This window comes from Ctenopharyngodon idella, chromosome 16 (genome assembly GCF_019924925.1).
Source record: "Ctenopharyngodon idella isolate HZGC_01 chromosome 16, HZGC01, whole genome shotgun sequence".
NCBI lineage: Eukaryota > Metazoa > Chordata > Actinopteri > Cypriniformes > Xenocyprididae > Ctenopharyngodon > Ctenopharyngodon idella.
The window spans coordinates 6325403-6397491 of record NC_067235.1 but is presented as its reverse complement, the minus strand read 5'-3'; the positions used below and the strand labels follow the sequence as shown (position 1 = coordinate 6397491).

At 37.7% G+C, this 72089-nt stretch overlaps 1 protein-coding gene across 4 annotated transcripts; it reads right to left on the bottom strand.

Annotated features, from left to right (window-relative positions):
- Nucleotides 1-27672: 27672 nt before the first annotated feature.
- irx2a (iroquois homeobox 2a) lies at nt 27673-50563 on the bottom strand. Of its 4 annotated transcripts, none has more exons than XM_051866438.1 (5): nt 50109-50561; nt 48624-49026; nt 47693-48364; nt 47246-47315; nt 29733-29820 (listed from the first exon to the last, which is right to left on the bottom strand). In XM_051866438.1, the coding sequence occupies exons 1-4, from the start codon at nt 50325-50327 to the stop codon at nt 47266-47268; spliced, it is 1344 nt and encodes a 447-aa protein (XP_051722398.1). In that variant the 5' UTR covers nt 50328-50561; the 3' UTR covers nt 29733-29820; nt 47246-47265. The 4 variants fall into 4 exon arrangements, with proteins under 4 accessions (XP_051722395.1, XP_051722398.1, XP_051722396.1 ...); XM_051866436.1 differs by lacking the exon at nt 29733-29820 and adding an exon at nt 46361-46994 and having other exon boundaries at nt 50109-50559; XM_051866435.1 differs by lacking the exon at nt 47246-47315 and having other exon boundaries at nt 27673-29820; nt 50109-50563.
- Nucleotides 50564-72089: the final 21526 nt, after the last annotated feature.

The following is a 72089-nucleotide window of genomic DNA, read 5'->3' as shown; positions in this document are numbered from 1 at the left end:
ATCTCAAAAAAGTTGGGACAAGGCCATGTTTACCACTGTGTGGCATCCCCTCTTCTTTTTATAACAGTCTGCAAACGTCTGGGGACTGAGGAGACAAGTTGCTCAAGTTTAGGAATAGGAATGTTGTCCCATTCTTGTCTAATACAGGCTTCTAGTTGCTCAACTGTCTTAGGTCTTCTTTGTCGCATCTTCCTCTTTATGATGCGCCAAATGTTTTCTATGGGTGAAAGATCTGGACTGCAGGCTGGCCATTTCAGTACCCGGATCCTTCTTCTACGCAGCCATGATGTTGTAATTGATGCAGTATGTGGTCTGGCATTGTCATGTTGGAAAATGCAAGGTCTTCCCTGAAAGAGACGACGTCTGGATGGGAGCATATGTCGTTCTAGAACTTGGATATACCTTTCAGCATTGATGGTGCCTTTCCAGATGTGTAAGCTGCCCATGCCACACGCACTCATGCAACCCCATACCATCAGAGATGCAGGCTTCTGAACTGAGCGCTGATAACAACTTGGGTTGTCCTTGTCTTCTTTAGTCCGGATGACATGGCGTCCCAGTTTTCCAAAAAGAACTTCAAATTTTGATTCATCTGACCACAGAACAGTTTTCCACTTTGCCACAGTCCATTTTAAATGAGCCTTGGCCCAGAGAAAACGCCTGCGCTTCTGGATCATGTTTAGATATGGCTTCTTTTTTGACCTATAGAGTTTTAGCCGGCAACAGCGAATGGCACGGTGGATTGTGTTCACCGACAATGTTTTCTGGAAGTATTCCTGAGCCCATGTTGTGATTTCCATTACAGTAGCATTCCTGTATGTGATGCAGTGTCGTCTAAGGGCCTGAAGATCACGGGCATCTAGTATGGTTTTCTGGCCTTGACCCTTATGCACAGAGATTGTTCCAGATTCTCTGAATCTTTGGATGATATTATGCACTGTAGATGATGATAACTTCAAACTCTTTGCAGTTTTTCTCTGAGAAACTCCTTTCTGATATTGCTCCACTATTTTTCGCCGTAGCATTGGGGGGAATTGGTGATCCTCTGCCCATCTTGACTTCTGAGAGACACTGCCACTCTGAGAGGCTCTTTTTATACCCAATCATGTTGCCAATTGACCTAATAAGTTGCAAATTGGTCCTCCAGCTGTTCCTTATATGTACATTTAACTTTTCCGGCCTCTTATTGCTACCTGTCCCAACTTTTTTGGAATGTGTAGCTCTCATGAAATCCAAAATGAGCCAATATTTTGCATGACATTTCAAAATGTCTCACTTTCAACATTTGATATGTTATCTATATTCTATTGTGAATAAAATATAAGTTTATGAGATTTGTAAATTATTGCATTCCTTTTTTATTCACAATTTGTACAGTGTCCCAACTTTTTTGGAATCGGGTTTGTATGATGCATCAGGCTTTTGAGGATGTTTTTTTTTCGTTCATCTCTCAATCATCATTGTATTGCATTATATGTTTTACAACTTACAGAGCTTTGATCATAAAACTAAGCATTTAAATATCACCTTACTAAGACATGACAACTGATGTTTAAATGATTTTATGTTAGTAGTCTGCTATACTGTTATAAAGATCTCATTGATTTAGAAGCACTTTTTGGCCATATAAATATCAACATCTGCACCGAATTGCATATTTTTGCTCAGTTTGGGCCTCAAAATAAATTTGACGTCTTTTTCCTCCTTGAGTATGAGCTCCATTTTCTCACTAAATCATACTATAAGAACCATTAAAGCCTGATGTATCAAATATGATACTAATGAAACATTTCTTTTTTTCTTTTTTTCTTTTTTTTTTTACGATTTTGTCTAAAGGTTTAGATCTGATGTTACATTTTTTTTTTTTTATGGTATTATTTCATATAGGCTTTACAGGGTTAAGAAGCCTTTAGAACAAAGTGAAAAAGAAGAAACAGAATGGTTTGCAAGGAGAGCAATCTGTTTTATTTTCTAAAATTATTATTTTTCTAAAGTCAAAATAAAACTGAATACCTCAACATTGCAATAAATCAATGTCGACACAACAGCTTCTTAAAGGGTTAGTTCACCCAAAAATGAAAATAATGTCATTTATTATTCACCCTTATGTCTTTCTAAACCCGTAAGACCTTCGTTCATCTTCGGAACACAAATTAAGATATTTTTGATGAAATCCAATGGCTCAGTGAGGCCTCTATTGAGAGAAAAGCCACCAAACCTCTCAAGATCCATAAAAAACTTATTTAAAACAGTTCATGTGAGTACAGTAGTTCTACCTTAATATTATAAAGCGACAAGAATATTTTTTGTGTGCCAAAAAAACAAAATAACGACTTTTCAACAATATCTCGTGATGGTCGATTTCAAAACACTGCTTCTGAGCTTTACGAATATTTTGTTTTGAATTAGTGATTCAGATCTCCTGTCAAATGGCTAAACTGCTGAAATCACGTGACTTTAGCTCTCCGAACCACTGATTTGTTTCGTAAAGCTCCGAAGCAGTGTTTTGAAATCGGCCATCACTAGAAATTGTTGAAAAGTCATTATTTTGTTTTTTTTGATGCACAAAAAGTATTCTTGTCGCTTTATTATATTGAGGTAGAACCACTGTACTCACATGAACTGTTTTAAATATGTTTTTAGTACCTTTATGGACCTTGAGAGGTTCAGTGGCTTTGCTCTCAATAGAGGCCTCACTGAGCCATCAGATTTAATCAAAAACATCTTAATTTGTGTTCCGAAGATGAACAAAGGTCTTTAGCGGTGTAGAATGACATGAAGGTGAGTAATAAATGACAGAGTTTTAATTTTTGGGTGAACTAAAACTTTAACTCAAGTCTCAGTTAAGCTCAAGTGCTCACAAAGGGGATAAGTGAACCAATATCCTTCAAAAAGGTCTTATAACGGATAAATAAAATAATGTTAAAGGGTTAGTTCACCCAAAAATGAAAATTCTGTCATTAATTACTCACCCTCGTGCCGTTTTACACCCATAAGACCTTCGTTGATCTTCAGAACACAAATTAAGATATTTTTGTTTAAATCAGATGGCTCCGTGAGGCCTACATAGGGAGCATTTCCTCTCTCAAGATCCATAAAGGTACTAAAAACATATTTAAATCAGTTCATGTGAGTACAGTGGTTCAATATTAATATTATAAAGCGACGAGAATATTTTTGGTGTGCCAAAAAAAACAAAATAACGACTTATTTAGTGATGGCCGATTTCAAAACACTGCTTCATGAAGATTCGGAGCATAATGAATCAGCGTGTCGAATCATGATTCGGATCGCCTGTCAAACCGCCAAACTGCTGAAATCATGTGACTTTGGCGCTCCGAACTGCGGATTCGACACGCTGATTCATTATGCTCCGAAGCTTCCTGAAGCAGTGTTTTTTTTGGCGCACCAAAAATATTCTCGTCGCTTTATAATATTAATATTGAACCACTGTACTCACATGAACTCATTTAAATATGTTTTTAGTACCTTTATGGATCTTGAGAGAGGAAATGTCATTGCTCCCTATGTAGGCCTCACGGAGCCATCGGATTTAAACAAAAATATCTCAATTTGCGTTCTGAAGATTAACGGAGGTCTTTACGGGTCTGGAACGGCATGAGCGTGAGTAATAAATGACAGAATTTTCATTTTTGGGTGAACTAACCCTTTAAGTAAAATAGTCAAAGCCCACTTGCACTGGATGTGCTGGTTTCAGCCTCATCACCGGCTGCAGTCATGTCCTCATCTCATATATGAAACACTTGCGATTCACAACTACCTGCTAATGCACTCAATGCACTTTGTGTAAATTAGCCTTGTTGACAAGTTTGGGTGAGTAAGGACAAAACGCACAAGATATAATACCTTCAATGCCCTGTAGATGGCGATATCGCTTCTTTTGTGGCAAAAATAATCTGCTGCAGGAAAAGTTAGGTGTCATGCAAAATGTAAGGAATAACTGCATTACTCATCACAAATATATTGGAGTAAAGAGTACATATTCAAAAATGTAGTCAAAAAGATACTTTAAGTACAGTAACTAATTACATTTACTCAAATACTTTACACCACTGCATGCTGGTTTTGTGGTGGTATTGGGGAAGAGCTCAATGCTCACTAATATACAAGTAGTTCTGTGCGTCTGATAAAACGCTTCCACTCATGGACGACATGTTTCGCCTCATTGCGGAGCTGCAACAGTGACACCTTAGAGCTGCACTCATGTGTTCAACATGCAGGAACTGCTTTACCTCGATGAGGTGGAGTCTTTGATTACACACACACTGCGTGAGTGTGTGTGTGTGTGTGTGCGTAATATAGTAAAATGGATTGTTTAAGTTGTGGGTGTGCATGTGTGTGTTTGTAAATTAAATACTGAATGACTTTTATTTTGCATATATATTTACTGTATATATACATACAGTATACAGTATGTGCATATTTAGGCACTGTATGCTTTTGTATATGTGTGAGTGTGTGCACGTAGGCACAGATATTAAATTAAAGGTCACGTGTGTATGTGTGTGTGTGTCATGTGTGTATCGTCTCCACTCGTTGCCTACATTAACTATAACCTTGCCAGTGTTGTCCTACAGGCCACGTTAGGCAGCAGCCACAACAACAAGGGCAACTGTCACACTCGATGGCTCCTCTTCTTTTTTCCCCGCTAAATTATTTACAGCTCAGTGTCGGACAAAGCTGCCCTGGCTCTACTGTCGCATAAAAGAAACCGCTGACAGATTCAGAATGTTCTTTTTTTTACCCTCACAATGCAATTAAACATTTGTCAAAGTCAAAGGAACTTGTTAGACAAACAACAGTATTGTGAATGATTCTCTCTGCGTGGAATGGATTTAATGACGGACAGAAGAGATTCTTGCTTCAGTGCAAAGATGTTTGCTTAATATTACAGTAATCATATACTGAAGTGCATGCGTGCGTGCGTGCGTGTGTGTGTGTGTTTTTGTGACATATCAGGACACAAATGTGTATAATGACATGGGTATGACATACAAGGAGAGGGTGACTTATGAGGACATTACCCCATGTCCCCATTGTGTGTGTGTGTGTGTGTGTGTGTGTGTGTGTGTGTGTGTGTGTGAGCGCCTCAGAGGACAATGCACTCATTGCAAGGTGAACCATATGATCCTCTCTTACTCATGCTGTGTTCAAATAAATATTGCAAAATATTGAACTTGACATTAAATGGGTCAGAAGTACTGTGCTTAATGTATTTAATGTATTAGTTGTATTAGGAAACATATTAATTAGTTGTAGGCCTACTTAACATGTACTTCTTCAATTCAGAAATAATCCAGGTCTTCATTCACTTTTTCTTTCTCTAATAGAAAGATACATATAAATTCATAAATTGTTCCAGTGTCCTCAATATCAGATTCCATCTTAATCTTTTGTAAAATCACTTTAACTTACAGAAGCCAGTTCCTTAATGACATCAGCCAACAGGAAGTGAAATCATTTTGGAGGGAAACAGCATCACAAATATCAACTTTTTATTTCCATCCTATTTTCTTGCCATTGTGCAAATAATAAAGTTATAATTATTAATGTTAAAGTTTGGGCATTTGCACAATGTAAATCACATGCAGTTGTTTTATCACTATTGCACATTGTTTGATAAACGCTTGCACAGTCTTTTTTGCCTGAACATGGTGAGCACATTGAGGAGCTGAGACATTTCTTGTGTTGCTCTGGGTTCAGCCGGCCACAGAACATAATGAGAATGCTTAATATCACGTCGCCTGCTGGGATGTTGTAACTGTAGCCTTGTTGGAAATGTTTCTAAGCGCTGAGGAACATGTAGCTACTGATGATTCCGCTCACTGCTGGTAAGTGGTTCCCTCTGCAATTATTGGAGCCAGCTGGTACCGCTGCTAACACCATGGTTTAATCATGGTCGGCAGACGAGAGATAAATAAAAGAGCGCCGACATGGCCGTCCCTTCCGGCAGCCATTTGCTCTGGGAACATTCAAAATAGCATGTTTGTTTTGATTTTACTGCGGAGTAAATGTTAAGGAATTAACGTCCAACACAACCAGTCAATAGAGACACTAAGTGTGAACAGGCTATGTTACAGACTGGCATGAGATGGGTTTAATGGCCGATCAGAGGAGTGCTACTTTCACGTTCAGACCTATTTGCTACAGCTGCCCTTCGCAGCCAGACAATGAGATCATCTAATGAGGAACCTTATTTGTAATCAAATCTGTCATTAACTATTCATTGGATCAAAAGTTCAGTGGCCATTGTTGCTGTGTCAAGTAGAGCTTTAGGGCCTTACGGGATGAAACTAAATTAGAGTGGGGGGGGCAAGTGCTTATAAATAATTTCCGCCAGACTGCTCTGCTTACCACCGCCTGTCCAGGTGGAGGTCACCGCGGTGACTAGCAGGGAAGCAGCTTAGCATCACTCATTGGGTAACCCAATCACCGGCCGTGCCCTGGCAGCCCGGTCCAGGCCTGGAGCAATATGCGATTAGCAATATGCGTGGAGCGTTATGTCTGTTGTAGCTTTGACGTGGATGATTGTGCGATCGAGTTACTCCTAGACGTGTGAGAACGCTCTTCTGAGTACTGATTCAGCTCTGAAGAAGGAATTGTCTTGACGTGATTGTGAATTATGGATTATGGCACTTGAATCCTTTTCAATGAGCCTCTCAAATAGGGTGCACTTGATTCCCTTGCTTGGCTCATTCTGAATCAAATCATTATTAGTCATGGATCTTATGGAGATTACAGAAAATAAAGTTTCATCACCCTTATATTTATTTTTTGGGTACAAATAAGCAAGCCTGTCCCCAGCTAACATTCTCAAAACTTTGGATAACGTTTTAAGTTACGAACAAACATTATTCCAGTAACATTAACAGAATGTTTGTTCAAAGTTATCTGGTGTTTAGGATCTGGCCAGTAGCACAAAAACATCATCTATTTTTTTTTTTTTAAAGGTAGGGTAGGCAATTTCGAAGAGGCTAGCAATAGCAAGCTAGCTTTGAAAGCATGAGATCCCACCTTCCCTTCAGAGCCACGCCTCCTTCAAAGCACATGAACGCACACAACGGAGTCTGCAAAGCATCATGAGATGAGTGACGGCGTTAAATTACCTTAAGTCTCAAAGCACATAATATTACAGTAATAATGAACATAAACAACTTGTACCACCTGACTGCTGCAGATTAATTTCAGCGTTGATAGTGTTGACATAGAAATGCATAAATCTGAGTCTGAGGAGGTGAACAGCTCGGAGTACAAGAACATCACAGGTTGCCATATTGTAATTACGGTTACGACATGGTGTATACGCAGTATATGCTCATTGGGACCAAATGCAATGGTTTTTTGGTCCTGAGACTTCCACAGATATATGTATATATACTAAGAATTAAAAAAAACATTTTGAACGTTCAGAGAACATTCAGAAATAACGTTTTCATAAAGTAATGGGAACGTTAGCAAAACGTTCTTAGAACATTTTTTTGGAGGTTTATTGGGTAACGTGCCGGCTTGTGTTTGGTGTGCATCTGATGAGTTTGAAGTGGGCTGAGTTGAAGGAAGCATTTCCGGTGTCAATATTTAATGGTGTGCTCCGCGGAGGTTTGCTGTAGTGTGTCCTGAGGACAAATAGCCTCCAGCAAAACACTATCCGCCCGCTACAATGCTCCTGTCCGATCTGCTCGGACACCAGCTCCACTCAGACTCATAGTAATGGCTTGCTGTCAGAATGCAGCAGGTAAATTTGTAGTAACTGGAACAAATGTTTAAGGCATGTTGACAACTTTTCAATGTCAAATTGCACCACTAGGAACCTGTGCAAGTTTGCAGCCATTTTGAAGTTTTTTTTGTTTTGTTTTTTTTTTCAGCTGTGCCAATCATCTGTGTTTATACTGTAGCATGTGTGTGGATGTATTTTTTTACATCCTGTTTGAATTTTTTTTATTTAAAAATGAGAGGATCAACTTGAAATAAACCAACATATTACCCTTGTTTTGAGGGCTTTTTGTACATATTTAATTTCGATTTGATTGTTTCTGGGTTTAATTCATGTAGTAAATCATTTTAGAAAGTTGACTTATTTGATCAACTAACTCTCAGTAGTGTATTATTAGACTGTCTGCTTAATATCTACTAACACTTTATTTTGATGGTCCCTCAACAGATATTCTACTGACTATAAGTAACTTTGCAAGTACATGCATTGTACAAAACCCCTTTTTCTACTAACCCTGACCCTACACCTAACAGTCTATTAATTCTCAACTAAAACTCTAACAAGTTAGTTGACATGTAGGCACAACATTACTCTTTTGGTTCCTGCTGTCACATACTTCTCAAATATGTGACAAAAGATGCTTTTCTCTGTTAGCTCAGGCTGTGTCGTCAGATACCTCATGAATTGCTGAGCTTAATGTCAAACAGCCCCTGAAATATTGCAGGACGAGACACAATTGCTTTAGATATCTTGGCTAATGCTAATGCTATGCTACAACCACTAGCTCAATTTTCCCAGGAATGAAGGTTAGAGTTATTGCATCAGAACTGATGACCATCCTAACGTGTTCCTATACAGGCTCCACGCCAACCCAAGACCTCCAACCCCCACCAGGTGCGTTTACGGTATACAGACTGGTGAGTGTTTAGCCCTCAGGACACGGACCAATAGAGAAGGAAACACAGCTCAGCATGTTTGCTGGAAATCCAATTATTTGTCCAAAGCTTTGAATTCAAAAGTGGATTCGAAGTCCTAAAGCAATTATGACTCACTTGGAGCCAGCTGAGAAGGTGTAAAGGCCAGCAGCTATAGCTGTATTGTTTTACCCATTTTTATTCACACTGAACGATTAAATTCTCACTTTCCTTCTCCTTAATGTCAATGCTTTGTTTAGCACTTAAAGTTTAAAATCAGGTTGCAGTGCTGTCAAGGGGGGCTATTTTCAGGGGCTATTACCAAAGGGTCAGGGCTTTAGCAGTTGAAGTTGGCATGAAACGGAAGTTACAATCATCTTTTCTTCCCTATTGTGGCGTATATCCGGGTGAACTGGCTACTTGAACTAGAAAAAGTAAAGGCACGGAATCAAAATTTAACAGATCTGGTCTAGAACATTTTTGCAAAGAAAAGAGGGAAAATATTCCAAAGTCAAGATCTGCCAAGCTGACAGACTCCTATCCTATAGTGTTGTAACAAAATCAAAGGGTGCTTAAACTGAGTATTAGTCGGGGGTGCACACTTATGCAGTTAGCTATTCCTTTTTTAAAATCTTTTTTTTTTCCTCTGAAATGTCTTTTCTCCGTCACTTTGGTTTTCATTGGCATTGCATAGGTTGTAAGTTTTACATTAAACGTGCAAAAGTTCTGATATGATTTATCTTTGTTTCATTTTTTACATCAGGAAAAAAAACAGCTGTTTTAACAGCGGTGTGCAGACTTTTTATATCCACTGTATTTGTACATTTTTTCACTGTGTCTTGGATGGGCCAAAAACAAACTAAGCACCCATGAGCAGAAATGGCAGCAGGAAGGTTTTGAGCTTCCTTGGACTGCATGCACCAGCTGAACCAATGCCATTGAGATGAGTAGGAATGCTGGTGAACAGCATTTTCCAGGTGTTATTAACCTCCTTTTTGGCTATCACACGTATACAGTGTTATAAATACTCCAAATTTCTAATAAAGGTTTCTAGGCATAAAATCTTTCACTGGAACAGTTTGCATTGTTTGCATAAGTGCAAAATTTAAAACATTGGTTTTAAATATTAATATTAGGAGTTTAACCGTTTCTCTGTTACCTGACCTAATTTCTATTTCAAGTAAATGCAGGTTGAGGTTGAAAGTAAAGCTGAAACTCAAGCATGAATTGCTGATATGCCTTGGAGGAAGGAGGAGACCTGCTCCTCTTCACTGTAGGGTAAAATCAATAGAGTCAGCCATACAAGGACCACACTGATGTTCCTGTAATGAAGCATTCACCTGTGTGCGTTAAATTATAATGCTCTTATTTCAGAGCCATCTCCCTGCAGACATCCTGAAGCCCATGGTTGTCTTATCATAGTTCTATTGCTCTGTCACATTTCATCTCCCTCTTTTGTAACTTTTTGGGAAAGAATTGCACAGCTATATTCTGGACAAAGTTTGAGGTCTTTGTCATTTTGTGCTGATTATTCTGCAAGGGAAGATTTGTGAAGATTCTGAGGAGGTTTGTTAGAGGGAGACCTTCATCACTAAAGTGAGACCAGGGACCTCCTCCCAGATCGCAACATGCCTGCACTGTATTTCAGTGTATTTTAAGATCATCAGATGTCAATATCACCATCATATAAACATATAGACTAAAGAAGCCCTAATTGTTGGATAACTTAATTAAAGTTAAACGAAAACCAATTAAATCATGACAACTTTCTGAATAGTTTTAGCATATGGCAATGTTAATGTATTTGGTCTTGGCAGATGTGGCAAGCAGGGTGGGGCCGAGAGCCGCCGGAACGGAGCGAGGCCGGTGGCACGACTGCTAATAAGCGTCACCTGCGCGCCACACCGGTCTCGAGTCTCACGGAGGAGCTTCAGAAGGATAAAAGGAGGAGTGACGACAATGAAGGATGAGAGAGGAACAGGCCTGGACTATTTATGTTGGTGTCTTGTTTTAGTTTAAGCTGCAATCATCCGTGAGGGGCTGCTGCTTTACTTTCGTTTTGTTGTATGTTTATTTTATAATTGAAGTATTTTGTTGAACGTTTCCTGGTTCCCGCCTCCTCCTTCCCTGAGCCTTTAACTTTGTTACAGCGGATTAGATCTGCTACACTGCTGCTGCTGAGCAAATGTGGACTTGCTTCTGCTAATAGGTATTAGGAAGATATGCTGCTGCTGCATAAATTGACATACATAAATCCCGTAGCAGATCGAGGCAGGTGGAATTGGGGAAGTGGCGGGTTCCAGAATAACTCTGATAGTGTGTTGCAGGACTAGCCTACAGCAAACAATGAACCAAATTGATTTAAATGTTGATCAAGCAATCTCATTGGCTGCAGGATCAGCAGAGGCCAATCAGCTTGTGCGATGTGGTATTGATGTGACTGCTTGCAGACTGCATGTAAAGGACCTATCAGCCTGCGCCCTCTAGAGTTTCATAACTGAACTAGATATCTATTCAAGTTAAACTAAAACCATTCATTCTAGTTAAATGAACACTACTGATTTTAGTTCATTTTACATGATTTATTTTATTGGGGTTTACTTGTTCCAGTTTTGTTGAGATAACTTGTTTCAATCACGTAGAACCACTGTCCATGATTGAATCATGTTCAGCCAAAGAGCTTTTTTTAAGTGCAGCTCCATGTTGATTTTCTTGTAAAACTTCAACAGTGTTTGTAATTCAGTAATGTAATTACTGTCTGTAACTCCACTTGATACGGCTTTCTCAAACATATGTTTGTGTTTCTCAAGTCAAGTGTGCACTTGACTATTTGAGTATCAGTGACGGGACTAAAACAGCATATAAATGTAAATACTGATCTTAGATTAGAGCAAATTACAGTTTAACTTTTGTTTGTTCAACGTCATTTTGAGTACAACTTAAGTACACTCCTGGAGTGATCAAGAGTGATGAGCGGATGTGAGCCCTGAGGACTGTGAGCTTTAGCCTCCCTATGAGTAAAGAATTTGCATATCTGTTTAAGGTGATGGAAACCCTGAACGCATTTCCTCTGAAAGTCACTGGAATATCATGCAATCAGTCAGTGTGACACACCAGACCGCATCGGAATGGAATGAGCTTTCCTACAGTACCTGTTTAACCTTGTTTTCATGACACATCAGCATAAAGACACGTTTCCATTGATTCTTAAGCCAATTACACAAAAACACATCCCAATATCCACATTAGACACTAATTGATCAAAACTCCTGTGAGCACACGCATTGCGAAATGTTGTAGCTGTGAGTGAATTAGCATTGTTCACGTGTACATTTAGGTTTAATATGAAATGGCAGCGCTATGTTAACCCAACTGATAAAAGAGATTTAATTATTAATATCAAAAGCATATTAATGCTTCAGCATCAAACAGTCCTTTAGTTTCAATAATTCATGTGAATGTTCTGTATCCAATAGAGTATTCATGTGCAAAGATACTTCACATGTAATTAAATCATTAGGGTCAGGCCAAATTCAGGAAAATGAGACTTCAGAGTATTCTGGGAAATGACGTTCTCTTCCACTATGGTCAGCTGTTCAAAAGAACAAAAAAAAAAAAAAAACTTACTGACCCCAAACTTTTCATTATTAATAACATATAATGTTACTGGAATATTCTGAAATCTGAAAAAGCAAAAAATTGAATTTATTATTAAACACTACATTCATTTCATTCCATTTTTTATACTTCCTTAAATTCAAATTCTACAAATCATGTTTGCTCAATTCAAATTCAGGGATATATTTGTATTTTAAAGCATATTCTCAATTCAGTGCACAACCCTGTGAAGCACAACTCTTCCCCCTCGCTGATTAATATACATTTTTGACAAATAGGAGTCTCGTTAACATATTATAGTTGCTTAAGTCAGTGTTGGATGTTGGGATGTTGTGGTGTGGTGTGGATGTGGAAGTTTGCCGGCGCACAGGTCAAAGCAAAGGCAGCAGCTACAGCTCTGATCTCTCCGCCGCTGAGTTCCTAAACAGCAGAGAGACGCTGACCGCTGTGCAAATCATAAACCTCTCAGTTTGATGATCAACTGAGCAGTAAATTAATTAATCATCATTTTATGCCTCATCAAGCACTTGGGCGAGTCGCGCCACAGGGGCTCGGCCCAATTAGCCAATGGAGGAGCCAATTGTTTTGTTTAGCTAGGTGAGCACTCGGGTGGATGGGGGAGGCTGCATTTTAACAAGCTAATAAATATGTCATCCGTCTGTGTCAGTGGAGGAATGCTGGTGCACCTGTAAAGGTGGAGGTGGATGAGCTCAGTGGGACGGGACTCGAGCCCCCCGCCGGTCTCTCCGTGGCTCTGCTCGCTGCGTCCACAAATAATGTGCTTTTCCAGCAGTATCGGCGGTGACCTCCCTCCTGCGGAGCCCGCTGTGACGCTCGGGCTTCAGTGAGCGAGTGACTTTTCAGAGATGGTTCCTCTTTCTCTGGATCTGCTATGCAAATGGCTCAGATTAGTTCCTCCAGCTGACACTTGGCCAAGGTTATGTGAGACCTGGAGAGAAAGAGAGAGAAAGAGCCATGCTGGATCACAAAGAGTCGGAGTGACATATTCACTAGGAATCTACTGAGTAACAGTAGTATAATGAAGCCTGAATACAAACGTTGTAATATCACATGCATGTTGAGTGGCTGTGATCACATTATTACATGATATGGGGCTTGTCTTTACACATGATTATTGTGTTGTGATCACTTTACAGCAAAGAAGGAAATGATTCGGAACCGGTTCCACAAGTGATGTGCTTCTCAAAAACACTCATAAATCATTCTTAAACTCATGAGTTCATCAGTGAATCATTCCATTGATACCAAAACAGAGTTTTGTTTTTGAAACTATAATTATACTTTAAATACTTTGTTTAAAAATCTTTAATAGTAACAGTAGGTTTGCTCTGTTTACTGTTATTCCAGTTATTCTTCGTGAGGTGTAAGACCTGTTCTTCACACAACAAAACCACAGCATTCTGCTGAAACACTGATAAAATGCCTGTTACCAGTTTACAATATATCCAATTCACACTACCGTTTTTATGGAAGCTTGTTTCCGCTACTGAATAAAAAAATACAAAAGGTAATTGTGACTTTTTATCTCACAATTCTGACTTTTTTTCTTGCAATTGCAAGTTTACATCTTGCAATTCTGATTTTTCTTCTCAGAATTGTGTGATATAAACTCGTAATTGTGAGTTATAAAGTCAGAATTGTGTGATATAAACTCATAATAGTTATAATGTCAGAACTGTGTGATATAAACTCACAGTTGTGTGTTATAAAGTCAGAATTGCGTGATATAATGTTGCAATTACACTGTAAACCCGAATAAGTTGGGCTAACTCAAAAAATTTGAGGTAGTCAGTTACATCAAATTTTTTGAGTTATGATGTTCCCAATTTTAAGTAAGCAGATATCAAGTTTTGAGTTTGTAGTACTCATGCATGTTAATTGCTCCTAACTTGAAGTACTGAGTTAACTAACTCATACATTTTGATAGCAATTTACATAAAATATTTAGTTAACATTTTTATTTTGAGTTCTTGCAAATCAAATGAGTTATTTACTTCACTGTAAACCCTAAGAAAATACAAAAAATGCCAACTTGCTAATTTGCTAACATGTTAATATAGCACTTACTGAATGAGTACAGCAACTTAAAACATGTAACTTACTTGCTCTCATACCAAGCCACATGCGCTACTTGTCACCATGATGGTAACTCTCCAAAAACCCACATTAACAGAAACTCTTCTAAATTAGCATAACAAAACATTAATCACTACTAAATCTCCCTTACCATTAATCTTGTGCAAAAAAACATTATATAACACTTAATTTTAGCATTTACTCTCCCTTTCTAGTGCCATGGGCAAAGCATGCTGGGAAATAGAAATCCCAGTCCAGTTTCAGTTAAACTTAAGTTTGCCTAAATTAAAAGAAATGAGTTCATACAACTCAAAACAATGAAACAGTTCAGTTTACTTGCAATATGTCAGTGCTGTGAACTCAAAAGAAAAAGAAAGTTCTAAATACTCATAGCAGTTAATTTAACTGAAGTAATTTGTTAAATTTAAGTTTGTCCTACTCAAAACAATGAAGTATTTTGAGCATTAGGGTTTACAGTGTACTTGTTATAAAGTTATGACTTTTCTCTGAATTGTAAATTTATATCTCACAATTCTGACTTTATAACACATGTTTGCGAGTTATAAAGTCATTATAAAGTCAGAATTGTGAGATAAAAACTCACAATTCTTAGAAAGACAGTCTTTTTTTTCCTCAGAATTGGACGTTATAACTCACAATTGCGAGACAAAAGTCAGAATTGCGTGTTTTTCATATTCTGCAATTATGAGTTTATATCTTGTATCTCAATTGTGAGAAAAAAGTCAGAATTGTGAGATAAAAAGTCACAATTATTACCTTTTTAATTTTTTATTTAGTGGCAGAAACAAGCTTCTATATGTTTTTGAATGTATTTAAAAATGTAATTCATTCCTATGATCAAAGCTGAATTTTCAGCATCATTATTTTTCATGGGAAACTGCGTAAATACTTTGACGCATGTATAGTGTGGGAGTGGCATAGGTTAATTGTCACAACGAGCGAGAATCACCTGTTTAAAAAAAAAAAAAAAACGCAGTACAGAGGAGAGTCTGCTGGCAAAAAGAGAATGCGACGGAGCTCATAATAAAACAAGAATCAACATTGCTTTTTGGAGATTTGCAAGAACTGAGGGATTTGAATGTGATGGTGTTTTTATTATTCAACAGGTGAGTAAGGTATTTTATTGAACAGATAAATTGCCATATGTAGCTCTCTAACAGAGTTTGGGTTGTTGTAGCACTGCTGGAATTTATTTTCAAGGAAGTACCATGTTTATTACAGTCACGTCTATTACAGAAGCTAGTTAGCTTGAAATCCTTTCCAACTGGTTATTTCTCTTATGCCTAGTGAATGTTTTATGAGCAGTAGCAGGAACTATATTCATTCTAACAGTTTATTATTATATTATATTATATTATATTATATTATATTATATTATATTATATTATATTATATTATATTAAGCCTTGTTTACACTGCACACGTCTGTGGCGGATCACGGCTCTGGCGAGGTTTTGTTCCGTCCTCTTGGCGGTGCCAACTCACACCAGGAGCATTTTAGGAGCGAAGCAACAGGATTCACGAGACCACGTGATTTGCCTGTCCTCTGTTGTTTTTCTCGATTTTTTTGTGTTCTAACATGGGTAAGTTAAATGTTTGTTTTGTCCAGTTTAATTCTGTTTATTGTTGTGTTTTTGCTATCCCACATGAGTCTGCACGGGGTGTTTATTTGGAAATTGACAGGATTTTGGACTTTTATTTTTTATTTACTGCACGGCTTCAACGCAGCGTCCATCAAAAATAGGCGAGGCAACTATCTTTAGCGAAGCAGCGTGGCGAGCCGCTTCTGGGCCGCTTCTGAAACGTGCCGCGGCACGGCTGGTGTAAACACAAGCATTGACTAGAGTGGCCGCAGATCAGCTCTGGTAGCTGCGTCGCAGCTGTAATGCACCGCAGACGCGTGCAGTGTAAACAAGGCTTTATATTATATTACATTACATTATATTATATTATTCATTCACTCACTCACTCACTAACTCACTGCCTTTTTGACACTTTTATTGATACAACAACAAGATATGTAACTTGTAACTTGCATAATCTGAATAAGCACCAAGGCATAATGACCCTAATGTGTAATACCACTCAGCTACAGCTACAAAGCTTGCAGTTTCATTAATATTTTCACATATTTGAAAATATATACTTTACTGTTGGAGCTGTGTCATAGTGCACAAAGAATAAGAAACATGTGAAGCAAGGTTGTGGCCTTAAAAAAAAAAGAAGAAGAAGAAGAAGAAGCCAAAAAGAGCGGGATTGCTCTTGCTCTTGAAATGCAAGCAGAACGATGTGGGAATAAAAACGTGTAACTCGGCGCTGTGCTCTGGGTGTCTGCTGAAATTGAAGAGAAGAAAGAGTGACACAAGGGGCCGTATCATCTCTGCTGTGTAGGCCGGAGCTGGCAGCAAACCTAAGCTGGCCAAAGCTTCTAAAAGCCTTAACATTGTCACTACAAATTTCTGTGCTCATGACAGAAAATGACATTGTGTGCTCCAGCCAGAGGGAACCTGGAGCCATGCTACAGGCGGTGAGGGATAAGCAGATGTTACAGCCCGAGGAGGGGCTGGATTGTTTGCTTCTCCAAAGGGCCTGAGGGAGGAGGAACCATTGAAAGCATGCACGAGGAGAGCCAAAACAAGAGAAGGTAACCTTGCCTGGAGTCCTCTTCACTGGAGTGTGTGCACTTACAATATTCCACCTTGTGTCTTCGGTGCTCGGCTGACCGTGCTGTCAAAACTGCTTCTGAGATGGAGCGATCCCCAGAAATCCCATGATTCTTTGCAAAATAATGTCCCTGAAACAGATTTTTGCATGTAGACTCCTGGTTTTGCATTTGGACCTAAATGTTATGTTGGACATCAAGTGGTAACTTCGAAAATGTTTATTGTACAAAAGTAAACAAAAATCTCCTTACAATCCAAAAAAAAAAAAAAAAAAGATTTTATTACTAAGTATTTTTGTCTTGTTTTCCAATACAAACACTATCTACACAACACCATTTTCAACTAAAAACAGAAAACTTTATATATGTGTTTTGGCCTTTCATTAACAAGACATTTTGTGGGCTTGAAAATGCAAACTTTTGAAAACGGTATTCAAAGTGCAAGTTTTTGAAAATGACACCATTATCAGTCTCTGTGTAAACTACAAGAAAAATGCAAATTTTTGAAAATGTTGACATCATGCACATGCGTATTATGTGTTTCTTTACAAAGTGACATCGCCAACTACTGGCCTGGCATGCATAATACAGTGTTTTTAATAGTTTTCGCGGATCCGTGTGAACGGGGAATCGTTTTGATAACACTGTCGTCTGTACGCGAAAAACACAAAGGAAAAACTTTTCCGTTTTTAGTACATCGTTGTCATGTAAATGTACCCTGAATGCATTGTTAAAAGTGGATTGGACCGAGCACCACAATCAGCAGTAGGGGGCGTGGCCACTCATGATGGGGGAGGAGAGAGGGAGATTTGAAGAAAGACTGTAGAAAGAGAGATGGCTGAGAGACATTAACAAATTCAAGAAAAGTTCAGAGGAATATCACTGGAAAAAGAAGGGTTATGATCAGACAAGATCTTTAGGACACGGGTTAATATTAGAAAATTAGAAAGCTTTCCAGCACTGGAGAGACCGAAGTGGGGAGGCCTGAAAATGGACATTGAGATTGTGTTGTTTCTGCTCCATATGTGAGTAACATTGTTTTTTTTATGTTTCACAGAACCAAGATATGCTGTTGTTTCAATTTTAGCTATAGTACCAGTACAGTTTTAAGTGTGAATTTGTGAAAACGGTGGCGTCATGCACATGCGTATTATGTGTTCAGTCTATAGGCACATAGTGTTTCCTTACAAAGTGACATCGCCAACTACTGGTCTGGCAGCGTTTTTAATTGTTTCCGTGGATCCATGTGAACCGGGATCATTTTGACAACGTTGTCATCTGTACACGTAAAACGCAAAGGAAAACTTTTCTGTTTTTAGTACATCGTTATCATCTAAACTTACCCTAAGAAAACATTTGCTGAAAAAAAAAAAAGAATAATCTAAAAAAGTTTTCCGTTTATAGTTAAAAACAGTGTCATGTAAACAGCCCTTAAGTCTTTGTCATCTCGTCATATATGTGATTGTTCTGTTTCCAGTGTTTTTGTATTCGAGTGTTCTGAGAAGTGTTCCTGAAGTTTGTTTTCATTAAAAGTTTACTGTTTGTGATTAGATCCAGCTCCTTATTTTTGTTTTACTTCAACCATTGCTGACAATTATATGCAATATAGACATTTGATATTAAACAAATTATATTATTAAATAATATTCAGACATTTTGAACATTTTTGTGCAAATCATTGAATTAGACTGCTGAATTGATTCACTGATATGAATGTTTTGATCTGATTCACTTCAATGAATCACAACGATGAGTTCAAACCGGAGATGTGAAGAAACAGAAGCATGCTGTCTGATCTGAGTCTTTAGGTGATGTAGGTTCTTATCGTGGTCCTGAGGGGACACATGGATCTTTCTATTGCAGCTGTGTCAAACAGTGCAGGAAAGGGGACCAGAGGGGGTGTGAGGAAGAGAATCTGTGATTGATGGGTGAAGGGACCAATCTGCTCCATGACCCTTCAAATGGGTGCTGTCTGTAGGGCAATAGCAGGTCAACCGTCAGGGCAACCTAAAGAAACTCATAGTACAGCTGTAAGAAAGACCTTGAACCTTGAACGGTATATCAGATCATCTGTCACCAAGGGGAACAGGAATAGTTGACAAGTCAATGCTTGCAATGTTACATATTACTTAACTTAATAATGATGGAGGATTAAACAATATCTACTGAGTGTCATGTGAGCTTGACTTTACAGAAAATCAGTGCAACTAATCACATAAAATCTTGCAAAACTTTGAGGCGTATCAGCTTTTATGTTCCATATCTTTTTTTGTTGAAGTCAAAGGTTGTGTATCCAGTCAAACTTTACAGTAATTTGATGCAAATTCATCTGTCATTTGGTAGAATCTAGTCAAATTAGAAAGACAACAAGCATGAGTTTCAAGACATGCTTAAAAACCATGAACAAAACTATGCAAATTGAAATAAAACACAAGATAAATTACACATCTTGTGTAGTTGTATGCAGATTGCCATTTTAATCAAGTACACAGTTCTTGACAACATAAAAGCTTACACTGCAAAAAAAAAAAATAATATATACAATTTCTTATTTTTTGTCCTGTTTTTCAGTCAAATATCTAAACGTTCTTAAATCAATATATATTTACCTGAGAAGCAAAATGAAAGTCTTGTTTTCAGAAAAAAATATCAAAATTAAATGAGTTTATGCGTACAACAAGAACAACTATCTGCTAATGGGGTTAGAAAAATAAACTAGTTTTCTCTTTAAATGAAGTTGATTTTTCTGACTCCATTAGTAGATTTTTTTTTTTTTTTTCTTGTTTTAAGCATAAACTCACTTCATTTTGATATATTTTTCAGAAAACAAAATGTAACACCTTAAAGGTGCAGTAAGGGGTTTCTGAGAAACAGTTAATATTTAAAATCAACCCAAACAAACACACCCCTCCCTTCATTGCATTTTGAAAAAAAAGGGAATATGAAGAACAAAAAACAAAACAACAAAAAAATTCACATGCAGTTGTTTTAATACTTATTAAACTCACCTCTTTTCTACAAGGGCAAATACCTCATATATCAGTGCCTTAATAAAAACAATGAATAGCTTAGCTTGTCCACTCTCTATTGAACCAAACTTTTTTCATCAGCTTAGCCTTGGCTAAATATCATGGTAAGAATGTTCTATGTTTTGACAGAAATATTTAGAATCATATAGTGATAGATGCATGTTTGAGCCTTAAAGACAGCTGACTAATTGCATGTTTCTCATTTCCAACAGTTAAACTCACACGTCTCTCTTTCAGCAGGCTTCTCTTTGACTGACAGTCCGACGAGACGTTCGGGGAGAAAAGCATCTCTCGCGCATCCTTTTAATGTTTGGGTTATTGCCTTGAGAATTTCTGCGAACGCCCTGCAATGCCATCTGCGATATCTCTTCATCAAACATCCAACAGGAGCTTGCAGATGGGAGGTTATCAAACCAGGAGTATAGGCAATGTTAGACACAGTCAAACTATCCTAATACCCTGAGTACCGATTTGTCAAAATGAATTGTGGTCAAGAATGCTATTAATAATTTCAAGGAAAAAAGCGTTCCTGTGTGAAAGCCGTTCATATTCCTCTCTCTCTTTCTCTCTCAATTCCCCAGCAGGCACATCACAGAAACCTGATAAATCACAGCCCAGGTGCTGCTCTAATTTGTCAAATTCTCTCACTACTGTCGGTATTAACCTATCTGTCATTGCTTCGATCCCACCAGCCGACTTGGATGTTTTCACTTGTGTGCTTACTCATATTGCTGAGAGTATAGTTGTGTTTTGACATTGCTAAATGAGAAGCCTTGGGTGATTAAAGATTTCTTTTGAAGGTGTGAGTCACAAGAGCGTTTGTGTGAAGCGGCCTTCGGGGGACTTATGCGGATTGTGTTTAACCACGGGTCATTTTTGATGGAAAGAATCTGTATTGATTGAGGCCTTGTGTGGCAACTTCTTTGTCATTTGATCGTTTTGAGCACTGCGCTGAAGGCCTTCCTTCAGCTGCATATACTATCAACTTCTGTGTTGTAAATCAGAATGTATTTAAATCATTGTGATGATATGTTGGTGATATTTCCTTATTGAAACCAGAAAAACAAGTTGTTAAACCTGACATAACAGGCCTTATAGTTAATAGTTTATGAGCAAATCTCTATGACAGTTGTATGTAGGTACACCTGGAGTGATTAAATTTTGTGGGGTAAGTTTTCCCATCTTATTCAAAAGAATGTAGAGTTGTCATAACTTGTCGTAAAACCACAGTATGTATTGCTGGATTAACCTGTATGACTGATTGTCAATTTTCTAATGAAGTCTGTTTGGTGAATCAGAAAGCCTGTGGCAGAAATGCTTTCAGAGATTTGATTGTTCTGCAGTTTGGTTTTTAACATCACTTCTTCATTCTTTTCCATTTTTTTTTTTTTTTTTGTTCAAAATGTTAACTACATAAAAGAAACCAGCTTCTTTCATAATACAAATCTCAATAATTCAATTTACTTCCATTTATTTGTATTTACATGGTTCCATCAACTGTTAAAGGGTTAGTTCACCCAAAATTAAATTTTTGTCATTAATTACTCACCCTCATGTCGTTCCACACCTGTAAGACCTTCGTTCATCTTCAGAACACAAATTAAGATTTTTGATGAAATCCGAGAGGTATATGACTCCACCATAGACAGCAGTTTAACGACCACTTTCAAGGTCCAGAAAGGTACTAAAGACATCATTAAAATAGTCCATGTGACTACAGTGGTAAAAATTATCCTCCCTGTTTACGTTCAGCGCTTCCAGGTTCTACATCAGAACGGCAACTCGCTATTGGCCATCTCCTGCCTCAGCATCACACGCATGCGTCGTGCTGCTCACCTGAACAGCGTCGGCCAATAACGAGTCACCGTTCTGACATAGAACCTGGAAGCACTGAGCGTAAACAACTTACGAGACTGACTCAGAAGAAAGGATATTGTTGTTAAGTCGTTAAGTCGTTATTTTTGTTTTGTTTTTGCGCACAAAAAGTATTCTTGTCACTTCATAAAATTAAAGTTGTTGAACCACTGCAGTCAAGTGGACTATTTTAATGATGTCTTTAGTACCTTTCTGGAACTTGAAAGTGGTGGTTATATTGCTGTCTATGGAGGAGTCAGATACCTCTTGGATTTCATCAAAAATATCTTAATTTGTGTTCCCAGCAGGACCCAAGTTTTCCCAGCAGAACATTGCCCAAAGTATCACACTGCCTCCGCCAGCTTACCTTCTTCCCATAGTGCATCCTGGTGCCATGTGTTCCCCAGATAAGTGCACTCGGCCATACGTGATGTAAAAGAAAATGTGATTCATCAGACCAGGCCACCTTTTTCCATTGCTCCATGGTCCAGTTCTGATGTTTACATGCCCACTGTTGGTGCTTTCGCCGGTGGACGGGGGTCAGCATGGGCACCCTGACTGGTCTGCGGCTATGCAGCCCCATACACAACAAACTGCAATGCACAGTGTATTCTGACACCTTTCTATCAGAACCAGCATTCATTTCTTGAGCAATTGGAGCTATAGTAGTCGCTACGTGCATCAGTGAGCCTTGGCCGCCCATGACCCTGTCGCCGGTTCACCACTGTTCCTTCCTTGGACCACTTTTCATAGATACTGTAGACCGGGAACACTCCACAAGAGCTGCAGTTTTGGAGATGCTCTGACCCAGTCCTCCAGCCATCACAATTTGGCCCTTGTCAAACTCGCTCAAATCCTTATGCTTGCCCATTTTTCTTGCCTCTAACACATCAACTTTGAGGACAAAATGTTCACTTTCTGCCTAATATATCCCACCCACTAACAGGTGCCGTGATGAAGAGATAATCAGTGTTATTCACTGGTCATAATGTTATTCCTGATCGGTGTACATGTTTTTACATTGTACTTATATTTAAAAAATACCTGCATGTAATTAAAGCTGTAATTTGTTTCTGTAATTACATCTATAATTACACCGTTGACCTATCCCTTTCACCTTAACCCACCCTTAAACCTACCCAGACCACCAAACCTGTCCCTAACCTTACCTGTATCTCACCTCAATACAATATGAACACAATAAGTACACTGTACTTATTTTTTGATGTAACTACATAGTAGTTAAGGCCTCATTCATATGTGGAAATAAATCTGATATGAATCTGATACGTGTATTTGCATCTTCTATGTAAGTGGACAGATCGGATATTCCCTTGTCAATGCGAGCCATACGCCATCGAAAAAGCAATGGTGGTGAATGACTTCATCTTAGGTGGATGCCAACCACAGCGATTACAGCAGCTATCATTGCAACTACAGGCTGTAAAAAGGGTTCTTCTCTTTTTTCTTAAGAAACTCTCCTCCTTAAGAGAGCCATGTTTTGACCTTTAAAGATGGTGCGGAAAGCAAAAGCTTGTATAATCATTTCCTCTGCATCCATTGCAAATCGTTGCGTTTTTACTTCCTTTTCAGGCTAAGCTTTTCTGGGTCAGTACATCTACTTTGGGTTGTTTCGCCAAGTGTATAATGTAAATGCAGATATCGGATATGGGTCACTTTTAAAAGAAGATGTAAGCTGGTCGTCAACAAAATCAGATATAGTCAACAAATCGGAATTGGGTATCAAGACAGTGTAAATGCGGCCTTAGTTTATTAGTTGCCATGGTTTTTGATTTGCTCTCATGTGTTACACCTGTGTCTTGTTAATTATTTCGTTTAGTCCCTAGTGTTTCTCTGTGTATATACAGTAGCCCTCATTTTCATTTTCAGATCTCATCTTACTTTAGTTGTTGTTCTGTTCGTGTTTTGATATTTTTGAGAATCCCAAATGTTTTTTTACTTTTAATTTAATAATAAATCAGCTGCTGTGCATAGATCTGGTTCTTTTGTTTAGCAGTCAAATTTATACAAAACTCTGTCCTATATTTTAATCCCATCAAATTTCTCACGCAATAAAACCAATATCAAACTAAATGCAGTAACGATTAACAGATTCTATGTTCTTCAGTTTGAGAGGAAGCTGCTTAGTGTGTTTTTCACCGACAGTGTTGCGATTAAATGTTGTTCAGTATAATTTTAACGGGAAGTTGCAATGAACACATTGTAGTTTGGTATTGATCTTCATAGATGAGGCTGTGGAGGTGTAAAAGACAAAAAGGTTTAAAAAAAACTCTGTTAGATCATTTCAGTGAGAAACACATGTAATAAAACCAACAAGACTGATATCTCAGGATTATTTATGGTTATTCTTTCCTCACATCTTTTAACTTGCTTTCTGCCTCCATGTCTCTTTTTCAGAAGCTTCTTTTTTCACCAAAGTACAAGCCCACAAATTATGTTGAATATGCACACACACACACACACACACAGACAGAGAGACTGTTCAGTATCTCCCCAAAACACTCAATCAGTCAAAAGCTGCTTTCCGTAGTTCCATATCAAAGGCTTGCCCATGCTTTCTGAGAAGAGACGGTTGAGGCAGAATAAGGGGTTGGTAAGTGCCATCGAGATGCTTAATGCATGCCTGCAGACAGTCTTTGGCTAGTTCAGCCAGCACGTTATCAGTGGAAGCCGGTAGATCCCCCTCCCCAAACACTAATTCCCAGCCTGGGCAGAGAGACCCTCGTAGTCGAGCAAATGGATTTACTGCTGCCAGTCGCAGGCCGGGATCTGCATTGCAAAACACATATGTGCTCAAGTCATTGACGGCAGGGAACACAGACTGGGCTGGCACAACTGCCTCTGTTTGTGTTTGTGTCGTATTTATGCCATCGCTCACTGGCTGTCAAGAGCATGACTGCCATTCTCAGAGTGGATTTGTCTGTTGCACAAGTGACCAAAACAGATAATAATTCTTGCAGTTGTGCTGTGACGTTAAATAAGTATCTGTACATGTTGTATTTAACATGAACCAAGATTAATAAATGCTTTAGAATTATTTTTCATTGTTAGATCATGTTAACTAATGGGACATTATTGTAAAGTGATCATATCTTAAAGTATATACCCATTGCAAGCTGAAATGTTATTTTTTGTTTTCATTTTGATTCAAGCATTAACTTGGACATGATTGTTTGCAGCCATTTTTGTTCTTGATAAAGATTTCTTGAATGCTCTATATGTTTAAGTAGTAAGGCCAGCAGGGGGCGCTCACCCTGTGATCTGTGTGGGTCATAATGCCCCAGTATAGTCATGGGGACACAATACTGTCAAAAAGCATCCTTCGAATGAGACGTTAAACCGAGGTGCTGCTTCTCTGTGGTCATACAAAAATCCCAGAATGTCCTTTGAAAAAGAGTAGGGGTGTAACCCCAGCACCCTGGTCAAGTTTGCCCATTGGCCTCTTCCATCATCATGGCCTCCTAATCATCCCCATATCTACCGATCGGCTTCATCACTCTCTCCTCTCCACCAATAAGCTGGTGTGTGGTGGGTGTTCTGGCTGCCATCACATCACTGGTGGTGGGTAAGGAGATTTCCTTTTCCGTATAAAGCGCTTTTTAGAGAAAAACGCTATATAAATGTAACAAAATATTAAGTTCTTCCTCACAGTGTCTGTATGATGTTGAGATTTCACTTTGCCAGACTATCCCATTACTAATGGCATTACTATTAAATAAAATGTGTTACAATATTGCGTTACTTTCTAAAAAAGTAATGCGTTACTTTTTCTGACCTGGGCGGGGCTTGCTTGTTTTTTAATAACAAAAAAGAGAGAAAAAAATGTTTTTAAAAAAAGAGTTTTGACAAACATAAAGGCCCATTCACACAAAAAGTGAAGCGAATAAGCCTCAGTTTGAAGGAAATGCAAATCCACACCTGTACAGTAGAGGGCGCAGCTCAAACAAACCCTTCAGCTGTGCTGCCATTCTGGATTGAAAAAGAATAGGATGCACTTATTTTAGCCATTTTTGTGTACTGGTATGGTTGAGTTGGATCACTGAAGTTCAGCAGCAGACACATTGGTTAATAAAGTGAGATTAAGTATATAAAGCCCCGTTTCACAGACAAGGCTTAAGCTAGTCCCAGACTAAAATGCATGTTTGAGCTGTTTTATCTGAAAGCAACTTGCCATTGTTTTGTCTCAAGATGCACACAAGTAATACTTTTTTATTCTAGTGAACGTTTATAAAAGCTACTTAAAACCTAACTGAACTAAGGCCTAATCCTGGTTTAGGCTAAGCCCTGTCTGTGAAACCAGGCCAAAGTATATATTTAATTAAAGCCAGTTTGCATAATATTCTGAGTTTGCATTTTGCTTTTTTATTCATTTTGAGGAATACTGAATCTGTTTTTGTGCAAGTGAGATGAGTAAATGCCTGCTCACATTTAGTCTAGAACTACAATAACCATCATGTTCACTCAGCGCACACAACGACTCTATTTTCATAACTCGCGTGATCTGTAATGCGTTACCTCCAACACTGTGCACGACTATCACAAAACACTGGAAACAGACAAGGAATCAGACAACAAAAAAAGAGTATGCAAACTTTTGAAAAAGATCATTTGTGCAATTTCAGTTATTATTTTGTCTTGAAATACGTCAATATGTGTTATTCGAGTTTTTAAATAGCAAAAAAATTATTATCTTACTTAAATATATTATTTAAAATCCTAAACATCTGCAGTTTCTGCAAGGGGTGTGTAAACTTATGGGAAAAGATGGCCTTTTCTCTCTAGCAGTGCTGTAGTTCAGCTGTATTGTAAATATGTAGAGACTGTGAAGTGTAGAACAAAGGCGCCCTTCCTCTCGTTTCTTTAATATGCTCTGACAATGGATGAAGGTTTCATTTGCACCTAATCAGATCCAGTAAGACATGCCCAGATGCATCCACCAATAACTAAGGTCATATGACAGAGAGGCCATGAGGCCAATTCCTGAGAGAGACACCCTCACATCTCATAAACGTTAGGAAGTTCCCAGCATACCCCTCTGGGCCCCACCAGTTCCAGTGAAATATTAAAGGCTTGCATCTGCCATTATGCACATCATGCATTTGATTAAACCTGATGTGGGCACAATTAAGATAGTTTGCTGCAGTCCGTGTTAAACAAAAGAATCATTTAAAAGTTTATTATTTAAAAAAATTCTGTGATGACAGTGTCAAAGTCTGAGCAGTTCAAAAGCTTCAAATGAACAAATACTCCTGCAAAACAATGTAAAACACTGACATACCTTGACATTAGGTACTCCCTTACAACCTACAGTACACTTGTAATATTAAATACTGTACATCAGTAACAAATACTGATGTACAGTATTTGTTACTTGTGTATTAACCTATGAGTATGTGTGTGAATGTAGTGAAATAATGTATAGCTAGTCAAAGTACTTCTCTTTTTTTTTGTTTTAATGATTTAAAAATAATTTAAATATTAAAATAATTAAAGTAATTTAAATAAACTAAAATAAAGCTAATTATGTCATTTGGAATGTTAAATATTTTCTGAATGCATATATGTCTTTTGCATGTACTGGGCAGCAATTGAATGACAAGATTGCTTTTTGTTATGTTTTTGATAGAATTCTTATATGTTACATTTGTTTGATCAAAATACAGTAGACAGTAATATTGTGAAATATTATTACAATTTTAAATAACTGTTTTCTATTGTAATATATTTTAAAATGTAATTTATTCCTGTGATCAAAGCTGAATTTTTAGCATCATTACTCCAGTCTTCAGTGTCACATGATCCTTCAGAAATCATTCTAAATGTGCTGATTTGCTGCTCAATAAACATTTCTGATTATTATTAATGTTGAAAATGCTTGTGCTGCTTCACTTTTTTTGTGGAAACCTTGTTTTTTTTCAAGATTCTTGAATAAATTTGATGAATAGAAAGTAAAAAAAAAAAAAAAAAAAAAAAAAAAAAACAGCATTTATTTGAAATAGAAATGAAATAGAAATCTTTTGTTAGATTATAAATGTCTTTACTGGCAGTTTTGATAGATTTAATGCAAGTATTCATGTTCTTCTTCTTCTTCAAAAAAAAAAAAAAACTGGGGTCTTACTGACCCCAAACCTTTGAATGGTATTGTAGGTGAACGAGTAAACATTTATAGACTTAAATCATGACTGAACATAATTTGGGTTATTGATTTAATATAATATGACCTGTTAGAAGCAAGTTTACAAACTACCACTAATTATAGTTTAACTTGGTGACAGGCCTCAATTGTTTGAGGAAACACCTCTCTATCTATAGCAAGCTATCTAAAGTTGTTCTTAACTCTGCTAACTGCTATTGTGTGCTCTGCTGCTAAATGTGGCACTACGTGCTTTATTCCTGTCCATGACAAGAGACACTTTTGCTTTCCAGTCTGGCGTACTTGTGTGGTTGATTCTGCTGCTGGTTCAGGAAGTCTTGACCAGGGTTATTACAGTTTAAAATAAAATAAAATAATAAAATAAAATAATCTTTATTGGAAGCTGTCGGTTAACTCAACATTCATTTCCTTAGTCATCAAAACTATTATTGAAAATTAGGTCACCCAAAATTAGGGTGTAAGGGATGAGTCAACAGTGTAATTATAAATGTAATTACTGAACTTAACTGCAGATGTAATTACATGCAGGTATTATAAGACAATGTAAAGACATGTTACTGCATGTATGCAACAAGTCCACTGTATCAAATGATTAGGTTACACTTTATTTTAAGGTGTCTGTGTTACAGTGTAATTATACATTTAAGTACTGAGTAAAAAAAAATTAACCAGGTGTACATACTATAGGCTTAGGGTTAGGACTGGGGTGTGGTTTAGGGTTAGTTGCATGTAATTATAGTAATTACTATAATAACTACATGTGTGTAAGAAGGACAATAAAAAAAATAAAGTGTTACCAGTGACTGTATCAGATGTCAGTACATCTGATTGCATAGTCCCTTTGTGATATTTTTGGTTTTCTATATATTGGTATGTTTTATAAACCATTTTCGCATCTATAAAAGATTCCAAAATGGAGGAGATTAGCACATATGATGGCATTGCATTTTACAGCAACATAGATGCATGTTAAACCACACATGATATCCGAAGGACATGCTGAAATACCAGAAATGTTTGCACAAATATGTAATTGTGTCACAGGAATCCACACCATCAGTGTCTGATAATTATTGGATGGAGGAGCTTGCTAGTGCCCAAATTTGTGTTCATAATATACTGATCCATGTTATTGAGAACTAGAAAGTAGAATATGAGACACAGCCTTTCTATTGTCCATGTCCTGCTCCCCATACTGTCTCTGATTGTAATATTTTTGACCAACACACTGACACCCTCAGCGTTCATCTCCATACACCAAAACATCATACAGTTGATATTTGCATAGATGTGGGTCCCTCCTGACTTGGCTGTGTGCGCCATGAAGACCGAATCCTTTTGTAGTAGCTTTTTGAGACTCACATTTCAGCTCCACAATAGATACAGATCACAAAACTGAAATATGAATGAGGATAAATGATGTGTTTGGAGAGCAGCCACAGGGTGAGAGCGCGGTCACGAGCAGCAAACAGCCCGAGTCAAGAGCTTCTTTAAAGGTGTCGTGAAACGGAAGTTGCGATAGTTTTTTCTTCTTGATTGTGATGTATATCCAAGTAAAATGGCTTCTCAAACAAGAAAAAATGTAGGGCGGGACTTGATTTTGTCCAATGTGAATTGATTGGATGGTTGTGGTTTGCTATTGGTTGATCTCATGTGAGTGACAGGTTGCCCCGCCCTCGTACCAGTAAACACATCATCAGAGAAGAGAAGAGATGTCGCTGCAAGAAAGAGTGGAAGTTATTTTGGTTAGAGAATACAAGACACATAAATACAAGGGCACTTGAATTAAAAAAAAATAATAACGTGCACAGATAAATCATTTATAATAAATAAGAAAAAAAAAAAAATGAATTGTCGATTTTGATGTCAAATCCCACTGTAGCTGTGAATGCTGTTATCAATGACATAGTTCAAACACAAAATCAGTCTGGCCTGTATTGCATTCCCCAGATTCAGCTGCATTCCCAAGCCGTCCCGCCGCAGACGGGAGTCAGGAGGGGTTATTTCGCCCAGGTGAAATTGTACTGACAAGCTTTTAATTAAAGTTTTCCCACAATCCCCTCCCACCCCATGCCCCGGGAGTACATTCCACATTCTGTGTGGCCCTTGCCAACCGACTGAAAGTCAAAAAGGAAGTGTTTTATTTTCCAAATCCCTTGCAGACAGCAATAGGACACTGTGTTATACAATCTGTTTAGTTTCTTTAGTGTGCTGTGAGGCAGAATGGGCATGCATGAAGTGGTGTTTATAGCAATAATTAAACACATCTGCCGTCAGAGGGTGGGAGAAACACCCAGCCCTGTGTGCGGTTACCCCTGGGCCCATGGCAGCCCCAATCTGTGTCTTTATTACTAAAACAGGTGTGGTGTATCAAGGCCAAGGGCACCGAGTCAAGAGACATGCAAATACACATGCGAAGGAGAACACGTAGTAGCCCGTCTGCACGGACACCAAAGTGTTTTATTTTGATCTTCAGCTTGTCATAATTGAACGTTTCATGAAGCGTACGTGATGCAGAACATAGAGCAGGAGTGAAATCCTACACGCCGACGGCCGAGTGCAGTGTTGTCATTTCAGCTGTGCAGTTCATTCATACTTCGTTTTCTGAAGGAGGCGAATGTGTTCTTTCATTTTCAGCTATAGCACAGAGGGGGCAGTACAACACAAGTGTGGAAATGGATGCTTTGCTTCATCTGCCGGGTTTACAGAAGGCTGTGGACGAGTTTAAAACTCCAACTGAACCTTAACCTTCCAACAAATATTGTTTAGGGTTCCACTTTATATTGTGTCTTTAACTACTATGTGCTAACATTTAAATGAATCATTTGATACAATGCACTTATTGCATACATGTTTTTACATTGTACTTATATTAAAAAAAAAAAAATATATATATATATATATATATATATATATATATACTGGTAGCACTTTATTTTACAAACCTGTTCCCTGTGTACATACTACGTACTTATTAGAGTAAATACAATAACTGGGTAATAATTAGGTAATAACCATTAACCTACCCCTAAACCTAACCTTAACCCATGTAGTTACCTTATTACACAGTATTTTTCTTAGGTAAGTACACGGAAGTGCACGTACTGTAAAATAAAGTGCAACCAAAATACCTTCATGTAATTACAGCTTTGATTAATTTTTGTAATTACATCTGTAATTACAATGTTGACACTTCCTACCAAACCTGTCTTTAACCTTACCCATATCTGACCTCAATAGCAGAACATTTTGCAATACAATATGAACTGCATTGTGCTTATTTTTTTTATGTAAGTACATAGTGGTTAAGGACACTGTGACCTTTAATAGTTCACCCAAAATGTAAATTTTGTCATCTTTTACTCACCTTCATGTTGTTCTGACCCCACATTATTTTGACACAGGTTTTCAACATAAACCGATGGTGGATGCATGGTGATTTATATTCCAAAATAGACAAAAAGCACAATAAAAGCGACATAAAAGAACATAAAAGCGTGATTATATCTATGAGGCTCGCTGAAGAAAGAAAATAGTACATGAGGTGAAAAATCTTTGGGTTGAATTAATCTTGTAGTAGTAGTAGAAGTAAACACACACACACACACACACACACACACACACACACACACCTTGAAACCTGAAGTGCAGTCACTTCAGAATGCAGTGTTCTTAATTTTAATTTAACTAATGTTTGTAATTTAAATGCCTTTGAAGCACTAGCAGTTATCTTCATTCACAATTATTCCTTCAAGGAGCAGGTTCCTTTACCTCTGAACTTGGAAAATGTTAAACTCACATCAGACTCAGATAATTTATTATTATTGATACTTTTTGAGAATCGTACACTCTCGCTTAGAACAAAACCGATTATTATCTAAATTCCTTAAATGCTTTAGGCGTGTGTCCGAGCATAAGACTTTCCAGACTTTTTCAGGCTTTTCACCTGTGAGAACCGATCATTTTTTCATTAAGTACTTTCAAGAATCCCTTACTTTTGCTTAGAACAAAACAACCAATATTTACATCTATTAATAGAACCAAGCCAACTGACATTTATGTCTCTTAATAGAACAAAAAAGACCAGTATTTAAATGTTAATAGAGCAAAACCATCCAATATTTAATTCTCTAAACCCATGATTATATTGTCTGCTGTATTTGCTTCTTATTTATTAAATCCAGGCAATTGGTGGATGAAACATTGATTAACAAAACTCAAATATGTGCTAGCTAGACAACACTATAAATAAAATATATGGTCCCACTTTATATTCGGTGGCCTTGACTACTATGTACTTACATCAAACAAATAAGTACAATGTACTTATTGTGTTCATATTGTATTGCAAAACACTTTTGCTGCTATTGAGGGTAAGGGTAAGGGACAGGTTTGGTGGTATGGGTAGGTTTAAAGGTGGGTTAAGGTGTAAGGGAAGGATCAACAGTGTAATTATAAATGTATTTGCAGAAATTAATTACAGATGTAATTACATGCAGGTATTTAAAAAAAAAAAAAAAAGTACAATGTAAAAACATGTATGTACACAATAAGCGCATTGTATCAAATGATTAATTTAAATGTAAGTACATAGTAGTTAAGGCCACTTAATATAAAGTGGGACCAAATATATCAACCAGCCGTAAAACTTGCTCAATTTAAAGCACTAAGGCATTTTAGACATAACAATACCACTTTCTGTAAAGCTGCTTGGGAATGATATGATGTGTACTGTGAAAAGCGCTTGACCTCTCGAAGACTTTTCAGTTGTATGTCGAGTATGGATACAATACAACAGTGCACACATCTGAGAATGGGTGGAAAACACAGGCCTGCATTATTTGAATAGTACGCTTTGAGCCCCGAGGTGTATTGAAGGCACTTCCGCACCTGCTGCTCTCATTTACACCTCTTGGACTCTTTCCTGTATTTTTGCTCTAAATGCACAACGAGTGCGGAAATAGTTGAGTGGCGACGGATTCAGGGATTTCAAGAGGGAAAGCTTTCCTGTTCTTTCAACACGAGAGAAAGAGTGTCTGACACTCAAAGAAAAGTCAGCAAAAATAGGGCACAATGTACTGTGTTAATATGAAAGAATTTTGCATATTGATTTTTCACAGGTGTTTTCCCATATTTTAAGTGACGTATGTTGTGTTTTACAGTTAAAGGAAATGTCTGTAAACTTAAAAAAGTAAAAAAGTATAGTAAACTTAAAAGTCATCATGGAATTAAAATTGACAATTCTTGTTTTGGAGTATTTATTATAAATGATTTATTTGGGCACATCATATTTTTTATTTTATTTTTATTTTATTTTATTTTCCCTCTTGCAGCAACATCTCTTCTCTAAATACGTCTTTACTGAAACAAAGGCGGGACAACCTGTCACTCATATGAGATCGACCAATAGCAAACCACAACCATCTAAATCAATTCCCCGTTGACAAAATCAAGTCCTGCCCTACAATTTTTCTTGTTCGAGAAGCCGTTTCACTTGGATATACACCACAATAGGGAAGACAATCGCAACTTCCGTTTCATGCCAACCAATGGAAAATATCTTACCCATTTTTCTACTGATTCTTTCCCCTTACAGTGTGTCCTTTCTATTAAGAAACTGCTGTCAGGTACGCAGCTCAACATGGGAGCACCATCAGCAAGTCGGGCTTTATTTGGACCTCACCAGATTATGCCTGAGTCAATATTTTATCAGGCATGCTCAGCAAGCACATGCAGATATATGGTTGCTTCTCGATCCCCTTAAAGTACTTCCCCTCCTCCCTTTGAGAGTGGAACACTTCTGTCCAAATCAGACACAATACATCTCGTAATCTCCCTGCTCTGATATCCAGCTTAATGTGTCTGCGCATTCCTCACGCAGACGGCCGCTGCAACTTATCATTTTGAAAAGAAAAAGCAGACTCATCCCTCCTTTCTTCTGGCCCGTCCGTGTCAGAGCTGAAGTGAAAAGTGTGAGTCCCGCAGACGCGTGGGTCTGTATCAACCTGATTGAATTAGTGTACACAGCAGCCCAACATTACAGCTCTAATAGAAAGCTTTAAAGCGCTCTGCATAGAGCACAGCCAAGGCCGATGCCGTGGATTGGGTTGCCTGTCTTTCTTCACCTCGTTCTCAGCCAAGCGGCAGGAAACAGCTGGCTTGAATCGCTGAGTGCTTCTAATGAATTGAAATCTTGGGGCGTAAGGATGGACTGATTAGATGAGAAAAGACTAATATTCCTGTGTGACTTGGCTGAGTGCTGATGATCTAGAAAGGCATGCTCCGCTCAGAAAGATGCCACGATAAACACCCTCTCTCAGGCCGCAAATGGGGAGGAACCTTATTTATAGAAGAGGAGGAGGGTACAGGGGAATCTCAACATGAGAGGGTTGCCTTTTCATTTGTGGGACTGGGCAGGGACAGAGATGGACAAATATGCTGCTGTATTAACCTCAGGCAGGAATCTCAGTTGTATGGTTCTGTTGCTTGTCACTACATGAAATACTTCTGGGGAAAATACTTTTCTTAACCAAAAAATTTACACATAAAAATGAAAGATTCTTGCACTTTTTTCATTATGACCTTCAAAGACCCCATGAAATGGCCTGACAAGTGTGGTTTTGCGTCATGACAGTTTTCCTGTTTAAACCAGACATTTAAAGTGAAAAAGTGAAGTGACATGTAGCCAAGTATGGTGTCCCATACTTGGAATTTGTGCTCTGCATTTCACCCACCCAAGCGCACACGCAGTAGTGAGTATTGAACACACACACACCGTGAACACACACCCGGAGCAGGTGTGACACATCAAAAAAAGCTTTCAGGGTGAAGGAACGTTTTGATTCAGGAAAACATTTGTCTTTTGGGCTGATTTTTACAGGAAATCTGTACATTTTTCATACATATGTAACTCAACCCACTCTGAGCGGGATTCAAACCGGCGTCTCCAGCATGGGAGGCGAACACGCTAACAAGGACGCCAAAGACCATAGCCTGTAGCGTCAGTCGCTAGCGCACCTCTTGAGGCCAGGGGAGTGAGGTTTACACAAACAGCTCTTACTAGCTTGCTTCCATAATACTCACCCCCCTAAACCTCATTCCCATCCGGGTCATGGCCCCAAATGTAACTGGTCCTATTCGACCTGCTCCGAGCGAGATTCGAACCGGCGTCTCTGGCATAGGAGGCGGGCGCACTAACAAGTATGACAAAGACTGCAGCCTTTTAGTGTCAGTCGCTACTGCGCCTCTCAAGGCCAGGGGAGTGAGGTTTACACACACAGCTCTTACTAGCTTACTTATGTTATACTTACCCCCCCTAAACCTCACTTCCATGCGGGCCATGGCACCAAATGGAACTGGTAACACACACACATAGCCGGGATTCGAACCAGCATAGGAGGCGGGCACCGTATAACAAGGATGCCAAAGATCGCAGCCTCTAGCGCACCTCTCGAGGCCAGGGGAATGAGGTTTACACAAACCGCTTTTACTAGCTTGCTTCCGTTACACTCACCGACCTAAACCTCACTCCCATCCGGGTCACGGCACCAAACATAACCGGTCCTACTCAATCTGCTCCGGGCAGGATTCGAACCAGCGTTTCCGGCATGGGAGGCGGGTGCGCTAACAAGGACGTCAAAGACTGCAGTCTCTAGCATCAGCCTCTCAAGGCCAGGAGAGTGAGGTTTACACACAAAGCTCTTACTAGCTTGCCTCCGTTACACAAATATCTGCTAAAAAATAATTGTGTCAACTTACACAAACACCCCAGCTAACAGGGAATGTTCTCAGAACTTTGGCCTACATTCTGGCAAGGTTCTCTCAAAGTTACGAACAAATGTTCTTAAGGTAACTTTAATAGAACATTTATTCAAAGTTATCTGCTCTTTAATAATATTCTCAAAATGTTAGCACAAAGGCATTGTACATGGAACAGTTTAATTTAACATTTTTTAAATGTTACTAATTGTTTCAGAATGTTCAGAGAACATTCAAAAATAACGTTCCCATAATGTCTGCAAAATAATAAAATGAAATGTTCCCTTAAGATTCACATAACCAAGACCAAAATGTTTTTAAAACATTAAAACTTTCAAAAATGTTTTCATAACTTAATTCAAATATTTTATTTGATTACCTGCTTGTCATGTGATCAATTGTCATGTGACCAATAAGACAACTATGAACTTGCAAATGTGTTGTTACATTTTTGAAATATTATCTTAAAATCTCAGGAATTCTTCAAGTAAATGTTTTAACTCATGGGGGTTCGGCTGACAAAAATGTTTTGGAGTCCTTGCACTAGCTTAAAGATGTGTTCAAATGTGATTGCCTTCATATGAGCTGTGTGAATGTCTCTTTTTGGTATTATAAACCCATAAATAAACCAATAAACCCATTTTATATCCTCTTGGGCCTCTAAAATGAAAACAGTGCCATTGATATCCCTTACCTAACCATTTCCTTACATAAACATCAATATGGTGAGGACAATATTTAACTTCTGCTCTCCTTCCAATGTGATGAAGTAGATGAAAAGACACAAACAGCTACTGTATCATCAGTCTTTTGAGAAAACAGTTCTTAAATCAGACAATCATTTCAAACAATGCAGTCTTTGTTCATGTGTTGTTTAATTTTAAAGGTTTAATTCACCCAAAATTGAAAATTCTGTCATCATTTACTCACCCTCATGTCATTCCAAACGCGTAATAAGACTTTCGTTCATCGCTTGACATGTGAGAACCAATGAGGTTCATTCTCATGTGTTACGCAGCATGTTTGAGCTTCTGCAAGAACCAATGAGGTTCATTATTGTGTCTTACGCAGCATGTTTGAGCTTCCCCAAGAGGTTTGTTCTCACGTGTCAAGCAGGTTTGGTTGAGCTTCTGTGTATGTTTGCTGATCAATGTTTATATGTGAATAAAAGCCTAAGTTAAATCTGTTCATCATATAAAGCGATCGAGTTCACATGGATTAGTTTTACGATTTCTTTATTAACTTTTTGAAGCGTCAAAGTGGTGGTTGCGTAGACTGTCAATGAAGGGACCGAAAGCTCAGATTTCATCAAAAAGATATTAGCAGTCCGATCAAGTGAGTGAAGAAAGTGAATTGCATTGCATTTATGTGTAAACAGTGTGTACTGCAGATATAGTAAGATAAATATGGGTGTTTGCTGTGCTGAACACAGTTGTTGTCGCTGTGCTGCTCTAGGCTTGAGTGTGGACTGATATGCATGTATGTTTGTGTGAATATGTGTGGGGCTTTGTTACAATGTGTTGATGTGAATCTGATCCCAGACCTCTGGAAATCTACAGCAAGCAGTGAGTATTCTTTTCTTTTCTATCACTCCTTTTTATGTTACTTATCAAAAGCACAGTTGAAAGTTTATTGCATGGCTGCACTGTGAAAATATGAAAATTTGACAAACAAACAAAGAAAAGAGCAGCCTGTGACTACCCCTGGAGATACATTTTTATTTCTTCCCATAATACATTACAAAGGCAACACAGCAGCTGCTTTCGTCCTCGCATCTGTGGCAATTAATCGTGCTTTTAAATGTACTTAAGAAAAAAGTAATTCATGAAAGATCCTTGGTTAATAACTCTCGTTTTTCTGTACAAAAGTGGAGTGCTTCGCAGGGAATTAATCTGCACATTTTTCAACACCATTATTGTTATTAGTGGACTTAAAACTAGTGTATCCTTAATGAGATATGCAGATTAACCTTTTTGAAGTGGTTCATCGTTTTATAATCCTATCAAGAGAATCATTTGCCTCCTTGTATCTTGTACTTTGGTTGCACTCTCTAATCACTTTTCATTTTGGATAACTTAATAACATACTTAAATACAGTCTCTTGATACTTTTTTCACAGACACGTCGAAAGTAATTGAGAATAATCGTCACGAGAACTCTCAGACAATAAGAAACGAGAAAGTGCTGATTTATGTAGCGTGTGTAAGCACGGCCGCACGGCCAACTGCAACAGACCAAAGTAAACACTACTTTTCATACTTTTCAGCTGTTTTAAGCTTCTCGGCATTGAATTATATCAGCTTTAGAGGGTTTCTGAGGAAAAGAGCTGAGGCTGAACTCTTGACATTTCCACTGCTGAAATATGCTAAATAATGAGAGAAAATACAGAGCCCCAAACCATGTTGAGGAAGCATTTTGGCCGTATACTATTTCAAACCTACCAGTTACACATATTTTCACACAGGCAGAAGCTCGGCTGGCTGCAGTTGTTGGCACTCCACTTCTCAATCTTTATGACAACTCACCACATGCCGTTTGTCTTCAAATTGACCTCAACCAAAGTATAAATAGATGCTCACAAGGACAGAAGATCAATGTCTCTTCGTGTTTTCTTCGTTTTCTGAAATGTCAAGAGGTCTGCCCACAGTTTTTGTTTGGCGAGTTGTCAGTCATGCTAAGACTCACCTAAAACAACTCGTTTATTGTTGTGCAAATTAGCTTTGTCACATATGGAGAAAAACGCTTTTAACAGTTACTTAGCTTAGTTACTTTTTTATGCTACAATTGCATCCAAATATGATGATCCCCTAAAATATGAAAGCAAAATCCCATTTCTGCTGTGTAAGAAAAGGCTAATATATGGGTCAATGACGTGACACATCATTTTTTGTCCAAAGGCCTTAATAATAATAAAAAACAAAGATATGACATCCAAAGTATGTAAAGTAGTACAACTAGATTTTGAAATGTCAAAAGGTCATTCGGTTTAACCGTCCAAAGGCCAACAGAGCCATTTCATTTGTGATTAAAACATCTTAAAATGTAATAAATGTATATTTTTTATTCTGGCATGATTTTTATGTGATCATATATCAGCATAGTGCAAAATAGTATTAAAATTATGTGTAGAAGTCGTTGCTTTGTTATGAGAAAGAATGTCAAGAAAAATGAATTTCATTGATGTCATTCGAAGTAACCAATATAAAGGGACCATTTTTGGATCAAGTCATGCAGTCAGTATCATGTGACAGGATGTGACATCATTCAGACACCTGCAAAGGACCACATGGTTGTGAAGCAAAGTAACTCTCTTTTAACTATTTGAAAAATTCATGTTTTCACTTGCTCTTACACATGTCCCGAAACATCAGGTCATTCGGTACAACCGCTATGAAACATGGAAAATGTTGTAATATTTTAAAAACTTGTACTAAATATAAAATGGTAGATTGTCCTTTTGCTAGCTAGCTAGCAAGCTAACTTGCTAGCTAGCTAGATATCAGCCTGTTAACATCATTCGAAAATATTATCATTCGGTATAACCAAAAGTGTAATTTGGTAAAACCAAATTTTTGGTTAAACCAAATGACTTTTTGGTAACAAATTTGGTCTGTCTTATAAAAAAAAAGGACAAAAACAGTGTTAATTGATTATAAAAAACACATAAATTAATTAGGTTAATAAGGTTAATTAAAAGGTTTTTTTTTTTTACATTTTTAAAAACCTTAATCGTCAATTTTAACTATATATATATATATATATATATATATAGTTAAAATTGTTAGACTATGTATATGTGTGTTACATGTAAATTTTTCACAATTAATGTCATTATACAGCATATTTATAGAATACAGTATAAACAACCACTGTGGCACCGGTTAAAATAAATAACTTTAAATCAAATTAAAATGCATTTCTGTAGCATTTTTCACAATGAATATAGTTCCAAAGCATATTACTTTAGTCCTTTAGTCCTTCTATTTTTCTATATATCTATATTTTAGAGTTTTCATTTCAGAAACAAATGAAATCTCTTCATTGCTGTTCTTTCTCACTTGTTGTTGAGTTTGAGAAACATGAATCGAAATGCAGTTGGCTTCTCCAGGTGATGATTTTGTAGTCTTGCTTCACAACAGCGGATGTTGATTCTGCGTCACATTAAAGAGCTCTGAGAGTTGCTCCTGTGCCTTGGCTTTCCCTAGACATTGTTCCGAACACTCTAATAAACTCTCTTCAAAAAAAGACGACAGGCAGGGGAAAGACAGAGAAGCGCTTTAAAGGCAGCCGCTGCTAATTAGCTGATAAACCTGACAGATAGCATTTAACAAGAAAATCTGGCAAACGCAACTCGAGGGAGGACGCGGGAGGAAAAGGTATGAAGCTCTGTCATGCTCGTTTTAAATTCCTCACAACAGAATTGAAAGAGAAAGCATGTCGTTTGATTGTGCTCATCCACCTGCTGATCTCTCTGTGTCTCTGTCTGAAGGCCAGATGCCACAGCTGGGGCCGCAGAGCAACTGTTGGAGACACGACACAGCAGCACCATCTCTGAGGTCAGATGATTCTCCTCACGTGTCAATCTGCTTTGTGAAAGCTCCCCTGCACCATCAGGAAATGATGCACAGACATGGCAGTGTGATATGATGACTGTGGCTACCGGTTTTACTGGAACATTCAAAGGTTCATTTATGGTGTTGATCTCAAAATGCATGAAGAAGGTCTTTAACGGAAAGGTTTTATCTAACAAAGATTTGCAAGCTACAAAAGTGTACAGAACGTTTTACGGTTTTTCCCTTTGATCTGACTTGTCCACAAACACCATGTATGTGAGGGTCATTTGTTTGTTAGATTTATGGTGTTTCTATGCATGTGGAAGTGAGTCTGTACACTCTCAGAAAAAAAGAAAAAAAAAAAAACAAGGAAAAAAACTGTCCCTGAGGCGGTAATCTTTCAAAATGTACACCTTTGTACCTAAAGAGTGCATTTTAGTATGTCAAAGGTACATATTGGTACCAAAATTGTACATATTAGGACTTTCTTAAAAGGTGCCATCCCAGTGTATAACAAGATATTATTAAACAAATCTCTGGAATACTTGATTCTGAGTGGTCAGTTGCACCATTCAACAGTCAAATGAATTCATGATAATGATGGTACCCCTTACCCATGGAAAAAATCCTTAAAATGCATCACTTCTCATTGCTTATGTAGTAGGCCTATTTCTCAACAAAAAATAAAATCATCCTAACCATATAATCATGTATTGTTAGTTGGTATAACATTACAAAACTGTAACAAGTTGGACGGGTTGTGACACGCCTTTAAAACCACAAACACTATGCAAGAAAATATGATCCAGACTAAAAATGAGTTCACTTGCAACACAAATAAACAGGGTTTGAGTCGACCACAGTGTGTTGTGAATTATTGCTTCCGAGAGCATGAAACACACAACCTTAGACAAGCTTTATAAAATATTAGCCCAATGTTTGTTTCTGTCTGCTGCTGTTTATGCATTTCTAACAATCCAATGTCAATTTTCCTGTACTTGTGTTAATACATTTGCGTGTTATTGGGCTAATGCAGTTTACGTATGAATTAAAGGATAAGCTCAGATAACATTAATGTCAGTGGTATATGTAAATGAACAATGTGTACTCTTTCTCCTTGTTACTTGCACCAGATCTTCCCGTTTATTTGTCAGCAAAAAGTCCACAGGATGTCGCAAAACATGACATTTCTCATCATCCCGTGGGTGTTTGACAGCTCCAGGGCTTTTGTTAAATCTGTAGATCGAACTTCTGCATTTTTGTATTTCTGCCCACGGACAGTTGGATCAACAGACGCCACCAAAATCAAAAGTGCATTATTAGGTGTTGAAGATTTTTGACAAAAGATTTTTTTTTTTCCTGCCTTTTTACAGCATAGACAGCCATGTTTTATTAAAAGCCCATCTTGCCAGGAGTAAATTATATTTTTAATGAATTTAAAAGAACATTTTGTTACTTTTGTATGCTAAAAACTCTTGGTTATGTGTTGGGTCAGTTGAAGTCCTGAAGCAAAACTAGTTTTGACTTATTGCTTCATTTTAACACACACATACACATCAATTAGTTAGCATCCTGCAGCAATAACCTTCAGTGAGTAATTACATAGAAAGGGTGGAGGGTGAAGAAAGATGATTAGAGAATGTGGGAAAATCGAGATCTACAACTTTCCTTCAACCAAAGGAGTGTGTGCCACATTCAAGTCTCATGGAAATATATGTGAGAAAGGACCATTCCATCTAGTTTCCCCCAAGCCTTGGATATCATAAAGATCCGGCAGGTGGACCTATGGCAGGGGTATCAAACTAGAGCTCTACAGAGTTTAGTTCCAACCCTGCTGTTTTCCTGTACCTGTAGTTTTCAAATAAGCCTGAAGGACTTGATTAGCTGGATCAGGTGTGTTTAATTGGGCTAAAGCTAAACTCTGCAAGGCTGTGGCCCTCCAGGAACTGAGTTTGACACCCCTGAACTAGGGATTCTGGGTCTTGTGGTTTCCACTTAAAAATGGGAGGATACCTCCTCGAGTCTTGTCGAAACCTGACTTAACGGTGTAAACTTCTGTGTAAGCAAACTCACACAGAACTTCAAAGGGTCAAGAATCCTGCAGGGATTTGGCTGGCGAGATGCTACCCGATAGATCCTGATCTTCCAGTCGCATTAATTCGGGGAGGCTATATTTGTCCGGTGGAAGCGCGGGCATCGGTGAAGTCTCCGAGGGAGGGGATAGAGGGTTAATGCCGCCCTGATCCCCTAGGAGAGTATTGGCTTCCAAGGGAGCCACAAGCAGCCGGGCAGCAGCCGGGGGAGATCTAGTGCCTGAGCCCTGCACAACTTGAGAGAAACTAGCAGAGTAATTTGAGCTAATGACTTAGTGGCAAGCTCTGGCCTGACCCCGAGCTAGGCTAGAGCAGATGCTATCAGCTGAACACGGCCCTCTAAAACGTGAAAAAGCGCTCCGGCTGCCCCCATCTTGCTCTTTAGTCGACGAACCGCGAGTTAAGGCCAACTAGCCCATTTGCATTCCATCCGGGACCTGCTAAACAGAATTTTAATTAGTACCGATATTGGTGCAACTTCATTTAGTGGCCTAATGGCCGCTGTCTGCAACATTCCCACGCGCACACGCGGCTCTTTAGGGATATTGTGTTTGTCTGCGAGGCATGACCGAAATGTAATGTGCGACGCAATGAGAGGCACAGATGGGAAAGAAAACTGGCGGGAACTGTGTGCTTATTTTAAACTTTAGCCCCAGTTCATTTGACGCTAATGTGTTTGCCTTCGTTCGTGTGAGAATACTCATTAACGCGGCCATCTTTCTTCAACTATATCCCGGTGTTAACAGTGAGAAATGTGTGACGTGTAAGATCACATGAGATAAGATCATATCATTGGACTGGATTCATTCTATCTGACGACGGCAGTAAATATGATAGCCTACCTGTTTGTGGAAAAAACATCGATTGTGTCAGACCGGTGAAATGCTCGCAGTCCAAGCTGTTGTAGCTATACAAACTAACCAGGAAGTATAGCCTGTGCAAGACGCTAATATTGCATCACATTCCTTAATATTACGGAGTGTGCATCACTTTTTATAGGCTATAATACACAATAAATAACGAAGGTATATTATATTATTGTATATATAAATGTGTATGTACGGATATCGTTTTTTGGCACGTTTTAGTATGAAACATATAGCTAAAGAAGTAGTCTACATCTAGCAGTCATTTTGCGTGAAATGATTCTGTCTTTAAGTGCTTGTAACCATATTTTAACCTTTTAATATTGTAGGTTTTAATTTAAAAACTATTGAGCGTGTGAGAGAGAATATTTAAAAGATATTCAGTTACCTCTCTTATTAGTGCAAACAGCGACATATTAAAAAATAGCATTCCCGAGGCCTGCCCTCATCTTACAGCGCGTTACAGAGCCATCCACACCCTTCATTAACTCTCCACCAATATTTTGCTTTCTTCTCTCTCTGCTTTCTTTGTCATTTTGCCACTATGTAGGTTAAGTCAACCTTCCTTGATCATTCATGGAAATGCTTTTGCTACAAAGTAACACACACATATAATACATATCCACCCAGAAGAAAAAAAAAAAAAAAAAAAAAAATCTTAGCATTAAGGGCATTAAACGCTTTCCAAAAGCACGTTTTATTCTTTATGCTGACAAGTTTACAAAATCATAAAAGTGTTAGATTTGAGACTATGTATTAACAACTAAACGTGAAACATTTTGGAAGATAAAATGAACAAATAAATATCGCACAATAAACAACAGATACTAAAACAACTTCCTTGAAAAACAAATAGGCGATGGGTTTAGATGAGATCTATTTGGCTTCTCTTGGCAGGAACAGCACAGTCAGTTAGAGGCCGAATGGTAAGCTGACGGCTCTAATGATCTTATTTAGAGTCTGGTGTGGACAAACTCTCTCTCGTGCCTTGATCAGTCTAATGGGAGGACATCTTCTATGACACCTTTATGGAACAACCGACCCAATACTCACTTTAGAGCTTCGGAGACTTTGATGTATCTTATTAAACCCACATGTACTCGATTTGTTAATACTTTTTCTCTCCTTTCCTGACCTGAAATGTTATTTACGACCAGACTCTAATGGTAGATTAAAGTTGTAAAGATAAACGGTGCAGAATAGAGGGAGACCATTAGAGGCTGCTTTCAGAAAGTGTCTTAATGTGCTTGCCCTCTCCAGGTGGATTCACTGAACTATGTGGGGTCAGCATATGTGTTGCACACACATACATACACACAGAGAGAGAAAAAGGCGTTCAGACATTTTTTTTTTTTTTTTTTTTTTTTTAATAAAATATCAAATGAATCGGGCTTTGAGCGTTTTCGTTTTGAATATAGCCTATTGTTGTTATTAACAAATTTTACTAACTGTATTAAAAGATCGATTCAATCATCGTTTTAGATAACTAGTAAACGCGATATTATACAGAGCCTATATAATATATATGAACAACTTTGTCACTATAACAGACAAAAAAAAAAAAAAAAAAAGTCTATACTGCAGTTGTCAAATATCTTATTTAAAATTGAAATCGGTGACTAAAATACCGTCCCAATCTGCTTAATGAAAATGCCGCGAATATAACAGGCTTCTTGCGCTCCTTTACCTCACCTTTACCTGATCCCAATCAAACAGAGGTGGCTGAACTTCTTTGATGTTTTCAAATGCTGTTTTACAGAAACAATAACTCTTTTTATTGAGAACAAATGTTGACATTTGAAGGGAGTATGAATGGAAACCGCCTGTGGTGCTATTTTGACAACAGTGGTCGATCCCCCCGGGATCCCACCTGAGATTAAAGGCTGAATTTCAATAATTCACCTCTAATAATGAAGCCTTTCGCTCAGGCCGATATGTACAAGCGCGAAACACTTCAAATGACAAAATAAGGCGTTATATTATCCAAAAAAGCGACAGAATCCATCACAGCACTGATTTGAATTCAGTGCGGTGTAATATGTGTTAGGGCATTAAACGCGCGTGAACTATTACAATCAACTGAGGGAAAAAAAAAAGGAAAAAAAAAAAAAAAAAAATCACTGAGTAGCCTAATGGTTATTTAATCATTAATCCTTTAAAATCTATATTTATAATATAGCCCACGATTCTCTGACTATTATAATTATTATAGCCTATTGTATTTTATACTATTAATATGACTAGCCTATATATTGCATTATTATTATTATTATTATTATTATTGTTTAGGCAGAATAGTTTTTAATTGATGTATCGAAAGGTTGTTGAGGTTAACACACATGAGCCGCAGTAATCTGTTTAACTAACGCCTTTACAATTTTAACGGGGTGGCCAGTAAAAGAGAGACGTCATTGCCATCACAGAGGCGCGCGGGCCCCATTGGAGCTGGCAGATGTTTAGACACGATTTTATGGATCGTTCAATATCGGTCTATAATGAAGCCCGACTGACCATCTTAAAACCCCGCCGGGAGCTCATAACGCTTCCTTTCCAGCCCTGTATTCATCATGCTGAAAAATAGATGAAGGCCTGGATTATAAGCAGCCTCTATTATTCACTGCCATCAAGACCACATTCAACATTTACGCTTCATATTCAGAGACACTAGATATTTTAAATAATCTTTTTTGCAATTAAAAAAAAAAAAAAAAAAAAAAAATATATATATATATATATATATATATATATATAGTAACAATTTGAGTTTGAATTGTGCAAATTCTAAATGATGCGCTACATGAAATATGCCATATCATTTGACGTAATTTTATGATCTGTATTTCAGGTCTGAATTTGTCTGCTGACATACAGTAGGCCCACAACACGATACGTATGATTTATGATGGTACTAATCATCTATTTAAGGATATAAAAAAATGAGATACAATTACAATGTCAGTTTTTCAAGTATTCAAAAACAGTCCACTCTATGGTGCCAGTGCAGACTAGCGCATTTTATTTACAATCAGAGATATAAATTAGTAAAAGTCTCCATGTTAACAACATTGTGTAACTTCGGCTTTTTTAAATAAAAACCAATCATAATTTATTTACAAAACAATGTTCAGTTACCATTGCAATACAACTTGCATAAATTATAGGCATTACAAAAATAAATATCAAATGTATTCCACTCTTAGTCAAGTTTATACCAGTCCCGAGATCTCGTTTACACTTCACACCTCTAGCACATAAAGTCTTATAGGAAGTTATAATGTCCCCGCGTGTATACTGTAACCGGTGGCAATGAAGCTACTATAAGGATCCTGAGAAATAAGTTTCCTCATCGAAAAGTCACATATGTTGAGAAAAAAAAAGTACTTCATCAATAAATGAAAGGTTCATCCAAACCAGACTGGCTATTGTGCCTTTTCTTTTCTTTTCTTTTCTTTTCCATAATCGTACGTGTTATTGTTATATAGGCAGGTGCTCTGTAGTCCGTGGGTGTACAGTGGCACACAAAAGGATCCGCGTAAGGAGCAAATGTTAGTTTAAAACAGCTTGGGGAGAGAGAGAGAGGTGATGGCTTGTTCGCTTTGTTCAAAGCAATTGTGACACCTACCTGTGAACCAAGGAAACAAAACCTACATCAGTCGAATTTCGATAGAAAAAAAAAAATGCGTAAAATGTAGAACCCACACATATTCTTAAGAAGTATGAGTAGATCGGAAGGCTTCATATTCCTCATAACAGTGGAACATTATTGACAAAAACAATATGACTAATAATGAGGAAGTGGCCTCTGGAAACATTCCAATGTTGTGGTAAAAACTGCACATAACCTGACCTCAAAAGCTCATATTAGCGACTTACTTGAAAGATCTTCCTCGTCTTTAACTCGACAGGTAAGACTGGGGTCTTACTGTGAAAACCTCGGTGGGGTCTGTAGAAAATGCACACCCATTTTAGTAAAGGGAAATAGACTACACCGTTTTGACAGCTTAAATATTTCCTACGGTATATTGTAGCCTTGACGCTACCTTTCGATTATGAGGAAAAATAAATAGTTGAGAAAAATAAATGCCACGTTCAAACAATAAAATTAAAGCAATTGCAGAAAACTTCCGACGTGATCAACAATGATTCTATAATAACAAGACTACCAAGGAAATCAAGTTCGCGATTACATTAAAAGTGTCTCAACTAGTTGCATTTGATATAGTTACTTAATTAGATATGCATTTCGTTAACCATGTAATTAGTTAATATGTCAAATTCAAGCTGGCGAAGATCAACAGTATATATGCACCCTTTACGCACCTTTTTTGGATTCTGCATTGGAGGCCCTGAAATGTTGTTCAGTCTGGTTTGGATTAGTCTTTAGTAGGGGGTCGCCACTTTGTTTGTGCAGAAGTCCCTCGCCAGCTGAATTATAGCGCAGTATCCCTTGGCCCTGCAGCGGGCTGAAGTTGCCATAGTTTGTGTAATTACTATAAAACGGCGAGGTGTAATAAAGAGGTCTTCCTAATATGGAGGTGGCGGGGTAGACTGCTCCCGCCGGGGACGCGCTGGGCGCCGTGGAGGTCAAAAGGCCAACGCCCGGGGGACAGTTCTGTCCCAAGTGCTGCTGCTGCTGCTGATGCTGCTTTGGGTCCGAAGTGGCGATCTCGGCTAATGACCATAGTTTAGGTTTGACGGTTTGGTTTTGACCGTCCAGGCATGTTTTGTTGCTGCTGTTTCGGGTGTCCTCTCGGTGATGATGGGTCAAGAGAGGGGCCTCCACCCCAGTCAGAGGGGAAGAGGTCACAGGCTTGGGTGACGGGCCTCTTTGCCTCTCCTCGCGGCCCGTGTCGAGATCGCTCGCGTCGCATTTGTCCTTGGTATCAGGTCCAGAATCACAAACCAGGTCTCCGGTCCTACACGTGACCTTCTCTCCGTCCGATTCCACTGAGCAGGAGTGATCTGTCAGGGCATCGACGTGCAAACTGATGCCTGTAGACAAAAACAACATAGACATGAGTTACTGCGGTCTCGAAAAACTTAGAAAACTCTTAAAATTGCATTACGACGTGAAGGTCTTTAAATGTACAATTATTATATAACGTGTAGTTTTATAATATATAGATGTCAAGTCGTTTAACATTACAATACATGCAGTAGGCTACATTTTATAACACTGTCCTTTTTAATGTGATGCATTTAAATTAAATACGCCTATAATAATAATAATAATAATAATAAAGTAGCCTACCTTCGTCCTCCGCAGACGCTTCGCTGTTGTCCATGTTTTTATCCGTGCGCTCGTCTTTTCTCTCTCCATCGCCGTCGTCCTCATCCTCGTCTTCACTTTTATTCCGAGGTGCCCATGTCATTTTGTTCTCCTTCTTGAGTCTCCGTCTGGCATTAGCGAACCAGGTGGACACTTGCGTGAGGGTCATTTTCGTGATGATGGCCAGCATAATTTTTTCTCCTTTCGTGGGATAAGGGTTTTTCCTGTGTTCCTGCAGCCACGCTTTTAACGTCGCTGTCGCGTCCCGCGTGGCATTTTTTCGGTAAGCGGGATCGTTTAGCTGGTACGGGTAACCGGGACTCCCGTACGGGTGATAACTTATGGCTCCTGCCATCCCCGTAGTGTGCGCGTCATACGGAGACCCCTTCAAAAATATATACATACATGTTTTTTGTCAGTCATCTGTTGTTGTTGTTGTTGTTGTTATTATTATTATTATTATTATTATTATTATTATTTGTAAAACATTTTTTTACAACTTCATAATTCATAAACAAAATATATTTTAAAATAAATATAGGCTAGTCAACGCAATATATAATCAACGCTTACATTTGAATGCACATCAACTAATGATATGTAGCCTACTGCATTATACAATGTTAATGTTATTAATGAATGTTATTATAAAGTGTAACCAAAAATATAATAGTAATAATAATTAAGCCAATAAACAATGATTAATCCTTCATGCAATTATCAGAATGCACAATTACATGGGACTGGGGTGGATAACAGATAATGGGTAATTGCAGCCATTTTGCATAATCACCAGGCTGACTTTCCCAGTGCTCTTTCAGTGTCAGAAGCATATCAGTGAAGCGCAGCATTACAAATCCTATTAGAAAACCACTGGATATGGACCGTTTTTACCCGCTTTCATGTGCCATGTCATTAGCATTGCAATTCATCAATTGACGATTAAATAACGCCTATTTAACTGCACATCATTCCAAACCTCAACTCAATAAATTTATCCTCTGAAATTTTTTCTTGCTGATAATTTTAAAAGATCGCAACCAATAATTTCAGCTATTGTCTAAAAATAACGCGGTGTAGATCAGGCCTGTTAACAGTGTAAAAGTGGGCCTGAAGGTATTCTAAGAAAGAAATATTTAGACACGCTGTTATTGTTTCTTTTAAATAAGCACGCATTTACGGCTGTACATTTTATTCGTGACTTTATAATAACTTTTAAATTGTGGCCAGCTGTATTTTGCACCCGAGTAACACCGAGCCGTGCGGCATTTGTATTCATGACCTGCACGAGCTTCCCTTTGAAACACACACACACACACACACGCGCGCGCGCGCGCGCGCATTCATGCAACTCCCGAACCCACAACCAAAACTATAACCGTGCTATCATGCAATATTCATGCATTCCTATCAAGAACAATGACTTGTGAATGGCGACGGCTCTACATCCACAACAGGGCTGTTTACCATGTAGGACGGGAATCCCGTGGCCGGATCTGTTGAGTAGGGCAGAGGGCTGGAGAATCCGTTGGCCGTGGCTGTGAATGCAGCTGATCCGGGGTACGGGCTGAACGCTGAACCGGACGAGGACCGGGCCAGCTCCTCACTCCTCGGGGCGGCCAGCGGACAGGAGTACAGCGCCAGAGAGCCCGGGGGCTGGTAGAGGTAACCCTGAGGATAGGACATTATTATAGTTTCTCTCCAGTAGAGGAAAGGCAGAAAACGGGCTGATCGATAGAATCAGCGCATTTAACCGCCGAGCGCAGGGATAAACTAATAAAAGAAAATAAATAAAAGCGCAAAAGAGGAGCGATCAGCAGAGTGCCGTCATGAAGATCCCCTAGCGTCCGTTTGTTTGTAGTGCTCGGGAGTGGAGAGTGAAGAGTTGCTGGAAGGAGCAGGCGAGTTTCTGAGAGCATTGGAGAAACAGGAGCTGTCAATCACAGCTCATCTAAATATTCCATCTCCGCCCCCTCTCTCGCGTTGTGAAATGCAATTCCGGAACAAAACCCGCACAGAAAGCAGCCCGTGCGTTCTCATCGTCGCGTTTCTGTCGTTTATCTATTGCATTTTTCTTTCTTTTTGATTTATTTCAGATGCTGACGGATGACATGATGCCACTTCATTTGTCATTTCTTAAAAAAATTCCCACCATGGCTGAAGAGGGTTTGGTCGTACATTAGGCTACAGTGTATTTGCATAACCACACAAGAGTATTAATAAACTACATGTAAATATGTACATAGGGCTACTTGTAATTGCACATTGATATTGCATTTGTTATTACGTGTAACGCCTATAGAAAATAGTTTTGTTTTTGTTTTTTAAATGTAGGCTAGGAAACAGAACGTAACAATGAAATGCATACAGTAGGCTAATAAGTATCCAAAGAAATAATGTACAATTAAATTACCTATTATGTGTTTTCCCCTTTGGTTTAAAATACGTATTAAAAAAAAAACACATTATTATGATTCTGATCATTATTATGATTATCATCATTATCATCTTCATTATTAGGATTATTATTATTACATCTAAAATCAGCAACATTTCCCAATATGCATTCAGTAAATTGTACAGTCATAATTCATAATTCAACAGTAAATACAATCAGCTGTATCTTGACTCCACTGATCAAGTTTTACCGTCAAAATATGCAATTTCATTTGTAATTATTTATTGTACCGCGGAGCTCTGTACTGTAAAATGCACTTTTTAATGAAAGACTAATTGCAATCAGCAGCATGCTATAGTGCATGTTGTCGCGCTGCTGCTAAACATTGTTTGTCTCTTGTATTAATTGTTGAAGGAGCAGTGCGCGCTCAGGCCGGTGGGAGGTGTGAGTCTTCTTTCACTCAGCCCGTCATATTTCTCCTCTCTAATCGCAGGAGGTCTTCCATCCTGACAGCACGAGTTTGTCTTCCACATACCTGTAACAGATATTTAGAATTAATTCAGCCGGAATAGTTTTTCTTCGACACATCACTGTTCATGACACGAAAACACAAACACACACTGGAAAATTATAACTGAAAATAAATAATGAGATGTGATAGCGACCGGGGGAAAGAGATGTGTATAATATACTCTTATTTTACTTTGACCTTTATTGTTTTTGTTTTTATTATTACAATTTAAAATTAATATAAATTTTCTCCAAGCCGTTGTAAAAACGGTGATGAGGAAATGTTTTCGTAACACCCGGATCCATTGTGCTACATTTTTTTTCTTGAATTAAAATGATTGGAACTATATATAAATATATATATCTCACTTAATGTATTGAATACAAATGTAAATGCAAATAAAATGCGTAAAGTTCTCTGTCAAATAACATCAATTTAAAAAAAAAAAGGTTTTTTTTTTGTTTTGTTTTTTAAACGAAATTTTAAGATTTATTCAAAGATTAGTGAAAATTAAGAAATGTCAGTTAACTGGCATTCAAGAGGAAATTGTTGTCATGCTATGTTAAATAATGGTGGTAGTGGTGAGAAAAAAAATCGAATTAAAACAAAGAATTTTTATTATTTATTGCATAGGCTACAATTAATTAAAAAATAAAATGTCTTTATTATACCCTTATTTATTACCATTTCTGATATAGAGATGTTTAGAGGGTCTAATTTGTAAACTATATTCCGCACTGTTTGTACCACCTTTCATATTTTCTATGGTAAAGTAATTTGTAAAGACTGGAATTAATTTGGCGATGATGGCTCACAGAGGACAGATAAAGCACGCGGGACTGAGAGCGAGAGCGCGCGCCGCACAGCAGGGGGCAGTAGGTTAACTAGGTTAACTTCCATACTTAGAAACCCTCGTGATATTTTAGTCCCAGCAAACATGATAGAATTATAGGAGATTCAGCCCAAGACTGCAGCTAAATATCAGTGAAATGCCCTCATCCAATTCGCCCGAAGAAGCCTTTAAACATAAAATTATGGAATTAACTGACAATAAGCCTGCATGATGTTACAGACTCATATGTATATGTATACATATATATATATATATGTGTGTGTGTGTGTGTGTGTGTGTGTATATATATATATATATATATATATATATATATATATTCAAATATGCCCATTTTCCATATTTACTTAGAATGTTAGGAATATTGAACCAAGTTTAATAATAAAGAAATTGAACCAACTGTTTAGCATGAGTGAAATACAATATTACAATACAATATTGTATTGTAATATTGTATTTAACTCATGCTAAACAGTTGGTTCATTTTCTTTATTTTTTTGAACAGGCCATTGAACTGTATATAATTTCCTTATTTATACTGCCATTTCATGCATTTGAATGCATAAAATTGAAACGCATGTAATAACACATACCCAAAAAGAAATAATTATATTTATTAAACATGATTATATGAAAATAAATGTAACCTATAGGCCTTTAATAATCAGTTTCTTTAATTTAAAACAGCTGATATAATAATAATAATTATCATTATTATTATGTGCAGCATTGCACAACATGTAGTGAGTGAGTTTGTCATGAACAGTAAATACAATCAGCTGGATTTCCCAATAGAACATTTACTCACTGGCTTTTAGACCATTGATCAAGTTTTACTGACAAAATCTGTAATTATACGGGTCCTTATGCTCAATAAAGCTGATTACACTGGGAGCGCACACACACTCACACACACACACACACACGCAGGCTCTTTACCGATTCAGATTTATGATGCATGCCATCGATTTGGATAGAAGGAAACAACTATTGATTTTTCATATTTTTCTTTAAACTTGTTTACTCAAGGATAATACAGCTCGGCTGTGGCAGCTCCAGTGAAAAGCACAGGGATTAGCAGTACTGCCTTTTGATGAGATAAATTACTCAGTGCAACTTCAGTGGCCAAAGGGTATACTTTGATCTTATATTACTTCATTTACCCTTATGACTAAATGATTATTGATTTTATATTCTTAACTCCGAAATGTGAATGCCGGGCAGCTGACAGGGTTTGAAGTGCTATTTCTGTGAAGTACAACTCTCTTTGACCCACACTGTATGCATGTATTTGTGCACATATATCTTGGAGAGCATGTTTATCTTCCCTCATGCATGTGTGTCTGTTGGTACTGCAAAGCAGTCTGAGGAGGTACAAAAAAGGACAGTCCCTAATCATATCATATTCATATTCATAATCAGTCCCTATCATATTGTTTTGTGTAGTATACTGTCCTGAAAAAAAAAAAAGTTATCTTCATGCACCTGTGTCCCATTAACATGCCACCCTTGTGTTATCATAAATCTGAACTTTGAAACAAAACACTGAGGTGAATACAGGACAGATGCTCACTTTGCTCCTCAGAATCACAGTGAGGTAATCATACACTTGTAAACCCGAATAAGTTGGCAAAACTCAACAAATTTGAGGCTGTCAGCTGCCTCAACATTTTTAAGTTAAGAAATGCAAAGTTTAAGTAAGCACAACTGGCAGATTTTTATTTTGTACTCATACATTTTAATTGTTCTTAACTTGAAATGCTTGAGTACACTCAACATTGAGTACACTTAACTTAAAATGATCATGTAACCCCAATGTAAACATTTTATTAGTGTAAAATTAGCTAGCTATAACAAGCTAATTAAGAAAATGCTAACTTGCTAATTTGCTAACATCTTAACATAGCACTTGCTGAATGAGTGCAGCAATATAAATCATTTAACATACTTGCTTTCAAACCAAGCCGCATGCACCACTTGTCATCATGATGGTAACTCTCCAAATCCCACATTAACAGAAACTCTTCTGAATTAGCATAACAAAACATTAATGACTACTAAATCTCCCACTTAACAGTAATCTTGCACGAACAACAACAACAAACAAACAATATTATATAACACTTAATTTTAGCATTTACTCTTCCTTTCGAGTGGATGCTGGGAAATAGAAATCCCAGCCCAGTTTCAGCTAAACTTAAGTCCGCCTAAATTAAAAGAAATAAGTTCATAAAACTCAAAGCAATGAAACAGTTCAGTTTACTTAAAATATATCAGTTCGGTGAACCTGAAAGAAAAATAAAGTTCTAAATACTCATAAAAGTTAATTTGACTGAACTAATTTGTCTTTGTCCTACTCAAACCAATTAATTATTTTGAGTGTTAGGGTTTACAGTGTACCCATAGGTGGAGCGAGTTAGCAAAAGGAATCTTTACACTTTCTTGATTCAATGGTGAATCTGTATTCTTGTTTTCAGAAATCGTGTACACTGTGCTCCATGGAAATATAACATGAGGTAGCTAAAATAGCCCGCATCAACTTACGTTTTCTTTGAACATGGCAAACGCCAGCTTTGAACTTTCCTTTGAATGCCCACAAATCCCAAAATGTAAGAAATAGATGAACGTTTGAGTGTCCGTAGGCACCTTAGCGAAAGCTACATTTGCTGTTATTTCATCATGTTTTTGCAGCGAGTGAGATCTTTCACAAGAGAAAAAAGTCAGATACAGAATATCACAAAAAGCAGCAAATTTCAGCTGAGCCAGAGCAAATGAGAGCGCAGATAAGCATAACACAAAAAGCAATTTGTCTCTGCGATAATTCACGTCTTTTTCAAGGTGCCGGTGCAGCGTGCAGATACTGCTCTCTCAATGCTCTGACCCTGGTGGTTTGGGGCTATGTGCTATTCTGTCAGGGGAGAATGTCTTTGGTCTTCTCCAGTGGGCCCTACGGGGGTGAGGAAAGGGTGGCGACAGCCGTCATCTCGCCCAACTGGCATCGGCGAGCTCGCCAGACCTCTAATCAGTAGCTATCCATGCGCTTGGCAGCGGAGGGGGTTTCAAATCAGTACCTCGCCCCCAGTGAAAAACCCTGAGCCCCATCACTTTGTAAGCACGTTCCTCTGGGCGAGCAGCGTTTGTGCCTCTGATGAAGTGTGTGGAGGAACACAGATGTTTGCTTCCTCGGCCGCTCTGCACCTCCGAGTTGAATAGAGTCGTGAAGCGCCGCACACAGTCTCAATTTGTTTAACATGCTGCAGAAAGCCATGGATGTTTCGGCAATGTAAAAAACCAAGAGAGAGCGAGCTGCATTTTTACTCTTACTCTGCGACTTTTAAATGCTGGAGGAAGAAATCAGCAGGATGTGGATGCTGTATCAAATGACATATTGTGTTCGACAAGAGCCAGTCTCTCTGTCAATGCAAACTAAAAACATCCACCACACTGCGGCAGTCTGTGTTGTTTAGGTGGGCTACTATAACTTTAGGTGGGTGAAAGTCACTGTCCAGCCAGAGTTGGTGACCTTAACCATCATTTTCATGTCTGTCCACAGACATTTATGGGGTCGATGACAAATAAGGATGTCCAGGACAATGAAAGGGAGAAAACTCTTCTGCCGCCTTTTTGGTTTAAAGAATGATTCAAACTTTAGCTCCTTTGTTGTCATTTCTGTTTTATGGTTTTCTTATCACATGGCAACTAAATGGTATCCTGCAAGCTGGGTTGATTTGTTGGGGGGGAAAAAAATTACTCAAATTAGGGTGATGCAAAAATGAGTACACCCCACTGAAAGTCTCTGGAGCAAAGCTACATTTTAGACTACAAATGTCTAATTTAACAAGAATTCAACCACAAGTGAGTCTAATTATTCATTACACAGGTGTCCCCTTCCCATTTCATGCTGTCAGCAATGGCACCACATGGAAGAGAAATGTCACAAGACCTGAGAAAGAAAATAATTTCTTTACACCAGAAAGGTGAAGGCTACAAGAAGATTAGCAAAGCATTACTTATCAGTCAGAATACTGTAGCAAAAGTGGTACAAAAATGTAAAAAAGATGGAACTGCAACCATCTCACAGAGATGACCAGGTCCTCCACGGAAGTTAACACCTCGACAGGAGCGTCTTCTGATGAGAAGGGTTGAAGAAAATCAGCATGCACGTTCACTGCAGTTATCTAAAGAAGTAGAAAGCCAAACTGGGGTGACTATTTCCCGTGACACAATACGGCGTACACTGCAGAGGAATGGCATGCATGGGTGCCGTCCACGAAAGAAGCCTTTCCTAAAGCCCAGGCACAAAAAAGCCCGCCTAGAGTTTGCCAGGGCCCATGTTGTCAAAGATGAAGACTACTGGGACTCTATACTCTGGAGTGATGAGACCAAGATAAATGTTTTTGGAAGTGATGGCTTCAAAACTGTATGGCGTCACAAAGGTGAGGAATACAAAGAAAAATGTATGGTGCCTACAGTGAAACATGGTGGTGGCAGTGTCCTTATGTGGGGCTGCATGAGTGCTGCTGGTGTCGGGGAGCTGCATTTCATTGACTGCATCATGAATTCACAGATGTACTGCTCTATACTGAAAAAGAAAAGACACTACCATCACTCCGTGCCCTTGGTAGTTGTGCACTTTTCCAACATGACAATGATCCTAAACACACATCTAAGGCCACTGTTGGATTTCTGAAGAAGAACAGGGTGAAAGTGATTCATTGGCTCCTGATCTGAACCCAGTCGAACACCTATGGGGAATTCTGAAGAGACAAGTTGAGCATCACTCTCCATCCAGCACCCAGTCTCTAAAAGAGGTCATTCTTGAAGAATGGAAAAAGATAGACGTTGCAAAATGTCGCCAACTTGTTCATTCCATGCCTAGAAGACTTGGTGCTGTCATTAAAAATCATGGAGGCCATACAAAGTACTATGTAGTAGTTTTTGTTGTGGGGTGTACTCATTTTTGCATCACCCTAATTTGAGTAAAACTGAAAAATGTGTAATCTAAGTTATATTATTAACCTTACTTTCATGTTATAAGTTAAACAGATGTTATATTAAACTTAGTCTTGTCAACATTTTGGAAATCGTTTTTGTGTTCATTGAGACGTTGTTTAAAATGTTACTTTTCAAAGGGTGTGTTACTCATTTACAAACTTTTATTAGTAACACTTTACAATAAGGTTCATTAGTTAACATTAATTAAATATAGTTAACATGAACTAATAATGAACTGCATTTCTACAGCATTTATTAATCTTTGTTAATGTTAATTTCAGCATTTACTAATACATTATTAAAATCTTGTTAACATTAGTTAATGCACTGTGAATTAACATGAACAAACAATGAACTGTATTTTCATTAACTAACATTAACAAAGATTAGTAAATACAGTAACAAATGTATTGCTCATGGTTAGTTCATGTTAGTTAATACATTAACTAATGTTTAACTAATGAACCTTATTGTAAAGTGTTACCCTTTTATTTTGGATGCGATTAATCTTTTGACAGCATATATATATATTTATATATATATATATATATATATTTATATATATATATATATATTAATAAAAGATTTTATTATTATTCAGACAGTTATACCACATAGGGGTCAATTAATCACTTTATTCCAATTATCACTTTATTCTATAAAACATTTTTAGTTTGAATTCATTTTTAATACATTTTAAAATGCATATTATTTTGTTTTATTATCTTAAACCCCCAAAATGTCAGGTGGTGCAACTGTCTTAACTGTGTCTTAATAACAAAATAATTAAAACAAAATACTATGGCATCATTTTAGGTTTGAAACCTTTTATATATACAAATTGTATAAATATCAGTAGTTTTAAAGCTGTTGAGATCATTAAAAAAAACTTTTGTCCAGCAATTTGTATATTCTCAAATGTCAGGGTGGCACAACTGCAAACATGACTCTTTTATTATAAGGTAATAATAGTAAACATGATAATGCATCATCCAAAGGGGCCCAACTGAACCTTGTGCCAGAATGAAAAGGTTTGTAGATCTCTCTCAAATACTGGTAAAAACTGCTCATTTCAAGTATGGGTAGGTTGGTTCACTTTCAATGTCAGGTGGTACAACTACAGTATATACATACAACTATTTGATTGTACCTCCTGACATAAAAAGTAAAAAATTAATATACTTTGATAGTTTATTTACCAACTGAAACTTGTTTAAACACATTGTTCATGTTACAAAAATATGCATGATATGCAAGATTTTTTTTTTTTTAAAAAACACCTTTTTTTTAAGCTTTATTTGTCAATGACCCATAGACATTTTTCATTTTAAACCAGACAAAAAAATGACATTCAGAACTTTCAAAGTTCAAAGTAACCAAAGTTCAGGTTCATTCAAAGTTGCATTTTTTATGTATTTTTTAATAACTAAATAGATCCAGCCAAAAAAAGTGACCCTTATACATTATAAATATGTGGCTTTTCTTGAGATAATGTGGAAAATGCTGCTTACGTCTGCTGCCAGTATTCATCATTTTGCCTCTGAGTGACTGTAATGACTGGACCGCTCATGCACACTGTCTGATCAGGGATTTAAAAGAGAGAGAAGACTAAGAATTATCATTTTCAAATATTTGCAGGGCCAGATAGAGCACACTTGCTGGCTTTATGATATACGGCGGCTTAATGATTTAAATTACCCTCTTCCATCGCCTGAGCTGAGTTTAATCAATTAAAATGACAATTTGTCAAGAGGTTAAACGGTGAGCTCCAGTGATCTGAAAGCATGATAAATGCCACACTTGCATCTTCTCAACAACTCTAATTTTGCATAGGAAAGAAGGTTTCAGAGTGTGAGATCTACTGTATATGAAGCTATATGATCACTCTGTCCTGCCCAGCTGCACAAGAACATGAACATCTTCAGATGTGTGAAGTAATGCACATTTGTCACGGGCCAAACTACTCATTCCTTAATCATTTAATGTCTGATCTTTAAGTTTTGTTGCATTTTAATGTTCATCACCCTATTGTGATGTGCATTCAAGCAAAATGGCTTCTGGAACAAGAAAAAAAATGTAGGGTGGGACTTAATTTTGTCCATGGGGACATAAGCGCCAATTTATGATCCTGCTGGTGGGTGCCCACACTCTATACAATTAATTATACTTTAGGTTAGTTTTTCAACAGTACTGTCTTTTTCTTCTTGCGATGGTGTGCTTGGTGAATTCATTACACAAAAGTTAGTCATGTCTTGTGAAGAGAAACACACTGACAGCAAATACATTACGCAACCAAACAAAATCATTCTTTTCATGAGTGTTGTCACGGCTCTCTCGTTGATATGCCTGATGATATTGCAGTTAATTACTTAAAATACAATTTATCATCGGGCACCCCCCCCCCCGGTCTGCCTTGGACAGTGCTCGGCAATGTCAAAATGATTATAATGGCCAATCAGATCAAAGAAGGCGGGGGTTACTGTTGTAAGGTAAGATGTAAATAGCGAAACATTTAATGTCAACTGTTTTACGATAGAAATGTTAAACGACCGACAGTAACATCCAGTGATGCAAACTACTCAAATTTTTTCTCCAAAATGGCCCTTTTGAATTGAAAATTTACGTGATTCATGTCTTTCCTAACTGAATGTCATGAGACCAGAAACGTTTTACATTTTTGACATATTAGGCATACAAATAAAAGTGCATATGTGCATATTTTAATGCAAATATTATTTGCAAATAGTTCTAAATGATTATTTCACAACTAGAATTAGACCTAGAATTTCCTTTACTGTTCTATTTCTTTATAAAAATTGGACCCCCCCAATGTTCAAGCCATGGTTATGGTCTTGCAACATAACCTGACACAAAAAGCACAAGCTTTTGTGTCAGGTTGTTATGTTGGAATGCTAAACATAATGGTATAATTTTGTGTATTATGAACAAAGTCCCTTTAAGCCGGGATCCACCAATCAGAGAAGTTCCCGAATCTCAATTGATTTTTTCATTGGTTATAATGAATAGAGAATATCTCGTGTTTTTCCGTGGGTGCTCGGCCATTATACTTGGGGAATTGATTGGATGGTTGTGGTTTGCTATTGGTCGATCTAATGTGAGTGACAGGTTGCCCCGCCCTCACGCCAGTAAACACATCATCAGAGAAGAGATGTCGCTGCAAGAGCGAGGGTAAGTTATTTTGATTAAAGATTAGAAGGGCACATGAATTAAAAATAGTAATAATAATGATGTGCACAGATAAATAATTTATAATAATCACTGCAATATTCCATAAAAAACAAGAATTGTCCATTTTGATTTCATGGTGACTTTAAGACTTTGTCTTAAGAACCAGTCTAACCAACTAGCAGTTATTCAAGGGTTTATTAATCAGTCTTACTGTTCAGATTCAAATTCTACTTTTTTATGTAACTGACAGTCAGTCATGACCTGTTTTAAAGAAACAAATTAGATGACCAACTAAGACTAGTCTACGCAGTTTATGCAACCGGCCACTGTCTTTATAAGGAGCACACATACAGACCACTGACAGATTCTCTCTCACGCTCCACTGAGGCCAAGCCCAAACACCAACACCTCTTAAAACAAAACACTCCTAACACATATGCAGGTGCAAGTGGAAACGAGACTTTTATTCCCTCTGTTTGCTCTAGCGGCTGATCCTATGGGAACACACCTAATCCATGTCATGTAGAATTAAGCTTCTGTCTCATTCATCTGCCTCTCGGAAGTTCAAGCACAAAGAGAGGTATGTGAGAAGAGAATAGCCACAAATGATAGGAATTATGTGCCGGACAAGTCTCCGCCGCATAAGCGTTCTAGACGGCCTGATTGATGAGTCGAATGAGTCACCTTAAATCAAAGCAAAATAAAAGGAGGCACAAAGAGGTGCAATTGGAAATGGCTACCCGACCCCTCCTAGTCCAGGTAGTCCAATAACCGCAGGCCGAGCAGATAGAGTTCCCTCGAAAGAGTCTGTTGACAGCAAGTGTCAGTGGTCTTTGTAAGCATTGTGCGGGGCCTGATAGGGTTACTTGTGGCTAATCCATGCTGACCTTGCCTCGGTTTTTGAACGAGGACGCTTTTGTACAGTTCGGACGCCTGAAAAGGGTATGAGGATACTGACATATAACCATCGGCGCAGGTCTCGCACCGATTCTTTTGTGGTGTTATCGGGTTGCATGTCTGGGACTGCAAATAAACAATGTTTGAGCACAAGTAAGGTGACATTTAAAGTGGCTCGGGAATGGCGCGTTCGGAGCGACAGGTTCAAAAGGTCAGCCAGAGAGTGGGAGCGTTTCGATGACTTAAAAGAAATCCTATCGCGATGAAATGTTAGGGTGGCAGGCGCAAACGGCATACAAAATGCCACAACAGAGAGAGAAGCGTTGGCACGCGTTGTGTCGCGTCGGAAAGACCGAACTTTGAAGCGGAGAATGCCATGTAAACACAGACCCGTTCAAAACCATGCAGAGCTGGAGGACAGGAGACCAATCAATCAAAGCCTCGGGTTTCACAAAGCTTATCAGAATGAAATAAAATATCGCAATCTCTTCTAGAAAAGAGCGGCGTCGCTTTACCTTGCCGACTGATGAAAGCGCATCAAACTGAGCTAGGAGATCACTGAACTGTTGGTGCACAAACTTTAGCTTTATTAGCCATGCTGTAAGAAATCATGCAAATGTAAACGATGCTAAACTGATGATAGATATCCTGAAAAAAAAAAAAAACAAGGCAGCTGACAGGATCACTCCAGAACATTAGAAACATCCACAAGGAAAGAGAAAGAGAGAAAGAAAGACAGGACGTGAATGATAGACAGACAGATGTGTTTCTGTTTTTCTCCCTGAGGCCAGCTGGAAGACATCAGCTGATGATCAGGCCATCTCTGCTACAATCAGCTCCATTTCTACACGAATCCAGGAGGCTTTTGAAGACAAGACTCTGGTCATTCTCCCAGCATTTTGGGTAGAATTTGATATGAATCATAGTGTCTCTCTAAGGAGGTGATCAAAGCGCCCATTTTTTAAATATGAACCACCTGCATTCCAGTTTAACCAGGTGCTGTCTGCACTGCCATAGTGATGTGTATTCAATCACTATTTTTCATGTAACTACCAAAAGTAAATGCTTTCTATGTGAATTAGATTGCAATTTATTTACAAAATTTAGCGTTGTTTGCGTGTCGCAACTAATGTTATGGAATTTAGTATTTAGTATGTTTATTTATATATAAACATACTAAATACTATAGTACAGTATAATACTATAGTATATATAAATACTATAGTATAGTATAAATATATAGTATTTAGTATGTTTATATATATAATGCATAGCATAAATGAGTACACCCCCTCTGAAACTTCTGAAAGTCAGCAATTACACAATTACAATTACCCTAATAAGACATGTTAGGGTTCTTTAAAAATATAATGTTCCAGCAAGTCTGCTTAATCAATTACCAAAGAAGCATGTCAAAATTATTCAGGAAAATAAGATTTTCTTATCAAGGTGATAAAATGTTGTGTAGCAAAAATGAGTACACCCTCCTGAAAGTTACTAAATAAAATGAAATAAAAATTGTCTGGTGTAAGTTTAAGGCAATGATTGATCAACAGGTAAGTATGTTGAACCAAAACATTTGAAGAGAAGTCATTTCTTGACAATTAAAAGTGTTATATAGCCCACTGAATCATTCTCAGACTTAATGCTGACAACAATTAACCACTTGGGAGAGAACTGTCAGGAGACTTATTTCTTAGCACAAAAGAGGACAGTGCTACAAGAGGATTACCAAATTATTGTTTTAAGTGTGAAAATATAGCAAAAGTAACACAGAAATTCAAAAACAATGGACTTGTGAGAAGGCCCCTGAAATAATCAGGCCTTCATTTTAAGCTTTCATTTAGTGATGAGGGATTTTTTTGCTAGACAAAGAGCAGGAAAAATACTAAGCGAGTGTCTCAGAGCCAGCAAAAGCTATGAAAAGAGTGACTGTTTATCTCACAGAGTAAGATGCAGCCTGCAGAAATGACACGCATGGTTGTTGTTCTCACTGGAACTACCTACTGTAGCCAAAGCACAATAAAGTCAGTTAGCCATTTCCAAAGCCCATATTTACAAAATATAGATTCTGGGAATCAATACTCTGGTTTCATGAGACCAAATCAATCATTTTGGATCTAACAACATCCAAAATGTTATGGTGTTGCTAGAGGAGGAGTACAGTGAGAAGTGCCTGGTTCCCACAGTAAAGTTCAGTGGTAGTAAAGCTCTTATATAGGGATGTATGAGTGCTGAAGGTGTGAGGGAGTTGTACTTTATCAATGCTGTCATGAATTCCCACACCACTGTGTAATTTAATATACAAACTTGAAACAGAAGATGTTACCCTTTCCTCATTCCCTGCATTGTTGGGCATTTTTTCAACAAGACGAGGATATGCATTCTCCCAAGGTGAAAAACCTTCTGTGGACATGTATTGCACTCAATCTTAACACTCTTGAGCACCTGTGGGGGATTCTGTAGAGATGAGTTGACCAACACTCCCCATTAAAGATCAGGGCATTTAAGGAGCTCACCATCCAGGAGTTAAACGGAACAGATGTGACATTCCGTGCCAAGAAGGGTCAGAGCAGTATATTCAAAATTATGGAGGGCATACTAAGTGCTAGAATATTATACATTTGTTGAATTAAATCTAGGGTGTACTCGTTTCTGCAATCCTTAATTTAAACAAAAGTGGCTAATTTACATATTTTATGGCTATTAATGACATATATTTCTCAGTTTTTATTATGTATATGTTTAATACATTTTAGTTTTGCCATCTTTCCATGAATTGTATTAGTGATCATAAAAAAAAAAAAAAAAAATGCATCTTTTGTATTTGTTCAGAGGGGGTGTACTCATTTATGCTGTGCACTGTAATTCTTTTAATGAACCAGGTGCTAAAACAACGGAGACAATGTGTGCAAAAAAATAATTATGCTATCAGCGTTGCAATTTCCTGTTCAAAGGGTTAGTCCACCCAAAAATGAAATTTCTGTCATTAATTACTTACCCCCATGTCGTTCCGAACCCGTAAGACTTTTGTTCATTTTTGGAACACAAATTAAGATCTTTTTGATGAAATCTGAGCGACTTCTGTCCCTCCATTGACAGTCTATGCAGCTACCACTTTGATGCATCAAAAAGTTCGAGATCGTAAAACTAATCCATATGAATTGAGTGGTTTAGTCCAAATTTTCTAAAGAGACACAATCACTTTATATGATGAACAGATTGAATTTAGGCTTTTATTAACATATAAACATTGATCAGCGAACATAAACAGAAGTTCAGCCGAACCTGCTTGATGCATGAGAACAAACCTCTTGTGGAAGCTCAAACGTGCTGCATAACACACGAGAATGAACCTCATAGGTTCTCGCGGAAACTCAAACGTGCTGCGTAACACAAGAATGAACCTCATTTCTTCTCGAGGAAGCTCAAACGTGCTGTGTAACACACGAGAATGAATCTCATTGGTCCTCGCGGAAGCTCAAATGTGCTGCTTAACACACGAGAATGAATCTCATTGGTCCTCGCAGAAGCTCAAACGTGCTGCTTAACACATGAGAATGAACCTCATTGGTTCTTCCGGAAGCTCAAACTTGCCTCGTAACACATGAGAATGAACCTCATTGGTTCTTGCGGAAGCTCAAACGTGCTGCTTAACACATGAGAATGAACCTCATTGGTTCTTCCGGAACCTCAAATGTGCTGCGTAACACATGAGAATGAACCTCATTGGTTCTTGCTGAAGCTCAAATGTGCTGTGTAACACAGGAGAATGAACCTCATTGGTTCTTCGAAAGCTCAAACTTGCTGCATAACATAAGAATAAACCCTGATTGGTTCTTGCACATCAAGCGAACATGATTTGTTTTTGAGCTTCTGTTTACCAGATCTGATGTGTGCGTTGATGAATGTTTATATGTGAATAAAAGCCTAAATTCAATCTGTTTCACTGCCTTTTTGATCACTAATCTGACTGCATACCTCTAAATTTAGTTTTCAAAATTACCTTGAAAAGGGGAAAATGTCATTCTAGGTCTGCAGGAAGTACATGTATTATCCTGCTGTCCCATTAATCTGCAAAACACTTCATCCTCCTCAATTTGAGCATTTTGCAATGTGTTCAGCAGCTCAAACTGTTCGATTTAAGCTGTTTGTTTTGCATCCTGCTTTAGTCTTCTAGCACAGTGCTAAATGTTCATTGATCTGTGATCTGTGTGAGTTTGGACATAGGCCATTTGCACATCCCGAGTCTGCGCAAGAAGAACAATAAATTCTGTTAGAGGAGTTTCACAACCAGATATACATTGGCTCATCGACACACCGCGGTATTGACGGGCTGAAATGTAGACTAGCGTAGTACCAGAGGCCTCAGCTAATTAAAAATGGATGTGCATGTGTGTTGCATACAATTAATCCCTCCAAATATCAGGGGAGAAATAAAGGTTTAGCGCACCCAGCACTCAACACAAGCCTGAGAAAATCAAATAAAAGGGAAAAAGGTCTGGAACGAAGCCTCCGACGCCAGATTGGCCGATGGTCAAGTATGAATGGTCCGATGGGAAGGGGCTGCTTATGGAATGTGTTGCAGCTTCTGTTTGAATTCAATGATTAAATGAGCAAATACTTCCCAGATTTGTAGCGAGAGGAGCTGTCAGTTTATTTATTCATAACGTGGCCATGAATAATTTAATGGTCAGCAGTTTTTATCTGGAGGGATCATTATTGAGAGTTGAGGTGAAAGCTGTTGATTGGGCTTTTGGCAGCCGTCCACGGCCACTGACAACGACACATGTCGCACGCGGGCAGCGGAAATAAAGGGGTACAACGTATTTCAAGACGCAACGTCCACATGGGAGTGATGGTAATTTGGAAAATAGGTAGACACCATTGAGCAAACCTGTGCAACACATAAAGAACAATATCTATAAAGTATCAAAAAGTTAGACCAGGGCATTATAAAAGTTTCTCTGAATAAATACTTTCTGCCAAAAGTTTTGGAATAAATAAGATTTTTAAGTTTTTTTTAAAGAAGTCTCTTATGCTCACCACAGCAGCATTTATTTGTTCAAAAATGCAGTAAAAACAGTAATATTGTGAAATATTTTTTTTATAAAATTACTTTTCTATTTGAAGTTATTTTGAAATGTAATTTATTCCTGTGATCAAAGCTGAATTTTCAGCATCATTACTCGAGTCTTCAGTGTCACATGATCCTTCAGAAATCATTCTAATTTATAATAACTGCTCAATTATTATCAGTTATTATTGGTGCTCAATTATTAATAATTGTACTAATTATTATCAATGTTGAAAACAGTTTTTGCTTCTTAATATATATATTTTTTTTTTGGTAAAAACAGTAATTTTTAGAATTCTTTGATGAATAGAAAGTTAAAAAAGAACAGCTTTTTTTTTTAAATAGAAATCTTTTGTAACATTATAAATGTCTTTACTGTTACATTTGATCAATTTAATGTTACTTACTGAATGCAACATTGATAATAATAAGAAATGTTTCTAGAAATGTTTCATATTAGAATGATTTCTGAAGGATCATGTGACACTGAAGACTGGAGTAATGATGCTGAAAATTCAGCTTTGATCACAGGAATAATTTACATTTTAAAATATATTCAGATAAAAAACAGTTAATTTAAATTGTAATGTTTTACAATTTTACTGCTTTTACAATTCAGCCTTGAGAGACATAATTCCAAAATATTTAAAATAATCATAATTATTTCAATAGCGTATTTACCACTGAAGTGCTTGTTTTCAAACAGGTTTCCTGAACACTCACCAAATAATCCTGTCTGACAAACGTGTTGGAGTTTTTTTCTCAAGCTGTACAGTACGTCCCTCACCCTCAGCCATCATTGCTTCAGGTGGATTGAGTTTTAAGGTGTTATCTGAGTGGGCCATGATGGGCTGGTCCAGATAAGTCCAAACTGAGCTTAGATGGGAAGAAAATGAGGATCAGAAGTGGCTGATCTTTTTATCAGCTGACCCCGTCTGTTGCCATGGCAGCACATTTTAACCCCTTAGATGGATGAGATGATCAAGGGATGATAAAAAACCATCCTGCCAGAACACTGAGACACATTCCCTCAGTGTCTCTCTGAGATATCACAGATACTTCATTTCACTTACATGTCCTTCACTCCACCACTGATTCTACAGACATGGGGCAAAACATGGCCTTGAACTTTACCTGCATTTGTTTTTGAAAAAAATAAAAAAATAAATAAATAAAAAAATCAGTAAATTAATCAGAGTTATTTCTAGAATGTTTGGTTACACTTTAATATAAGGTGTCTGTTACAGTGTAATTAAACATTTAAGTACTGAGTAATAATAATTAACTACATGTACTTAATATAGGATCAGTTGCATGTAATTATGCATTATGTAATCATCTATCTATCCATCCATCCATCCATCCATCCCAATAACACTGTCAAAGAAATTATAAATAAAATGTATGGGATTTTTAGATAATTTCCATCTTATTAAATAAGCTCTAAAAAATAAAAAAATAAATAATAATAATAATTTGATAGCACCATCAGCAGCAATAGTCTGACTATGGTGATAATTCAACAGAGCTACACTGTAAAAAAAATATATATATATATATATTTTCATGATTTGTATTTACAACATTTTTTCTTTTGTCAGATCATCTTAGATAAATAATGTGATTCAGATAACATAATATTTTGAGTTTCTGTTGATTAAACCAATCGCCTTCATTGTTTTAATTCAAATTTTTAATTTCAATGAACTCAAAATTAAGGCAACCAGGTAACTTTTTTTAAGTTAAATCAACAATTCTATTTTACAGTGTAGAAAACACTTTGAAACTATCTTTTAGTCTCAATTCATTCATCAGTGTGTATGATAGAGTTGTCAATATTTATCATATTTTTGAATCCGTCACTGTTAACGTATATAGAATGACTAAAAAGTTCTGGAAGACTGAAGCCAAACACAGCTGAAAATACAGTAGGTACCGATTTGTTGTCCCAATAATCTACATCAGCGTTCAGGTTATCTTGTTATAGTTTGTGCTTCACAAACAGCAAACCTTTGATTTTCACAAATGAAATTAGGCCACAAACATCCCAGATCCGGCTGTGTCGGGATTCTGGTAATGCAAGCATCTTGATGAGTACGGTTGGACAGTGCAGTAATGTGACATTGGCTACCTCTGAAAGCAGGCCTGCGAGCCGTGCTGCCTTTTCAGAGCCGGACCGCTGCCAGCAGCGCAGATGAGTGCTGGAGATGGTGCCCAGCTGGCAGGCGTTTTTGGTGAATATGCCCCTGGATTGCTCACGAACAATCCTCTTATGCAACCCAGAGGCCTGTGCTTTATCAACCACGGCAGAACCCGGCAATACCATTTTAATTTTGTTGGACGGTCGATCCAGTTCGGACCGCATTTAAATCTTTGAAATAAAAGATGGCTCATAACAGCCTTCGAGGCTTTTTTTGGTTTTTCCAAATGCATGCAAAACCAACAAAGATTCAAGTGATTACTTACATACACACACACACACACACACACACACCCACCTTCCAAGGCTAATGCCTTCACTATATATACAGTAGTACACACTGGCTGTGTGCTGCATGTTAGTCGTGTAGGCCAAAATGGTTACAAATTGTTCTACACATGGACCACGAGACATTAACCTTCCACTAATAACACACCTGGGGATAATGATTTCAACGAGCCCCATCATTCCTACTTACGCTAAACATATTGGCATTATCATTTAAATCTAAAAGGCAATTATCTGTTAATCAAATAGCCCCAGAGTACTTGTATGTACACACAATCCATCAGCCAAATGTCGGTGTTTAAAATATCATACTACAGAACATTTGTGTTTCCATTTTGCCATGCATAAGAGCAATCTTATGAGCTGAAAAACAGAACGTCTCCTTACATTGTCTGGTTTTACGGTCTAATACGCAAGTACAACTGGTCTGTGGTAGATTGATGGATTTTGACATGCCATGTTTTTCATTTGCCAAAAAGTGCTGTGAAAACCTGGTAATGTGGCATTTCTCCTTTTTCCAATATATTTTGAAATGATAAACAAAAGGAGGCACTTACCCCAGGCTCTTACCTCTCGTGTAGCTTTAACTCACAGAGGATCAATAGAGTCGAGGCTCTCGGTACAGTTTGCCTATTATGATATTTGTCTGTCACTGATGACATGCCATCTCGTAGGTAGCCGAGGCCAAAACACAATTATTGATCCAGTCATCTCTGATGGATATGCTATTATTGAGAGAAAGAGAGAGAGGGAGCTTTCAACAGATATATAATTTGGCATCTTTCTATATGTTGGGAACAATTTCACTCTCGCTATGTACTAAAGATTTGTCTTTTAATCTACTGTGATTGTACTCTATTACATGGAAGAAAAATATGGTGAGCTTTAATTTTGTATTTTTTTTTATTTTTTTTTTTTACCTAATTCAACTTAAAAACTTGTGCACAGTTGCTGCCTTAATTTTTTTTAAATAATAAAATTCATTAAATTCCCAGTACTGTTAATAGAATAGCAGGGAATTGCTTGTACTTTATACCCACTTTAAGCTGTGATTATATAATTCAATTGTGTTTTCAGGTTTTCTTTGTTGGGATGCTTAAAGAAACAGATCAATGTTTTGAAAGCACCACAGTGTCATTGTGTTTCACTTTTTGTCCCAGGAATCAACCTGCAAATGCCCTATTTATGATGACTAGGAAAAGGACAGTAACATTACAACCCAAAATGCTGGGTTAAAAACAAACCAAGTTGGGTTGAAAACAGACAAACCCAACTATTGGGTTGTTTTAACCCAGCGGTTGGGTTAAATGTTTGCACAACCTGCTGGGTAGTTTTATTTAACTCAACTATTGTTTAAAAATTACTGTATTGCTTACTTAAAATGAACCCAAAGTATGTTGGAAATTAACATTTATTAATATGTTTAATAAATGAACGTTTATTAATAAGTTTAATAAATAATTATTAAAACTCTAAAACATGCCAGGTTGTTTCAACCAAAATTTGGGTCAAATATGGACAAACCCAACCAGAGGGTTGAAATAATTTGAAAAATTAACCCAACAGTTGGATTTGTCCATATGACCCAATTTTTTTTATTTTTTAGAGTGAAACAATAAACATTTATTAAATTGCTTATTAATAAATGTTCACCTTTTGACTATTACTGTTGTCTCTAGAAATTATGTGTCTGATTTTTAATTTCCAACATATTTTGGGTTCATTTTAAGCCAGCCATATAGTAATTTTTAAACAATAGTTGGGTTAAACTATTGCCCAGCACATTGCAAACATTTAACCCAAGGGCTGGGTTTGTCCATTTTCAACCCAACTTGGATTGTTTTTAACCCAGCATTTTTTAGAATGTAGTGTTAGGGAGAGATTGAAAATGTTTTTTTTTTTTTTGTTTGTTTGTTTGTTTGTTTGTTTGTTTGTTTCTCAGCAATTAAAAAAAAAAGTGGCTTTGAAATATTTTTCACTCAGAAACTGCTAGTAAGTTTCTCAAATAATTGCAAAGAAACAGCAAGTAACACATTGAATTAAACATGATAAGAATAAAGACTAAAATAGTATTTTCTTATAAAGTGCAAATCTTTGTTTTATTTAAAACTTTGAAAAATAATTTTTTTACAGAATATAGAAAGAATTGCACTCATATAAAAATATTTATGTATAGCATTTGTGCATGTACTTGGGATGGTTTTAATTTAACATCCTTTACTTTGATGACATCGGACTTCTCCTTGTGGATTGACAGAAACAGACGTCCAACCACAAAAATGTCACTTGGCTCTATTAAAAGACCCCCAGCAGAAATATGGCGGCTGTTGTACCGCAGCGGAACCTCAGGAGACGAATTTCATTTAAGAGACTCAAGTCTTTTGGCGAGTGTTAAAAACACAACTGCCCATAGAACCCTGTGGACTATTAACGTCCTTTAATACGATACCCCAACAAATCAAAGTCAGGATGTGAAACAAGCGGCCTTTATCAGAAAGAATGCAGCTGTACTCCACCACAGACACTATTACACTCGCTCGACTTTACAAGCGAACGGCGCTATGAAACGTCCTGCTAAGCAGTTAATCCCGGGCCCTGGCGGAAGTACGAAGGGAAAAGTGTAAGACCGCGAGGGGGGGGTGTGTGTAATATGTGAACAAGGCCAGGAATCATGCGCTATAGCTGTGTCTGTGGAATCAATGCCATTGATTGTGTTAAAACAGTTGGCATGCTAACAATAAGCCCGGTGCTGTGTTTTGTCTAAAGCCTCTCTAGCAAAAGTGTCTCTGATCCTTTATTTACTGATTTTTCCTCCCAGACAGTGAGTGAGAGAAAGAGAAATCTGATGCACGGTCTCTGTTCTGCCAAGGTCTTCATTCATTCAACGTCATCAGAACTAACTGACAACATTAATATTAATAGAACCAAATTGGGTTTCATTTACAGGACTGAAATGAATACGAGGAGGCTGTTAAAATGGGAAGATAGGAAAGCTGCTGGCACTCTAAATAGATTCAGCAATCCTCCGCGGGCATGCAGGGCA

Coding starts and splice junctions, on each gene's coding strand:
- irx2a (XM_051866435.1), bottom strand. CDS start 50,327: ATGTCCTATCCTCAGGGTTACCTCTACCAGCCCCCGGGCTCTCTGGCG. Junction 48,365..48,623: donor AGCGTCTGCGGAGGACGAAG/GTAGGCTACTTT, acceptor TTTTGTCTACAG/GCATCAGTTTGCACGTCGAT. Junction 29,821..47,692: donor CAATGCAGAATCCAAAAAAG/GTGCGTAAAGGG, acceptor TCTTTCTTGCAG/CGACATCTCTTCTCTTCTCT.